The sequence below is a fragment of the Oratosquilla oratoria genome, chromosome 13 (genome assembly GCF_046742065.1).
Source record: "Oratosquilla oratoria isolate Oo_2021 chromosome 13, ASM4674206v1, whole genome shotgun sequence".
NCBI classification, from domain to species: Eukaryota; Metazoa; Arthropoda; class Malacostraca; order Stomatopoda; family Squillidae; genus Oratosquilla; species Oratosquilla oratoria.
The window spans coordinates 36,835,623-36,895,622 of record NC_134789.1 but is presented as its reverse complement, the minus strand read 5'-3'; the positions used below and the strand labels follow the sequence as shown (position 1 = coordinate 36,895,622).

Below are 60,000 nucleotides of genomic sequence, written 5' to 3'. Positions count from 1 at the left end.
ACACACACACACACACACACACACACACACACACACACACACACACACACACACACACACACACACACACACACACACACACACACACATAAGTATAAGGCTTCATAGTACTGATAAATTGTACGAGAAAGGAAGCTATTGTGAATATGTAAACACAAATGAAGCATAAACACTTTATTCAATTTGAATATAAATAAACTAAATTTATTAAGTTCTTTTCACCCAAATGATCTGATGGAATGCCTCTCCCCATTTGGATGTCCGGGGATATCCCCCCCTTTACCATCCCCCTCAGTCTACCCCCTCCCACCTCCCCCTGCACACCACTGTCAGGTCGTCCCTAGCTGAAAAGGGCACTAGAACTACATTGGTATTACACTTCTCAGTGTCCCAGGTAAGGTGTTCAGGTGTCTACTGCTGACACAGATTCCTTACATAAGAACCTAAGAACCTAAGAATGAAGCAGATTGCAAGAGACCATAAGGCCTACACTAGGCAGCTCCGTATCCATCACCACCTGTCATCCCCATCCATAATGTTGTCTAGTCGTTTCTTAAAACAACTGACAGTTTCAGCACTTGCTACATGCTAAAACTTCAAAGGCCTGAGTAGTCCGGATTCACGTCTAGTAAGTCATCAATTGATCGAGTCCTACCGCTTCGTGTAATTGTGAAGCTTCGATGTGAGCTTCAACAGAATTTTTTTTTATCTAAAAAAAAAAAAAAAAAAAAAAAAATCGGATCGGGGCATCACGGGGTGCTTTGGTATTTTCTGCTGATCCGTGGAATTCCTGCGAAGACAATTGACATGACGCCTGGCTTGTACTCGCTGACAGAAATTACTTTAAAATATGGAGAAGGCGTGTCCAGGTTCTTTGATGTTGGTTCACGAGTGTGGCAAGGATGTGTCCTTGCCCAAACACTTTCCAAGACCCGAATGAACTGGGCGTTGGAAAGAGTTGTTGGTCAGTGCCATAGCGGAGCATTCATTGGCAACACTGACCTCCTTATCTTTGCTGATGATTCTTGCAGAGTCGTTGCGAGGTCCTGGTTGGAGCCCTCACGTCACTGCACACACCTCGTGGCTCTGTGATTAGAGTTCTCGCCTGCCACTACGGCGGTCCGGGTTCAACTCCCGCCCGGCTGAAATAATTTCAGTATCGCTGCGCTGCGGGGTGTTACTCCAACTCTCATGGGCGGGGAGTTGTGTGTGTGTGTGTGCGTGTATGGTTAATAACTGTCCAACACGTGATCCAAGACAATGGTGAATCACAGGGAGGCTAGACTGCTTGGACTCGAGGTCTTATAGACCAAGACCAAGGTCCAAGAGTGTAGGGACTTCCTGGATGACACAGTTCAGACGGTCCATGTGTGTGGCGAGGATATTGGGGTCTTGGAAAGCTTCACATACCTTGGTAGTACGGTACACACTAGTGGTGAGTCATGTCAGGAAGTCCTACGAAGGATTTATATTGCCTTTGGTACTATGGACTCGCTCAACCAAAGTATATGGTGCTGTTTGTTTATTTGTTTGTTATTATTTGTCTGTTTATTATATCCTGATTTTCATTTATTATTAGTTATCTGTCAATTTATTATTCTTTGCTATTCACCTGTTTGTTTATTATTCAACTATACTTTTGCATTTATTTATTTTATTTATTATTATCTATACTATATTTTTATTTATTTTATTTATGTGTTTGTTTATTTTTTATCATTATCGTATATATTTCTGTATCCGACCTAGTTATGGACCAAAAGGTCTCCTGTCGGCATGCTCAGCCTTTGTAATCCTTTGTAATGTGGGAGAAATAAGATCCTATTCTTCAAGTCACTTGTGCTCTATATCTTGTTGTACGGCTGTGGGACGTGGACATTGAATACCTACTTGAAGAGACTTCTCGACATCTTAAGAGCTGCCTTGAGAGAACCATAGTATCGTTAGAATGACTTTGTATCAAACCAGAGGCTGTTCTGTAAGACTCAAGTCTAGCCCTGTTACCAAAACAATTCGTGAACGTCAAGTTCTATTATATGTCACGTTACCCCTGTTGTTGATTCCACTCACAGGCTTAACTCCACAGAGACTAACCTCGATGGAGTAGACGAAGAGGTTTCTCATAAGACTTAATGGTTAGGGCAAGTTGGTTGAACCTGTCGCGAGTTGTTTGGAGAGGGAGGGAAGGGTGTCTGCATGGAAGCTCGCTCAGAGAGACCGTAGGAACTGGCGCCGGCGTGTGGAACGATGCGTCCCTCTGTCGTATACTCCTAATGCATCCATCCATCCATCCATACATACATACATGCATGTATAATACATATGAGTACATATATACATACACCCCAATGTATAAGTATATTTGGCAAATGATTAGTATACATGAAGTAATGATAATGACAAGAACATAGTTCAAAATAACAAATACAATTGCTGATAACACAAAAAGCATGTAAGGTTATATATATATATATATATATATATATATATATATATATATATATATATATATATATATATATATATATATATATATATATATATATATATATACATATGCATGCATTAAAATAACCTCACTAACGCTGTCGATTTTAACAATGCATGCATACAAAATCTGCTCCCCAGATATTCATATATACATATATATATATATATATATATATATATATATATATATATATATATATATATATATATATACATATATATATATACTTAAGTTACAACCTTCTAAAAATTGAAAAGCACATGGAAAACAAGTTAGCTAAGTTATTTTGTTTAGCAAAACAACTTGACAGTAGCATTACGCACTGTTCTCTGTTGTGTTGAGCAGAAGGCCAATGTGTGTGTTGTGTGACGTCACGAGGTTCCAATATTTTTTGTTGGGTTGAAGTCCAATTATTGTTCCCAGAGGTAAATAGAGACATTGTTTGGTTACACATATATTTTCGAGTTACCAACGGCTGCAAATGGTTAGATAGGAATAAAAAATAATATTTCTTCAAATCCTTATTGTGATGTATAAACAAAAATAATAATACATAACTGCGTCATTCCCCGTCGTTTTCTAAATGCTCCATATAATCTATCGGATACAGTAAGGTCAGGCTGTGAGCTGTGCAGCTTGAAACACATTCAGACCCTTCTGCTGATTATTGATTAGATGAAGCAGAGTGCAACCGCCAGATAAACAATAAGATGTGGAATAAATAGAGTTAATTAAGCTGTAATGTAGAATATTCACGTTAAGAATTGAACATTGTATTTTTGTATTGCAAGGTTTTAGTCGTTCTGTTATTCAGCCATTCGGGTTCTACTGCTGAACAAAGGACTAATTGCCTATTAATTATAATTTTTCGTGATAATATTAAATTTCTCTTTCTCTTATGTCTCTCCGTTTCCATTATCTCTCTCTATCTCGCTTTCCCTCTCTGTCTCTCTGCCTCTCTCTCTCTTTCCCTTTGTCTCTCTCTTCCCCCTTTTCTCTCTCTTTTGTCTGCGTGCCCCCACTTCCACCATATCTCTCTCTCTCTCTCTCTCTCACCTCTCTCTCTCTCTCTCTCTCTATTTCTCTCTTCCCTCCTCTCTATCTATCTTTTGTGTGCGTGCCTCCTTTCACCATATTTGCCTCTCTCTCTCTCTCTCTCTCTCTCTCTCTCTCTCTCTCTCTCTCTCTCTCTCTCTCTCTCTCTCTCTCTCTCTCTCTCTCTATATATATATTTATCTATCTATCTCTATCTCTCTCATTACGTTATGAACTTTAGGAACGCCCTTACTGGCCAGTCACACCTCATTCTTACATAATTGCAAACAAAATACAAATGTCTACTCAGTGATTTGCTGATCACTATTAATTTGTATTATTACCCCTCGTCTTTTCTTTTTTCCTTTCGTAAGCTTCTGCTTCTTCCATGGCGCTACTTTTTTGGCGCGACATGATCCCCAAAGATAGGCTGCTGGTTAATTGTCGACATGGTAATAAAATCTCTCTCTCTCTCTCTCTCTCTCTCTCTCTCTCTCTCTCTCTCTATATATATATATATATATATATATATATATATATATATATATATATATATATATATATATATGTGTATATGTGTTTGCGTGTGTGAGTGTGTTTGATTGTTAATCTAATTTCATTTAAGTAATTGTAGTATACATGAATGGAACAACATTCGATGTGTCCCGTCTCCTACTCCCAATTTTTTCTTTTTGTAATGCTTAGCCTCATATACATGTACAGTTTCATCTTAATCTATATCCTTGACTTCCAGTTATCATATTTAGATTTAAACTCATGTCTTGTTTGATATTGGACTATATCGTCTTCATAGCTATTCCAAGTATCTATATATCTATACGGAGAACTACATTTCTTCACATCCTTGAGGCATGTGGTAATTCTTAATTTGTTCCCCTGACCATGTGCGTGTGTGCGTGCGTGTAGCTAGTTGTATTTTGAGGGAAGGGGAGCTACGCTCGTGAGGTCCCGCCTTTGTATCTCACAGTGTCTAGTTTGCTCTTAAACTCGTTGTCCAGTTTGTGTGTGCGTGTGCGTGTGTGTCTTTCACTGATATGAAATAATAAATATAGCGTATACCTATAGACGTTATATAAATGACGTAAATATGTTTACTTTAGCCATTATTAATACAATACTAAAGCTTATTGGTGATTTTCTTGTTGTGATATCTATATCCTCCAAGTCTAGCTAATATAAAAGTTAAAATTTCCATTCCATGATATAATAAACCACGTAGAATTCAAATTTCCCGCCATACCTCAACGGCTTTTCACGAGATTTCGCGAGACCGTCTTTCCTTGGGATTTGTTTGGAAGACAACAAGGGAGTGTGAAGACTTTGTGGAGGACCTGAAAATACCGGTAAGTTGTTAAAATTATCACACAGAAATGCCTAGAGTTTGTGACATAATGTGAGTATTTTGCGGATAAAGTTGAGAAGAAAAGAACGAGGTTAGTGAAGTAAATGTCACAGTTATTAGGTGAGGCGGGAATGGTGCAAGTCGAGGGTGGTGTGACGGTAATGGGAACCGTATACTAAATAAAGTGAGCGTCACACGACTAGCGATATCGTCTTTCGTGTTCTATTTGTAAATTTATTAAACAAATATTGATGGCCAAACATACTTCTTAACATTGTAGACAAGCTGTGATTAAGTAAGGCGCAGTTATTGACTACGAGGCTCAGGTACCGGAAGCACCCACGGAATTTGTAATCCATTGTTGTGGTAATATTCTTCAACTTAGAATAGTTATAACTCGTAGAATAAGGGAAGAAATGCAAATGTATGATTTTAGTATTTATCACTGTGGTACTATAATTCATTAGATGGTAGATTTGCAAGTACTGTGGAAATATAATGGTGTAGAAAATAGAAAGTTGTGGTTGAAAGTAAATATTAATACAATGTTCATGCTGTAAACAGATATTAAGGTTAGTATGGTTATATTTGTGGTATGTAAACTTCAGTAGTACACATGACACAAGCAAATGCCTGTGGAAGGTTTTATTTTGTTATTTTTTTAAGATTAGTAATAGGTGTGGAAGGCGGAGGTGGAGGGAGCGAATGAGATGGATGGGGTGAAGGGGGCATTGAGAAAGAAAAGAATGTCTGATAAGCAGTGAAGGGAGAAGACAGGAGGTAGTGATCAATTGAGAGTGGCTGTGTATAGATGATACGGTTTAACAAGGAAGGGAGGGGTGGGAGATTGGGGGTGATTATGGGTGAATATTTTGACACAGCCAGAAGGGATTTCTCCCAGTCTTCTCTTTTTCTGCACGAGGGGACAGAGGAGGGGTTGCTGATTAGGCGAAACTGCCTTGCAGTGAATGTAATTGTTACGTTACTTCTGATCCAGGGTAGTGGGTGGGATACAGGTATGACCCGTCATCCATGAAATGTTAAGATCACGAGGGGATGGTGTGTGGGAGTGGGTACATGCCTTTGACTTGGCTACCTCCTTTATATGGGGAAAAGTTCTAGATATATAAATAGATTTTTTATGAAGATAGGATGTGGTGTAATACTTCTTTAAACCTATATCAATAAAGTACTATGAAAATATTTTCTATGCTTATATTATTATTTGTATACATTTATGTTTGTGTGTGTATATATATATATATATATATATATATATATATATATATATATATATATATATATATGTTGGTATATATATAATTTTTTTTCCATGTCCCAGTAGTTGGACATTTACACAATGGACCTTGCAACACAATACTGTGCAATTTCAGAGAAATATATATTTGAATAATGCATTTGCATAATTATTTGGTAAATGTTCTAGTTAAAATTCCAGAATCATGCAAACAGATAGAAAACACACCATTTTTGTTGTCCAATAGCTCCTAACCAAATGTAACCTTAATTAATCTAACTTGATCATTCCATAGATGAAAATCTTTTAAATGTAAAAAAACAAAGGAGTGAAAAATGTGATTGCATGATAAAGAAATAATGTTCTGAATGACATATTTTACATTAAATGTGATTTCCCAATATGTGAATGAAATGAGGGGAAAATTCCTGAAACACACAACACTGATGTTTAACACGAAACTAGCATTGTCCAATAGCCCATGCTGTTGTCATAGACTGAATGTACATTATACAGGTATTTCTCGAATATTGTAAGGAATACTTTCCTGAAATGATTATGTAAAGATAATTTATCATCAGGTTAAGCATGACCTGCTGGATGCAAAATTTAAAATGTACCCAATCATGCTATTTTAAGTGAAATGTAAAAAAAAAAAAAAATCTTAAGTGTTGTTCAAAAAATGTACAATTCAAATATGTGCAACCCATCCACCAGAGTTGTCTCCCAACAATATTTTATTTGCAGGGTGGCTAGGTTACAAATAAAGTTCTAGAAGAACCCATCTATGACTTTCTTGAATTGTCATGACATCAGTTGTGTGTGGTGGTTATATGTGCCCTATGATTGAATTTCAGCTTCAAACTTGTTTTGAGATCATGACATTGTGTCCAAAAAAAGCAAAACTGTTGACTTAAGTTTAGTGTATCCGTGGGAGCAATATGGTTGTCGGGATTGGATATCCCCTTGAGAGTTGTGTGTGAAAAGCACCAAGCTGGGAATGAAGTAAATTAAAGCATTGGTGTAATTTCTACTGCTTTAAGTGCACCACAAAGAATTTTTAAACAGTGGAGGTTAGGGGTGCAGCATGATTACAATTGAAGTATGTATTATGCACTTCCAAACAGGATACAATGTGTAGCTTAGAATAAAGATGGTGTGGATAAGAACACTGCAGTCAGTAACACTTGTCTACACTGTCAGGCCGTAAATGTAGACCAATGTCCGTAGTGTAGAGTAAGTGGTCAGGTAGTAGCCAACAATGGTGCCTGACAGAGTGACTATCTTCAGAGGCAGATATAACTTTGGCTGACATCTTCATTCTTCCTTGCCGAGTATTGTACCGCAAGGTGATGTTTGAAAATTTCACTCAACCATAGGCATGGGATGTATTTTGGTTTGCCCAACAAGTCATTAGGTGTTCTATAATTGAAGTATCACTTGTGCCCTCGGAGCACATAATAAAGATAAGGCTTAATGTTTATTAATGTTTATATAGGCTTGGGTGCTCACTCCTGCAAGTGGTGCCATGAGGCCTGAAAGCAAACTTGGAAAGAGTATGTGGTCAGGTTTTAATGGAATGAATATATAATTTGAATTTTGAATAATTTAGAAATATGTAGGGCAATGAGATGATTACACTTTAGATTACAAAGATTAAATGATGTTTATGGAAGACAATTGCAAGGATGGTTAGTAACCATACCCAGCTCTACCAAATTTTATACAATTCTGAATTCTTTATTTCAGAAAACAGAACATGTCTGGAATTGCTATTGCACGATTGGCAGAGGAAAGAAAGGCATGGAGAAAAGACCATCCTTTTGTAAGTTTTAGTTTAGATGTGTCTGAATTTGTCTACTGAAATGTTGAAAATATTGTCTTTGGCTGTGGTAGTTTGGATGTATGAATGGTGTTTGTAGTAGATTGTGAATAGTGTTATAGAATGTAGGAAAGAAATTGCTTTTAATGTTGAATGTAATTTCAAGGGATGGCATGTGATGGAGTGGGTTGAAGCCAAGCTGTTGTTGGGTATACAAATGGAATTCTAAGAAATGACAATATCAATGACCTAACCCAATCTGCTCTTGAATTTTCCCATGTAACCTAACCTGCATCATTTTTGCACCCCCTCCATGTATATTTATTTTATTTATTTATTTATTTATTTTATTTATTTATTATTTTTTTGCATTTCCATTTGCATTTCATTGCATTAGTTAAACTTCCTCTTCCCTTTTTTTTGTAATGTTTTTGATTGCATTAGAAAGTACATGTAATAATTATTTACTGTGAAGTGTCTGCCATTCTGTTGCCCTGGTTTTCTTCCATAAGACCTGTGACATCCACCAGTCACTGGGAAGTGATTTTTTTGAATTATGTGGAGTTTGGTATCTTGAGTATGATGTATGTATCTTGAGTTTATCTCGGTTCAATTCATGAACCCAGATGTCTTTAGCAGGAAAATCATTGCTTGTAAGTAATGTTTATTGGCCAACCTCAGTTCAATTCATGGACCCAGATGTCTTTAGCAGGAAAATCATTGCTCGTAAGTAATGTTTATTGGCCAATGGACAGACCTATAGGTCACTTAAGAAGGGGAGGTGTCTGGGAATAATTGTGTGGGGCAACATAGGATGCAATGCTCAATGAGATGGTTGCTTCTAGGGCAATTTTGAATCTGTTGCCTGGCCTATTCTTTGCTGGTATTCTGAGTGCCGGATGGTATCATGAATACAAGCATCGTTCTTGATTCTCATGAGAGGGACTACTGCGGTTGATGCCAGGAAGAGTAGGGGTGGTTGGTGAAGTATTGAGCTTTCATGGAGAGGTAGTATGTGTGAGAAAAATTTGACATGGCCTGAAGGGAAATCTCCCCATCTTCTCATTTTCTGCATGAGTGGACGGATAGGGTGGGAGGGGGGTCACTGATTTAATGAAGCAGCCTTGCTGTGGATATACTGTGTCTTGCGACACTGCTTCTGACCCAGGGCAGTGGACAAGACACAGGGATGACCCATCATCCAGGAGGTGCCAAGATAAGAGGGAAGGTAGAGGGTGGAGGGGAGTGGAGTGTATTAGGGATGGAATGGGTGGGAATGGTTTTTATGCCTTTGTTTTTTGGCTACCTCCCTTGTAAGGGGGGAAAAAGCCTTTGGTATATGTATGTATGTACTCCATAATCTACCTACATAACCACTTAGCTAATTTTCAAGGCTCGTTAATACCCTTGCCTCTACCTGGAGGCACATCCCAAGGCAAACGTCACACTCTCCGAACGAGGTCCAAGGGCTTTATTAGCTTCAGCTGTATTTCCTACACTTTTTCACATTAGGATAGGGTGACATCCAGTGACTGCTTCTGTCCTGTTTTTTCATTGAAATATAAACAATTCCACATAAACACATCGAACAATCAAATTTCTTCACTGAAAGATGTATTGGAGAGCCCAAGGGCTATTGTCATATATAGGTCAGAAGTATTTTCCTGTCAGTGAAACTTAAGTTAATTGTTATATTTATGTACTTGTGTACTCGAGGGAGTATATGTGAAAAAAATAATTTGATGCAGTGTGAAGGGGTTTCTCCACATCTCTTTTTCTGCATGATGGGACACGGGAGGGTTTGCTGATTTAATGAAGCTGCCATGGTGTGGATGTGCTGTATCTTGTGACACTGCTTCTGATCCTGGGCAGTGGGAGAGATGCAGGGATGACCTGTCATGCAAGAGGAGCCAAGATAAGAGCGAGAGAGGGGGGTGAACGGGAGTGGAGTATATGGGGATGGAATGGGTAGATTGGATTTTATGCCTTTGTGTTTTGGCTACCTCCCTTGTAAAGGGGAAAAAGCCTTTGTGTGTGTACCTCCCTTGTAAAGGGGAAAAAGCCTTTGTTATGTGTGTGTACCTCCCTTGTAAAGGGGAAAAAGCCTTTGTTATGTGTATGTATGTATGTACTTGACACAAAAACCTGATGAATTATCTTCTTACAGGGCTTCATTGCACGACCCACTAAAAATGCCGAAGGATCGCTAAACTTAATGAATTGGGAATGTGCCATTCCTGGAAAGAAAGGGGTAAGATGTCATGAAGTTAACAAGTCATCCTTTCCATTAATTTTGATCCCTCAATTACCACTACCATTCGTCCAGAATTCCTCAACCAATCTGTGTACTCTCCAAGCATAACTTCCTTTTAGGTCTCCACAATATATTCAACCGTAACTTGTAACCCAAAAATAACCAGGGTAGCATTCATTAATGTAACTAGCTGTCATTTTTCCTGGAGTACCTTATAACCCCACATTTTGTTCTCCTCCAGGATTAAAAAGAGAAGGCAAAATATATTAAAAGCTATAGGTGTGTATAAAGTTGAATAGATATTTTTTATGGTTTTTAATGTTTAAATACTATTTTGTGGGACAGACACCATGGGAGAGCGGTTTGTACCGCCTCAGAATGATTTTCAAGGATGATTACCCCTCCACTCCACCCAAGTGCAAGTTTGAACCACCACTCTTTCACCCAAATGTTTATCCATCTGGTAAGTTAGTATCGAGAAGTGTGTAGGCTCTTCTGTGTGTTTTTGTTGTTTTGAGAAATGCTTCATTTCACATTTCGGAAGAATATTAGCAATAGGTTTTAAGGAGATTGTCATTCGGTAATTATTTTTTTGTATATAGGTGGTAGTCTTTGACTTAAAATTGGCTGGTCAGAAGATAATCCAGTTTTAAGTTGATGCTCTCATATGTTGGTCTTAGTTATGTAGGGGGACCAAGGACAGGTAACTGTATGTGGTGGTCCTGTAAGAGAGCGCAGTGGCAGAGAGCCAAGAACAGGACTACGATGGGAGAGGAAAATCCACAGGGTTATGGGAAGAGATGAGGTACAAGGAGCATTACAAATGATGAAAGCTGCCAAGGCATCTGGGTTGGATATGTGTTACGAGGGGGGACTGAAGAAAGGTGGTATAGTTATAGTGGATTGGCTAGTGAATTTGTTTAACGTGTCAAAAGAGGGGGTTTATTCTGGATGACTGAAGGAGTTTTGCTTTACAAAGGAAAAGGGGACAGATATGAATATACTGATCTTGGAGGGACAAGTTTGTTGAGCATAGTTGGAGAGGCATATAGGAAGGTGTTAATTGAGATGATTAAGATGGGAACAGAGGGAATAATTGCTGAGGAACAGTGAATTCAAGAAAGGTAGAGAGATGACTTTGAGGTGTCAAGATAAGAGGGAGGTAGGAGGGTGGATGGGAATGGAATATATAGGAAATGGAATGGGTGAGAGTGATTTCTATGCCTTTTTCTTTTTGGCTACCCCCCCATATAAGGGGGGAAAAGCCTTTGGTATATGTATGTTGGCTAGGAGGTACCAGGATAAGGAGGGTGGTAGAGGGGAGTTGAATATATAGGAAATGGAATGGGTGGGAGTGGTTTCTATGCCTTTTTCTTTTTGGCTACCCCCCATGTAAGGGGAAAAAAGCCTTTGGTATATGTATGTATGACTGGCTATCTCCCTTGTAAGGGGGAGAAGGCCCTTGGTATGTATATATAGATAAGTAATATAATGTAAATTCTCTCCGTTGTCAGCAGTATGTATTTATATTAACATTTCAACTCTTTTATATCACAGGCACAGTTTGTCTGTCTTTGTTGGATGAAGAGAAGGACTGGAGGCCAGCCATCACGATCAAGCAGATCCTTTTAGGTATTCAAGATCTTCTAAATGACCCCAACATCAAGGACCCTGCCCAAGCTGAAGCTTACACCATTTATTGGTGAGCTTTGAATTTATTTATTTTATTTATTTTTTTCTGTTACCTTTCCAACCAACACTCTTGCCCCCCCCTTTTTTTTTTCTCTCTTTTGTCCCCCCTATTTTGCTCCTTCCTTTCTCTCTTGGCTCCCTCCCCCCCCCTCGTTAGATGAGTATCATACTTTCTTTTTCTGCTTCCTCCCACTTATCTTGCTCCCCACCCCTTTCTCTCATCTGTTCCCTCCCTGTATCTTTTCTTTTGCTCTAACCCCTTTTGCTTCCTTCCCCCTTTCTTTTGCTCCCTCCTCCACGCTTGTTAGATATCAAACCATTTCTCTTTTGCTTCCACCCCTATCTTGCCCCCTTCCCCCCACCCCTTTCTCTTGTCTGCTCCCTCCACCTCTTTTTCTCGTCTGCTCCAACCCCTCCCTCCACCTCTTTTTCTCGTCTGCTCCCTCCCTCTCCCCGTTCTTTCATCCCATTGTTTTGCTCCCTCTCCCCGTTCTTTCATCCCATTGTTTTGCTCCCTCTCCCCGTTCTTTCATCCCATTGTTTTGCTCCCTCTCCCCACCCCCCTTTTCCCTTGCTTTCTTATATTCCCTCTCCCATTTAAATTACTTTCCTGCCTCACTTTAATTCCACTTTTCTAACCCACTTAGTGTAAGGTTGTAGGCACAATCACCCTTTCATATAATCTACATCCATCTGCAGATGATACTTTTCAATCACTCTTGAGAACCATTTGTTTGTGCATGCAAGTGTTGGTAGATTATAGTCAGATGGTCTGTCATGAGAGATGGTTTAGTGATCCAAGTGGATGGATTGTATGGTACTGATGGTAGATTGGATATGTTATAGTACTGAGCTGCTTTTGTTTGTTGATTTATTTTTTTATTTTTCCAGCTTCTAGTGCTTCTAGCATAGAACTGTGTACCTATCATTGTGTTTGTATGATTATACACACATTAAACTGTCACTAGTCATTCAGCAAATACCTTGACCATGTAAGCTCAGTTTCTTACCTGTTTTTCAGTGCTGTACATGCATGTAGTAATTTATACATATATTCAGACAAACTTCTACATTTCATTGTACCCTGTTGCTATGTAGGGGACTTCCTTTGGATTTTTAGAATTGTCTTTAGTAATTAAGGCTTGCCAACTTTTTGTGCTAAATGTGTTCTTCAGGTGAACAGAATTGCATGGCAGCATCCAGAAAAGACAATTCATTAGCAGTGAAAAAAAGTTGAACATTACAGCCACAACTTTTTGCTATGTCATATTTTAGTTATGCAAACCTTTCTCCCTGCACTCCACACTTGTCGTTAACATTGTCTCCATTGTAAACATATGTCCTGATTGAAGTGCAGTGTTTATTTTCTAATCTTCGATCATTTCCGACTTACAGCCAAAACCGATTGGAGTACGAAAAGAGAGTAAGAGCACAGGCCAAATCCATGTGTGCTCCTTTTGAGTAGAGGCTAAGGACCACTAGAGTTTCCGATTTTGAATTTCCCCATCATCCTTATAAATAGGCTTTCATCCAGGTGAAAGACCCACAAGTGTTGTAACAGAGCTTAAATAGTCCAGTGCTCCATGAAAGGAATAGCCAAGAAGACCCATCTGTTTTTGTGACTGGACCTCCCAACTCTTGAGAGCGAGACAGGACCAACCAGGTCAGGTAACCAGAGTCACACTCATTCCATACCTTGGTGTGCTTGCCTAGATCCAGTAGTATTGGAATTTTTAGCTTTGTTAGGTAATTAAATTATCCTGCATAGGAAAACAGTGATTCAGTGTGTATCTGTCAAGCTCTGTGTTAATTATTTCTTCCAGTTTTAGTTTATTATGTACCTGTCTTTTCTCATAAGGATATTAGTCACTTATCTTTAAAGTGAACGAGATCTATTTTTACTTTATTGGAGTAAACTCCATGTCAATCTTTCATCATCATGTCATTGTAAGAATTTATATTGCTGGTGTTTAAATGATGATAACAGATTAAAGTGGAGAATTACCTGAATTTGTTTCATTTTACCATGCCAGGGGACTGTGAGATAAAGAAAAATAGGAGGTGAGCTAGTTGTTTGCTGACGACACTGCACCTATGGCAGGGTCAGATGTACAAGGAGATATGATGGCAGTGAGTTGGAAACAAGTCTTAACGTCTTCACTCTGGGGCACATCGCATGTCTGGCAGCATTAGCTGCCCTACGTGTGATGTTGCATCATAATAATCGCATTATAAAAATTAAAGTCGGTGCTCAATTGTTCGTTCTCTTTCACCCGTGTATTTTGATAACCATAGAAAATTGATGAAGCCAGTTTAGAGAGAATGGAGATTGCGTAGGTACGACTACAATAAATATAATCAAGATGCCGACATCGGCATCATCGAGTACCCACTTGCTCCTCATGCCGCCTACGTAGGCGTCGCTGTATGGAAGTGGTTAAAGGAGAGGCTGGAGGAAGTGGATAGTATTTGGGGTCACACAAGGCAGGAAAGTGAGGAGTGGCGGTAAATTGTAGATACAAGAACGGGTCCCGTATAATACAACTAGGTAAATACATCCACAGCAAGGTCACTTCAGTTAATTGGCAACACATCCCCTTGTGCAGAAAGAGAAGATAGGGAGAAATACCTTCAGGCTGCATCAAAATATTCACAACCATTCTCCCCTGACCATATTCTGTCTTCTTCTTTCCTCAACAGACCTTCCCCTCTTTCCCAATGCCCCTTTAACCCCATCCATCCATCTCATACTTGGTCACTCCCTCCATTTCTGCCTTCCACATCTTTCACCTGCTTTCCATATGTCCAAACCATCCGTTGTGTAAGCCTCCTAGAGCTATCAATGCCCCTACCAGACCCAATTGAAGTTAAATAACTATCAAGTTCAGACTTGTTTCTAACCACTCCAAAAAATGCTCACTGAAAGGCTTCAGTCTGCAGTGACCAAGAAGTCTCACCAACCCCCAAGGGTGTGTAACATAAACTACCATCATTTCACACCAAATGAAACTAATGCACTCTATCAAGGATTTGCCCCAAACTGAGAAAATGTGTACATCTTCCTCCAGCAATATAAAACTGACTGCATCTGTTTTAGAAGAAACAACTAGGCACATGCACCCATGACACTTTTAGAAGCTATACTGAACATCCAGGAGGTGCCAAGATATGAGGGTGGAGGAGTGGAGTGTGATAGGGATGGAATAGGTGGGAGTGATTTTTATACCTTTGTTTTTTTGGGTGCGAATGTGGTAGGAAAGGGTAGAGTGGAGTGGAGGTGGAAGTAGAATGTAGATTGAGAGAAGTGAGTAAATGCCTTGGTGGATTGAAAAGTGTAATGAGGAATAGACATTTGGGAATGGATGCTAAGAGGAGATTGTATGAAGGAGTGATTGTGCCGACAGCACTGTAGGGGGGAGAAACATGGAACATAAGAGAGGAGTTGGAATGTGTGTGAGATGGTGTCTGAGAAGTATGATAGGGGTTACTAGGTTGGATAGTGTGAGAAATGAGGAGGAGTAACGGGTGGTAAGGCAGTTGGGAGATAGGGTGGATGAAAGAGTATTGGGATGGTTTGGACACATTGAAAAAATGAGTGAAGAAAGACTAGTGAAAGAGGTATGGAAGGCAGATGTGGAGGGAGGGAAGATGAGGGGGCGACCTAGGATGAGATGGATGGATGGGGTGAAAGGGGCTCTGGGGAAGAGGGGAATGTCTGTTGAGGAAGGATGGGAGAGGACAGAAGACAGGGGTGAATGGAGAATGGTTTAATATGGATGATGTGATACATGAGGTGGGATTGGGGGTGAGGTAGTATGTGAGAAAAATTTGATGCAGCCTGAAGGGATTCCTCCTAGTCCTCTTTTCTGCATGAAGGGAAGGAGAGAGGGGGGGGGTTGCCAATTTAATGAAGCAGCCTTGCTGTGGATGTGCTGTGTCTTGCGACACTGCCTCTGACCCTGGGCAGTGGACAAGATGCAGGGATGACCCATCATTCAGGAGGTGCCAAGATAAGAGGGAGGGTGGAGGGGAGTGGAGTGTATTCAGGATGGAATGGTTATGCCTTTTTCTTTTTGGCTACCTCCCTTGTAAGGGGGAAAAAAGCCCATGGTATATATGTTTTTTGGCTACCTCCCTTACAAAGGGGGGGGAAAGCCTTTGGTATATGTATGTATACTGAACACTTATCCCCATCTCTCGCAATACCACACATATTAACAGTGCCTCGATTTACACAACACTGCAACAACCACCCATTCTCTAGTACAATACAACTCCCCCTCCCCCCAAAACAACAGTACATACCTTTCCCACCCTCATGGGGGAGGTAGCCAAAGTCAAAGGCATTAAATCCACTCCTGCCCATTTCATCCCCACATACTCCACTCCCATTCACCCCTCCCTTCCTCTTTTCTTGGCTTGATGGGCCATCCCTGCATCTTGCCACCCACAATCTTGGGTGACATAACACCAATGCTTCCATAATCCCTCCACAATTTCTTACAAAAATACACTACTGGCCAAACTATTAACACAAACTAACTAGACCAACAAAAATTATATTATCTATGCTGGCTGCACAAGATTGTCCACAAGGATATAAGTACTGGTCCCAATAGTCCATAATGAATCAAACATATGTGATACATGGCTCTGGTCTTGGGGTGCCCCCCAAAAAACTGAATATAATTATGCAGCATTACCCCTAGTAACTTTTCATACTAATTTTTGTTTTCCAATAGTCATACACAGATGGGGTGGTGGGTCAGGGATTGGAGGTGGTTGAAGAGAGTGGAGAGGAGTGGGAGATAGGCCAGTTGTTGTTTGCTGATGACACTGCACTTGTGGCAGGATCAGAGGAGGGATTGAGGAAGTTAGGGAAGGTGTGCAAAAGAGGTGGGGGTGGGGTGATGAGAGGTACAAGGGGAGAGAGGGGCAGCAAACTGGAAGTGAGTATTAAGATGATCGTGGCCGAGATATTTTCCTAGTGACGGTGGTATCTTCTCTGAGACAAGACAAAGTTTTCAAGTCATTTATGTTATACTTTTTTGTGATTTTTTTTTTTTTCTTCTCACTTTTGAGGGGTGATTTTTTAAAATTTTGAAATTGATTCAGAGGATAGACCTTTGAATGGATATTGATTATTTTTTGTCTTTATAATGGGCTAAGATAGATGAAGAAACGGAGGCAGAATTATGATGTTCTGATCAGTCTGTTATGAGAAAAAAATCCGAAGTTGATGAAAAAAAAAAGTATATATGAAAAAATCCTACTAGTCCTTGACAGGAGGACATAAATCTGCCTCCAAATGTTCTCCCAATTATGCTGAATCCAAAAAGGATTTGCAGTTGAAAATCATTGAAGGCGTTTTGGATATGAATCAAGTTAAATGTGCAAAAATCAAATTTTTCAGGAATGAGCGTCATAGTATTTTGTTCATGGCTACTGGTCCCCTTTCATTATTTAGGATGTTATGGTGTTGAAAGGCACCACCCTACTCTTTGTTGCCAGCTTTTGATTAATTACAGGTTTATATGATGAATCCAGTTAGTATCCACCAGGGTTATATTGCTCAGGTTCCAAGCGTGCACTTTTCCTTTTCTTGGCGCGATGCATCTTTGGCGACAGACGATCTTTATCTGGCAGCACTGGTTGTTGTCCCTCTTGATGATGGCATATATGCAAGTTCATAACCAAAGATGTGGTTCAGTACTGCAACTTGAGCACAAAATATTGTGCAAAATACGTAGCTTCTTTTGTTAGCAAATATATGTAACAACAAAAAACATGATATGTAGCATGAGGGGTCGACATGGATGGATGGGGTAAAAGGGGCATTGGGAAAGAGGGCAATGTCTGTTGAAGAAGGACGAGAGAGGACAGAAGATGGGGTGAATGGAGAATATTTGTGTATGGATGATGCTATGATGCATGATAGGGAGTGGGCAGGGGATGGGGGTGACGGAGTATGTATGAGAAATAAAATGACGCAGCCCGAAGGGATTTCTCCCCATCTCCTTTTCTGCATGAGAGGATGGAGAGGGGGGGCGATTTAATGAAGTGGCCTTGCTGTGGATGTGCTGTGTCTTGCAACACTGCTCTAACCCAGGGCAGTGGACAAGATGCAGGGATGACCCATCATCCAGGAGGTGGCAAGATAAGAGGGTAGAGGGGGGTGGAGTATGTAGGGGATGGAATGGGAGGGAGTGGTTTCTATGCCTTTGTTTTTTGGCTACCTCACTTGTAAAGGGGAAAAAGCCTTTGGTATATGTAATAGATATACCAAAGGCTTTTTTCCCTTATAAGGGAAGTAGCCAAAATACAAATGCATAAAAACCATTCCCACCCATTCCATTCCTAACATACTCCACTCCCCTCCACCCTCTTATCTTGGCACCTCCTGGATGACGGGTCATCCCTGGATCTTGCCCACTGCCCTGGGTCAGAAGCAGTGTTGCAAGACGCAGCACATCCACAGCAAGGCCGCTTCATTAAATTAGCGACTCCCCCTGTCCATCCCCTCATGCAGAAATGGAGAAGTCCCTTTGGGCTGCGTCAATGCATTTCTTACACATACCCCCCCCACCCCCTACCCACTCCATCTCATGCATCACAATAGTCACACTGTAATAATAATTGTAACAATAATGGTTAACTTGTTTCACTGTTTGGAAACCTGGAGTCCCATAGCAGATGGCAATGGTCCCTTGCTGTGGGGCATCTTTGTGTCACTAGCTTAGAATAGTAGGAGAGTAATGGGCACTTTTCAGCTTTTCAGTGAAAATGTGGAGGAAACAGTTATCCCGGGACCAAGTGTCAACTTCTTGGGGCTGCACCTACAAATGGAAGTGCAGGTTTTAACGAGTTTTGAACACGGGACAATTCTCTCTGATGTCTCTTGCAAGTCTGCCACTCGCCCTGTTGTTGGTCCCTCGTACTGCAATAGTTTCACTGTAATGTCAGTGGGTATTCCTTAGCATATGGAAATTAGTCATTTCTGCAAAATAATATTTCCAGGTACATTACAAATTTTATTTCTCACCAAAATAGCTCCACAAGTTATTTTGTTAGAAAAGCCATCTTGGAATAATGTCAGACAGCATCAACCAAGCTTCAGCTTATGTTGTGAACTAGGTGTTTCCCCACAAGGCAAAATACTCCTGATATTCTTAAAATGACCAACATACAAGGATAAACTTTAATGAGAAAAAGAGGGTGTAGGATGACACCGATGTCACAAGTTTTAGCACCTACTATTCTCAAGTGTTGGATGCATTCACAAATGTTCTTTGAAAATGGATATAATACATGTTCTTTCCTTTTTTTATTTGGGTACAACTGACAATATGTAGATCATGCCATGCTCATACAAATGATACAAACTATGGCATCTTGTCCTTCCTCAGCTTGAATACAAACCATTGAGCTACCCTCTGTACATAATGGTTTAGGTAAGTATTATACAGACCACCTGAATTATAGTTCACGAATCAAACTGAGAAATTAAATGCCATAAAGATGTGACACTCAAAATAAATGATTGTAAAGGCAGTGAAGACTGTACAAGAGAATGAAAAACCTATAAGGTGACTAGTACTAAAAACATAGGCTGATCACTACCAATATGGCGAAGTACCCAATTTCATCCCATCCTTACATCCATGACATTTCATGTTCAACAGCTGGTCAGGACTGGCTGTGAGTTTGTCAGTGCCCTCGGGGAGCTGCACTATCTCTCTGCACGTAGTGTCCGGGCAATTAGGAGAGCAAAGGCAGCCACAGCAGCAACTCCAAGTCCCACTTTAAGCCACAAACTATGGTCGCCCACGACAATACTCAGCTGCTTCAGATGTCTGCCAATAAACCATGCAAAGTGTGTTATTGGGGCAAATATACAGGAATACTGTAGGCTTATGAAAGAGAAATCATGCTGTAAACAACAGGATTAAATTGCTGCATCCTCATGTAATAGCCAATCTTCTTTTTAAGTTATCCATCTATGAATAAATCACCTAATGGCTCAACTAGAGCCATTAAAGAAATAAACAAGTCCACACCAAACCAAACAAATTTTTGACTTGGCTACCTCCCTTATAAGGGGGAAGAATTCCTTGGTATATATATATATATATAGATTGACACTAAAAGTTCTCGTGAAACAGTGGGAAGCATTTCTGCCTTGACCACATGAAGCCTGGGTTCAATTTTGAGGAAATCCTAAGTACATACATATAAAAAGGGCTTCTTCCCCCTAACAAAGGAGGTAGCCAAAGTCAAAAGGCGTAATTTCACTCCCACCCATTCCACCCTCATTCACCCTCCTGGTTCCTCCTGGATGGTGGGTCATTCCTGCATCTTGCCCATTGCCCTGAGTCAGAAGCAGTGCAACAAGACACAGCACATCCACAGCAAGGCTGCTTCATTTAATTGGTGACTTTTTTTTTTTTTTTTTTTTATTCTGATTTCAACTATAAAATTCACGCCCCCCCCAAAAAAAATATCGGCTTTAAAAAAGGTAAAAGAATTTGACTATTACATGAGGATATACAGCATTTGCAATTTTAAATCTGCCTAGAAAATGACAAAATTTTGGAATAATCAAAAAGTTAGGAGCCCGATCTAAGATGCACTTTAATCTCTGTCCTGAAAGAGAAATTTTTATGTGTGCATGCTTGCGTAATTGTAGTATACAGTACAGTATGTGTGTGCGTAAGTGTATGTGTATACTTAATTGTAAATTTAATGCATTAAAGGAGCAATACTTTTGTGGTATCTCTTCATCTCCAATCTGTTATACCTAGCTTCATACTCCTACAGTTCCAACTTGAGCTGTATCCTTATTTTCCAATTATCATACTTAGATTTGAATTCAGGCAGTTCCAGCCTGGGTTACATCACTTAAACTATTCAAAGTATTAACGCATCTTCAAGGAAAATTTAATTTCTTCATATCCTTCAGACACTTCAGTCTCTCAATTTGTTCTAATGACCTCTTAAAACCCACCCATCTCAAAACAAAAGATCTCTTCTATTAATACAGTACAGTAATACCTCATTATACATCAGAGTTGTGTTCCCAGCGGACTGGTCACAATGCGAAAATTCGTATATCGAGGTTAAGGGATTTACATGTAAATAATAGGGGGGTTCTCGGTCATATAGTGAGGCATTCCTGTATAGTCTATCACCTTTAGCAACCTGAGTACTGTTATCAAATCACTTCTTTCTCCTTGACCCTTCATTGTTGGCAAATCAGTGTTTTTAGTGTCTCCTCGTACGTCTTGCTTGCCAGATTGGGTACCAGTTTGGCTGCTGCATTTTGTATTCTCTTAATCTTGCACATATACTTCACTCTGTGTGGGGACCATACCACAGATGCATATTCTAGTCTTGAATGGATTAGGATTTTTAATTTTTTTTTTTTTTTTTTTATCATCTCTCCATCCATATAGCACTTTGATATTCTGCAGTAGTTCAAACGTCTCTTCCAATTTTGCTAATACGTCTATCAAGTGACAGGTCATCTTTTATCAACACTCAAATCGTTCTTCTCCTCTTGCTTTTGTAATGGATTCACTTCCCAATGAACAGTTCAAAAATGTTTTTTTAGATCTGTTGCCCATTTCCAATATTTCACGATTTTTGCATCATCTACAAAAATGTTAGCATAACTTGTGCCTTCCAATGTCATTAGCATAGACATGAAATATTATTATTGTGGAACTCTACTGGTCCCTGTTCTCCATCCTGAACACAAGTACTTTCATTTCAATTTTCTTTTCATCCGTTTGAATACCTCTTAGTCCCCTAATATGCTCTAGTTTCCTCACGTGATGACCGAGACACTTTATCAAATGCCTTCTCTAGACTGGGGTGTTCACAGTCTACCCAACCCTCCCTCTCTTCCAGCGAATCAATCACTCTCAAGTGAAAGCTTTCAAGGTTTGATACACATGACCTTTCAAATCTAATGCCAAAATGATTGGCGGTCAAAATTAATGTAAATATGTGTGTAGGTTGTGTGTGTGTGTGTGTGTGTGTATGAACACTCGTGTAGTGCATATGAACCTGCTACACTATGGTGTTCAGTGATGAATATGTTTTATACTTTGGAATAGATGAGTTAGCAAATCAAAATACAGTGACACAAAGGTTTGAATTAATACTTAGGAGAAATACTTGAACAACTGAGTTGCCTAATATTACAAACAATTACAGCATGCTGTGCTGTAGCACATTCCTATGTCCATGATTATATTTTCAATATATCTAGTTGATGCTTACTTGGAGCTATGACTTCAAAACTTATCACTTAATTGCATTCCTTTAAAAACTAATCTAATATTCACATCAAATACTATTTCCTCTAAGTCTAAATTTCTAACACTAGAATTGCAGACTCAAGGGTGTATTTCCTACATATACTGGTATCTATTAGCCTGTGTTCATATAAAAATATATATACATGTATGTGCAAGTGTATATTTCTAAACTACCTTTTTTATATACATTACAGTAATGATGTTTAAAGCATTCTTTGGGTGAATGTGAAATTGCAGGTTATTGCTTATGTCGTTTAATAGCTAATGAAGACCTTCTGAAATGTAGCTTTTAACTTCACTGGCTCAGTCAGTGGGTAACACTACTTCTCCAAATCTGCATCTCTACTCACAAATTTTACTATACCATGAATAAGCCAATTTAAAAACTACACTCGATGGCCTGAAAAAGCACTGCAGATTTATTATGTAAAACACACACACTGTATTAATGCAAAATCTACCCCAACGTTATGCACAAAATCAACAGTTTATAATTTGGTAAAGCAAAATGATGCTCCGCTGGATTTCACTTTTATGCTCATAGGCATACAGGGTAGGGGGTGCTCTCCCTGATAGACAAGGCAGTTAGTGTTGGTTAAGTTCTTCATATTCCCTTGGATACTCCAATAATCAGATTTGATGTTGTTCAGAAGTAATAATGAACAATTCTATTTAATTTCATCAAATTATGATGCTTTTTATGTGGCATCCTAATACTTTCCAGTCTTAATTTCTTTCATCCCGTACGCCTATGCCTATAATGATGCAAGCAAACTCGAAAACTTCTCTGTTGAGTTAAACACAAAATAGCTCGTTACATCTCAGCTTCCCAGCAAACTTTGGCTATTAGTTCAAAATCAAATTTTGGGTTTACACACAATGTAACGCTGCACAACCCTTCCCCACCTGGCCACCCTGTTTGTTTCGGGCCGAAGCAGCAACAAGTGCACCAGCCGCCTCAGGTTCCTGCAAGCAGTACTAAACATTTGACAAGAATCTCAAGCCCAGCATGTGCAAAGTGACCTGAATGGATGCAAAATTGATAACAAGCTTTTTATCTACTGTACAATGCTGGAAGGAGGAGGAAAAAATAAATACAGTCCTGCAGACAAGCAGGTAAAGTAAAACATGGAGAAAAAAAAAAGATAGAACACGCTAAATTTTAGGTCGTGCAGCAAAGATACACGTCTTCAAATCTTGCATGCATAGAACCTGATACCATAAGAACCATCCATAAGAGCACTGTGCTAAGAAACCATGACCCCTATACATTTTACACACCTGTGGCGGTAAAAGAGCATCCAGGCAGCTTGAAATCGACTAAAAAAGGAAACTTGGTTATTAAATAGTCATGTTGATTATTGTGCTGAACTTGAATAATAAAGAAAGCAAGTTGCCTTAAACATGAAAAGATGTTATACAGAAATATTGCAATGTTATGAGGGCAAGACTTTCAAAATATGAACTAAAAAAGTTTTATTGTATGGACCACCTCAATTTCCTCTTTAAATATACTTACGGGTATGCTGCCATTGTAGCTAACTTGGTGTAAATATCCCTTTTGGGTTGCGAGGCTGATGAGAAAGGATGTGGGGGTGGAAGTTTGTACTTATGGCAAAAGGCAGTTGGTTGTATTATGTAATCTTGACGAACTGTAGCCATGTCATTCTTGTTGTTGACAAATAATATGGGGATGCGAGATTCACTAAAGTATTTCTGAAGCAGAGAAACATAAGTCTTTAGTCTTAATTTTGATACATTGGAACTCTAACTAATGCAGTTTCAATCATGAAAAATATCATCACTTTGCATGATATATACCACTCTCATGGGAGTGGTGGAAAAGTCAAACCAGACACACATCCCAAAACACATATCTGCTTCCCCCCCATCTTGGCTTCTTGTGGATGACGGGTCACCCTCACCTCCTACCACACTGCTCAAGTCAGAGGCAATGCAGCATGGCACAGCATCTCCACAGCAAGGCCCAGGAGCTAAAGCTGGTTTACCCCAACTGCTTTATTACATGGTAACACCCCCACCTTTGAGAAATTGACAGTAGACAAGATGTCCATTTGCAGGGATGACCCATCAACCAGGGGTAGCCAAGATAATAAGGTGGATGGGAGTGGAGTATGTGGGGATGGAATGGGTGAGAGTGGTTTTTATGCCTTTGTTTTATGGCCATCTCCCTTGTAAGGGGGAAAAAGCCTTTGGTATATGTATATGTAACACCCCCACCTTCAAAAAATTTAGAGCAGACAAGAAGAAATCCATTTGGATGTGTTATTTCCACATCCACTTAAAACCACTTTCCATTCACACCTATCTTTTCCACCCACTCTTCCTTGCTCAACAGACATTCCTCTTGCATCCACTCCCCTCTTCATCCCATCTATCCACCTCATTCTTGATCTTCCCCAGAAGTCCCCATCATCCACTTCTGCTTTCCACACTTGCTAGTCTATCTTCAACCATTTTTTCCCACATGTCCAAACTATCTCAGCATTTTTAACCAATCCTATCTGCCAGTTCTCTTTCCACCCTCCAACCAACTACCATTTTCTTCTCTTTCAATTTCTTCTCACAAATTCTGCAACTGTTTCTGTTTATCCTGTCTTTGCTACATGTGCAGTGTCATCTGCACACAAAGACACTCATTTTTTCCTTCCCTCCACTTTCACCAACATCAAATCCTTACCAAGCACACCTCATGTATACGCCCCTCATCACTCCATACATACTGAACAACCATGGCGACATTACAAAACCCTGCCCAGTCTCGCCTTCACTTCAAATCACTCTCTACATTTGACCCTCACACAAACTCTTACTACTCTTGTTAAAACTAATTAAGAAAAAGAAAAGAAATAAAAAAATATATATATATATTTATTGATCTACACACCCTCTTCCTTTCATAAATTTTAGTTCATCCCCCAATTACTCCTGTACTAATACTTTCATATTTATCCCCTTTTTCCTTCTATTGGGGAACAATACATGTGCTCCTCCAGCCTACTGAAATACTTTCCTCCCTTAGACATTAAACAATCTCACCATCCATTCCACTAGATGAATATGGTGAGGGTGGGTGGGTGGGTGTATATTTTGACTCGACCACTCCCCTTATATGGGCAGGAAGGTTTTTTGGCATACATGTATAAATTTTCACATGCATGCACCAAAATATTCCCTTGAAGTATATTCATACTTACCATATATATTCTGGCCACATATTCAAAGGATTTAGGATTGGAAGTATCATAGACAAGGCAAGCAACATCACACTGGACCTCGTTGGGCATGAGGGCATCCGTGATGTTGTGGACGTCAATATCATGAAGTACAAGGTATTTTTCCTGGCCATAAACTTGCAATGTTGAAATGGTGTGGCGAGAGAGAGCATCACTTGGAATTGATTGCGCCTCCTAGACAAATGAAAAATGAACCATATTTAACATATGCCTGTCATCACTTACATTAAGTCTATATGGTACATTAGTAGCATTCCTTATTCCATCCTTTAGTCACATAATAAATTGCAGCAGTCAGATAATGTTGGGGAAGGAAGAGGACGGCACCAGAGCCAAAGGCTCCTCCTCTAGATATCACTAAATTTTATATTACAATAATAATGATAATTGCCTCAGGTTTCAGTGAATGAAAACCTTCAGCTCCACTGTGGCCAGAGATAGTCTTTGGGCACACATTTACATCTCTCTGGGTAGAAACATTGGACTGTCATCACTGACATGTGGGACTGTTTCTATGTCATTGGGTTATACTAGTAAGAGACCAGTTATCAACTGTTGGTTCTCTTAGTGTGAAAATATGGAGGAAATACGAAGTTGGGACAGAAATCTTGGGTCAGGTTCTGAGACTGAGTGTTAGCTACTTCCAACTGCACCTTCAGAAAGATGTGAGGGGGTTGATGTATTTTGAAGATGGTTAGATATGGTTTAACATCACAAACTCCCCCCTATTGGGAGGCTAGGATGGTGCCCCTTACAGAGGACTTTGTAGCATGGAATTGAATGAACCATGCCCTTGGTTCAACTTCACCAGTGGCAGGGTTCAAACCGCCATCCCTTTTGACCCACACCGCAAGTTATGACACCCTAACCCGCTCGGCCAGCGAGCTTCCTTGAAGATGGGCAGCACTTAAATTATTTTCTCTGATGTTTACCTTCTAGGGCCACCACACACTGCCTGTCACTGGTCCCAATTTTACTGTATATAACTAATACCTCGAGTTTTCCTGACTGGGTAACTAAAGCCTCAGTGGTGTCAGCGATAGTCCTTGGGCCCTCCCGTGGGTCTCTTTAGTAAGAAATATTGGACTATTGTCTCTTGTAGTAATGCAAATATACTTCTAAATCACTGGATTGTAGAAAGTGACAAGAGGCTGAAATATGATTTTCTCCAATGTCTGTCTCAGGATACAAGGAAGCTCCTATTACTTGTTCCACCATCACACATTACATAATTAAGCCATGCAGTTCACCAGTGATGACAACTTTAACATATTCACTATCAGAACATGAGACATTCTAATAAAGTGTTAACCAATAAATATAAAATAATAATAATAATCATACTTCTAGAGATTTGCCTAGAAGACCTTGACAAAACGTTGTTTTGCCGGCATCCCGTGGACCAATCACATGACACTGGTATACATTCCTCATTGTCTGTTTCTTCTGTAAGTCAATTCTCTTCTCTCTCGTCACTGCAAAGGTAGGAAAAAAAGGTCTTAGAAGTCACATGAGTACACATTCACTGCTTCATCATTCACCATGTTCAGTATGTGTAGTGGAACTATGGTCTTCTCCCACTTGCAAGGAGGAAGGTGGCCTAGTCAAAATTCGTCCCTACGCCGCAAGACCCAAAGGAGGAGATTACTCTTCTCACCTTTTATTATCTCTCCCTTCACTCCTTCCCTTCTTTCTGTCTTTTCTCTCAGTCTTGTCTTCTCATTCCCTTCTCTTTTTCCTCAAAAAAATTGACTTTAGGCCCATTGAATATATACATATATATATACACACACATATATATACCAAAGGCTTTTTTCCCCTAACAAGGGAGGTAGCCAAAAAACAAAGGCATAAAAACCATTCCCACCCATTCCATCCCTAATACACTCCACTCCCCTCCACCTTCCCTCTTATCTTGGCACCTCCTGGATGACGGGTCATCCCTGTATCTTGTCCACTGCACCTCAGCTGCTCTCCTCTTTTCTCACTCTATCCAAGCTTGTAACCCCTACCATACTTCTGACATTTCATCTCACATTCAAACTGTTCCTCTCTGCCTCTCTTAAATTCTATGGCTCTGCCCCATGCAGTGCCATTGGCACAATATCCCTCTTTGAATCAATTTCCAAATGCCTATTTCTTATTACACTTTTTAACCTCCCAAGGCATTTATTTGCTTCTCTCAATCTATAATTTATCTCCAATTCCACTCTTCCCTTTCCTGCCTCTATCCTTTAAGAATTCCTTCCAAATTCCTGACATTCTCTTCCCTTGTACATCTCATCACCTTACTTTTCCCCACATTTACCTTCAAGTTTCTCCTATTGCATAATTTCCCAAACTCCATAATTAATTTCTTCAATCCCCCTCTGACCATACTACAAGCACAGTGTCATCAGCAAGTACAAGAATCTAAGAGCAAATTAGATATGGTGAGATACAGAGAGGGGACACCATGAGCATAGCTTCCTTGCCCCGTAAAACACAACTAGGTAGGTAAACAACAACTGGCGTAGCTCCTCGCCAGTTGTTGTTTACCTACCTAGTTGTGTTTTACGGGGAAAGGAAGCTGTGCTCGTGGTGTCCCCTCTCTGTATCTCACCATATCTAATGCAAACAACACAACATACACTCTATAAAGGATTTGTGGGAAAACCCAGTTTCGGCTGTGGCCTTCCTTGGGGAGACGGGACTGCTCGGACAGACAGTCTAGGGAACGACAACAACAACAACAACAACAACAACAACAGCTGGCTCACCTCCCAATTTTCTCCATTTTCTTTAACCATCTCCAATCCTAACCAACACCATTACCCTCACATTTACCTCCTACACCACCCCATCCATGTGCATGCTGAACAGCCATGGCAACATGACATCACATGTGTAAATACAGTAAAGACATAATAGTTCTAATTGAGAATACGAAGACTGACCGAAGGCATTGAATTTAGCTTAATTTCAAAACCAAATTGACTCCAAACTTGATTGTAACTGGTCATAATCCCGATAGACAAATCGAGGGCTGACTCTCAGCATAACATGGACCAGTTTTGATATAATCTATTCCATTTGAGAACACTACAACATGGTTTACTAGTACAACATTAAAGGCTCAAGTCCGTAAAACATGTCTAGTTCAACAAAATGTCAACTATTAAATCTTAAATTCTGTTAATGGGTCAAATTCTAGACATTCAATATTATTCTGCTTCCTTTGTATGAAGAGTAACGGAACCCACCTGTGATAGCCGATAACTGTGATTCATCTGCGGTACCGCAGAACCCAAGGTACGCTAAATATTCCAGTGTCCTGTGCACATCTAATGAAGTCCACAGAGTCCACTGTGCAAGAAATCCTTGCAAGGTTATCCAACCCTGGAGAGAGTATATACAAGGTACTTAATAAAATTCCTTTCAAAAAGCTTCTCAAGGGTATTTGTGTCTTTTCCACTAAAAAGATACCCAATTACTGACTATGACTGGGAAGAGGAATATATCTGATACATTTTTTTTTCATGTCCACGTCCAACACAACAAAGGAACATAATAAAACAAACCACACCTTTTCATTAACATGCACTGAGTGGGACACATCTGGTCCCCAAGGCATAACTGGACAGGTGGAGAACAAGTCTACCAGTTCCTGAGGGCTAAGTGCTCCATCCTGGTCTTTGTCATATTTTTCGAAGAGGGAGGTGAGAAAGGAATACCCAGAGTGGTTTAGTTCTGTACTGCAGCCAGGCGGGACACGAATACTGCAAGGAACCAAACGGTCAAACATGGTGGAGAAAACTCCATGCAAATTTAGATGCAAACTTAAAACATTGTGAATGTGCAATTTGATAGTATAGGAAAACTCCCTAAATCCAAACTAAAGAAAGGTACTTTCGTGTAAAACTAACCATCCCCATTTCAAATAGATGCAATTTCAAGTTAGCAAAACCACAAACCAAGATACATATGAGTTAGTAACAAAAACCTTCTTTTCTAATATATTCACTTGTACATATAATGTTAAAAACATGTCAGCCCCCTGATAGGCCTACCATTAGTCCAGTCAAATTGCCTCTTTCCTGTATACCATAATTCGGTGAATACTATTTGCTTTTGCCAATACTGTATATATATAAATTGAGAATACGAGGAAAAAACTGAATAACTACAACAATGCTGTCATTTTTAACTCCACGTGTATTACTGAAAACCTGCTCCCCTCTTTTACATATATATATATACATATGTGTGTGTGTATTTACCTAATTGTAGCATACAGGAAAGGTGCAATGCTTGTTGGGTCCCATCTCTTATTTTTTCTATCATACATACATATACCAGAGGCTTTTTCCCCCTTACAAGGGAGGTAGCTAAGAAACAAAAGGCATAATATCCACTACCACCAATTCCACTCCCATCCATCCCCTCCCTCCCTCTTATCTTGGCTCCTCCTGGATGACGGATCATCCCTGCTTTTCGTCCACTTCCCTGGGTCAAAAGCAGTGTCATAAGACAACACATCCACAGCAAGGCCACTTCGTTAAATCAGTGGCTCCCCCCTCTCTGTCTCCTCATACACAAATGGGGAAGATGGGGTGAATTCACTTCAGGCTGGGCCAATTTATTTTTCACACATACTCCCTCCCCCCTCACCCCCTAACCACTCCCTTTCATGCATCACAGCATCATCCATACACAACCATTCTCCATTCATCCTTGTCTTCTGTCTTCTCCCATCCCTCCTCAACTGACATTCTCCTCTTTCCCAATGCCCCTTTTACCCCATCCATTTCATCCTTGGTCGCCCCCTCATGTTCACGCCTTCTACTTCTGCCTTCCACACCTCTTTTACTAATCTTTCTTCACTCATCCTTTCCATGTGTCCAAACCATCTCAATACTCATTCATCAACACTATCTCCCAACTCCCTTTCCACTCCCATTCTCCTCCTCACCTCCTCATTTCTCACTCTATCCAGCCTAAGTAACCTCTATCATACTTCTCAGGCACCTCATCTCAACCACATTTAAACTCCTCCTCCCTAAAGTTCCATGTTTCTGCCCCATACAGTGGCGTCAGCACAATCACTCCTTCATACAATCTCCTCTTAGCATCCATTCTCAATGTCTATTTCTCATTACACTTTTTAATCCCCCAAGGCATAAATAGCCTTAAATTCATGTACAGTTCCAACTTAATCTACATCCTTGATTTCCAATTCTCATATCTAGATCTGAACTCATGTCTTTCTTGAGCTTGGGTTATACCACCTTAGCTATTTCAAGTATTCATTCATCTATACTGAAAACTGTATTTCATCACATCCTTCAGACATGTGGTCTTCTTATTCTGCTCCCATGACCTCTTAAAGCCCTTCCCATCTTTAATCTGGAGATCTCTTCTGTCAATGCAATCTATCCTCTTTATTGACCTGAATACTGTAATCGTACCACCTCGTGTTTTTTTGTGTTAGTGTGTGTACCCACATAATAGAATCATAAGGGAAATGGTAAACTATAATTCATCATTTCCTTTGTGATTTTCAGCACTGCATCATGCATATGAATTGAAGTCCCTGTCTCGTTTCACATTGAATTAGGTGAAAGACGTGTTGCAAGGCCTCCTCTACATTAGAGCTCAAGATCTGAAACTGGCTCACAATCAACATTTCACCATGTGGGGACTCTTCTTATTCACTCGTCATGAAATTTATGAGCAGAGAAGACCATTCCTTCAGGCTGTCATCTCTTCATTCATTAACAATCTGTCTCTACTCATTACTATCTTTTGCAATTACTCTTCCCTGCTCAAATGACATACTACTTGCATCCAAAGTTCCCTTCAATCCCTCTCATTCTCAGTCTTCCTCATCAGCTCATTTCACCCACTGTTTTTGACATTGGTAGTCTTCCCTCACTCTTTATCAGAACAAAAACAACATTTCAATTAAATAAACCTTTCTAATCTGTTGCTTTCAGCAGAGAAAATTTTTCACACAAGTTATTCATTTACCTGCAATAGATTCCCAAACATGATTAAGACAAAATGTACCTTGTAAAAAGGAATCAGATCATTTGACTAACCCTAATATTTTTTTTTTTTTTTTTAAGTAAAATAAGTGTGGAAGGCAGAGGGGATAACCAAGGATGAGAAGGATGAGATGGATGGATGGGATGAAAGGGGCACTGAGAAAGAGGGGATGTTTACTGAGGAAGAGAGAAGACAGAAGATAGGGGTGAATGGAGAATGGTTGTGTATGGATGATGTCTGTGATGCACTGATGGGAGTGGGTGGGGGTCAGGGAGTACATGTGAATGATATTCTGATGTAGCCCAAAGGGATTTCTCCCCATTTTCTTCTTCTGGATGAGGGGATGGAGAGGGGGGGTTTGCCAATTAAATGAAGCAGCCTCGCTATGGATGTGCTGTGTCTTGCCTGTCTGGGGGTATTGGCTGCGTGCTATTGTGGGTTTAAAAGCTGCTCAGTAGCATGCAGCTGATACTTCAGGGTCTACATGGGGTGTCCCTATGGACCAGAGCCACACATCATTTTGTCTGTGGTAGAGGAAATCTCTATTCATAGAGAAATAATGATACTTTATTATACTGCGACTGTCCCTCCATTATGCTGTCCCCCCACTCTTGTTACTGTCCTGTACCACTTCTCTGAATATTCATTTTCTTATTTTGCTGAACCCTGTGGTGGGGGAAAAGAATACTGCCACCAAGTGTTCCCACTTGAGTTGTAAAAGGCAACAAAAACAGGATGGGGATAGGACTAGGCATCCTTCTCCCTGTAGCCCCAAAGGGGACATTCCTAAATAAAAAAGCACAGCAAAGGCTATCAGCATAATCACCCCTTTATATACTCTACTCTTAGCATCCATTCTCAAATGCCTATTTCTAATTATGATTTTAATCCTCCAAGAGTGGCTAGAAAGCAAAAAATATGTACATATATCAAATGGGCTGTACTGGAAACGAGTGAAGAAACTATACAAAAAAAAAAAGAGAGAGAGAGAGAGAGACAGTAGGGAAAGTGTCCTGATACTTTCCTTCTGGATGTCCAAATTGTAGGTCAGAGGGAAGATGTCACAAGGAAGAGAGGTCTACAGCCTCCTACTGGAAGGAAAAAAGGAGTGAGCACATCGGCTGACTCCTGCAGAAAGTCTCTGTGCAGAAAAGGTCTACCTGTATACCGAGAGCTTTTCCCCCTTAAAAGGGAGGGAGCAGAACCAGAGGCACATACCTCTCCCCACCCAGGGATGAAATAATTTCAGTATCTCCGCCCTGTGGGTTGTTACTCCAACTCCTGTGGGTGGGGAGTTAGGGGTGCGTGTGCATGTAAGATCACAGCATTACCCATAGATCAATCTGAACTCTCTTCTGGGAGGGAAATAGCTATCGATCATGAGTCCAACACATGATCCAAAGACCATGGTGAAAACCCATTTCACTCCCCTCCACCCCTCCCCATCTCAGCTCCTCATGGATGACGGGTCATCCCTCCATCTACCAATTGCATGGTCTCCGGGTAAAGGGCATACAACTACCTACCAAGTTTTGTACAACAGTGAATCATATAAAAGAGTAGCAAATGAGAGGCAACCTTACGGCAAAAAGATGCGACTGAATATGTATGAGGAGACTTGATCAGGCAGGTGGATTTTGATTCCACGTTACTTTGAATCACTAAACGAGGCAAATCACTCCAAAATACATCTCTCATACAAGAACAGATATGACTAATGTAAGGTCAGCAGCCAAGAACACGTCAAGAAATTTTGAAGGTTATTTTGACCAATAAATTCCAGTGATAGGGTTGTTCAACAAATACTGGGACGATCTAGGCATATGGAAAGAATGAGTGAAGAAAGGGTAGCAAAAAGAGTGTGGAGGGCAGAGGTTGATAGAGTGAACTTCAGGAATGATTGAGATTAAGATGGATGCATAGGATAAATGGGTATAAGAGGAATGTCTATTGAGCAGGGAAGGGAGAGGGCAAGAGACAGGTTCGAGTGGAGAATAGTTGTGAATGGTTGATAAATTGATGAGGCTTGAAAGGATTTCTCCTTGTCTTCTCTAATTACTTAGAGAGAGAGAGAGAGAGAGAGAGAGAGAGAGAGAGAGAGAGAGAGAGAGAGAGAGAGAGAGAGAGAGAGAGAGAGAGAGAGAGAGACAGAGAGAGAGAGACAGAGAGAGAGAGGAGAGAGACAGACAGAAGGAGAGAGAGAGAGAGAGAGAGAGAGAGAGAGAGAGAGAGAGAGAGAGAGAGAGAGAGAGAGAGAGAGAGAGAGAGAGAGAGAGAGAGAGAGAGAGAGAGAGAGAGAGAGAAATAAGCCAGCTTCAGATGTCAGACCCTGCTGTGGAGGTGCTGTGTCTTGCTGCATTGCTTCTGACCTGGGCAGTGGGCAGGAGACCAGGATGACCCTTCATACATGAGGAGCTAAACTGAGAGGAGAACGAGGGTGGTGGATGGGAGTGGAATGGGTGGGAGTGGAATGTGCCTTGAGTGGCTACCTCCTTTATAATGGAGAAGAGGTCCTAAATATATAGATAGTGTCATAAACAATACAGCTTTTTGCTTTTACATTGTCTAGGCATACACCATGACATGCTGTTCTATGCACCATCACTACCCACACTCAGCTATTGCACTTTGGAACCATTTGTGAAAATTCACGAACATTCACGAACTTAAGGTTACCATGAGGATGGCCGTGCTGTATGTACGGAAATTCTACTCATACTAGAGGTCACTCTGGATACTACTCAAGATATGAGAGAGATCCCTGTATATACATTAACACTGCACTTAAGCAATTTCACTATTCCAGGGGACATGATCAAGACAGATTATCAAACCCAATCGTAAAAAAACAGGATGAACTTCCAAAGTAAAAGATAAATGACACAAAAACAAGGATAAAAATTGACAGCTGGGATTTCTGAATTGAAATAATAAGAGGTATTTCTGAAACCTGTAAAAATTCCTCAGCAACAGAAGCACATACAAGGAACACGTGATGGAAGTATAAAAGACCACCAAAACTTATAATTTAGTCATTAGACATAAACAATACAGCAAGAAGTTTGGGGATATGAAAGTATAACTTCTGGTAGAACATTTATGTTAAAAAAAACTAAGAAAGTGTTTTGAAAGAGAAAAAGTTATAAACAAGAAGCAACTCACTGTGGGAAGAGGTAGTCCTTTCTTAACTGCAAGTTGTCATTATACCCAAAACGCCGTACAACCGTCCATGTCGTCTCATGCCGCCCCCTCTGGATAAATAGGCGGTGCAAAAACAAGAACCCTCGCAAAGTTAAGGAATCTGAATGGACTCCGTCTGAGATATTTCTTCGTACAACCGTCTTCAATTCCTCCAGGGCCTGCAGAAACCAGAAAGTTTGAGGTTAAGTATGATACCACCATGGTAACATACATATACCAAAGGCCCCTTACACGGGGGGTAGCTAAAAAGAAAAAGGCAAGGTAACAATGTAATAAAATCTATCTATACACCAGTGGTTTTTTCCCCCTTATAAGGGAGGTAGCCAAGTCAAAAGGCAAGCACCCACTCCCATCCCACACCCTTTCCCCTTTCTCATCTTAGCTCCTCATGGATGACAGGTCATCCTTGTATCCCACCCACTGCCCTGGGTCAGAAGCAATGCAGTAAGATACAGCACATCCACAGCAAGGCCACTTCACTTAATTAGTGACTCCCCTTCTCCATCCCCTTATGAAAAAACATACATACATATACCAAGGCTTTTTCCCCCTTACAAGGGAGGTAGCCAAAAAGAAAAAGGCATAAAATCATTCCCACCCATTCCATCCCCTCCACCCTCTCTCCTATCATAGCACCTCCTGGATGACGGGTCATCCCTGCACCTTGTCCACTGCCCTGGGTCAGAGGCAGTGTCGCTGGGGCTGCATTAATATATCATTCGTACATTACCACTCTCTATCCCCTCATTCCCTTCCCTGCATCACAGTATCACCTATACAGCCATTCTCCACTCACCACTGAAATCACCCTTAGTATAATCAGACATGAGTAAAAGCAGCAACAACTGCAACAGCACTGTAGGAGAGAGGTCAAACGCAGAGCATGGGATCCAATATATTTGATGTTTAGCCCAACATGGCTTCTTCAGAAGAAGCCTTGCTGGGTGAAACGTTAATATACTGGATCCCGTACTCTGCGTTTGGCCTCTCTCATAATCAGACACACCTTAAACACCTAGTAAAGCTGAAAAGAAGAACTGTGTGGATTATGAGTCATAATTCAAATCCCAATTTCTTTTTAAAACATCATATCCTTTGTTTTGGGTACCCTACTTTTAAGGGATAAAAGGCTTTTCATCATGAATGTATGCATCACACACTCATTAAGACTACCCTATATGTAAGTTTTCTCTACCTGTAAACATGATATAACTCGGTTCCCATCCATAGATAAAGCCACAGAAAGGATCATAAACACCACAATAAAAACAAGTAAGAAACATATCACCAGAAGTTGCAGGGAAAGGTTCCAAAAGGCTCTCCCTTTTATAAAAGGGGTGGCAGCAGAAAAGGATACAATCCCAATTCCACATAAAAGACTACCTCAAGAATAACAACAATACATACACACATATACCAAGGGCTTTTTCTCCCTTACAAGAGAGGTAGCCAAAGTCATGGGCATAAATCCACTCCCACCCATTTCATCCCCACATACTCCACTCCCATTCACCACCTCTCCCTCCTTCATTCCTTGGCTCCTCCTGGATGACGGGTCATCCCTGTATCTCGCCCATTGCCCTGCATGAAAAAGTTACTCTACTGAGAGAACTGTAAAGCTGAAAGAGGTTCTTTTGATCCTTACTTGTGGGTTGAGGGGAGCATTGAAACATCGCCTCTGGAATGCATTTAATTCCTGATCATTTAGAAGTCCATCATTGTCTGTGTCGCAAATCTGTAAATTGTACCAATGTTCTCATTAGTGCACCTCACAAAATTCTTTTGCACCTGCTTTTTATTAGATATGATATCTTCAATTCTAAAACAGTTACATCAATTTAAGAATTATAGATTTCAGTTTCATTGTACACATTTAGAAACAATCTTACCTTGAATATTCTTATTAGAGCCTTCTTACATTTTTCAGTGAGCTGAAAAAAAAGATAAAAGAATCAAATATCCTTATTATATTATCTTTCATTCTGGCTACTCTTTCTTCCAAGGAAAACTCTGAATATAACATACACTAGAGTAAAACATTTTGTCATAATTAGTTTAGTTGGAGTTTTGGACTAGCAAATATTCAAACAAAAATAATTTAAAATTATAAAATAACAAAGAAACGGTCCAAATTTTTTGGATTAGTTATAATTGTAACAACACACACCACTAAAGATTTTGAGTTGTAACATTCTGACTTGTGATGGTTAAACGTAAAGCTGCCTCCCTTGCTAACAGCCACAGTCAATCTTTCACAAGTCACCATGCTGTTCACACCAAGACTATGCCCGCTCTTGCTCTTTTGACTTTCATGTGCTCTTTTTCAGTGTTTAACCACTTCACTCCGGGCCAAAATCTCGCGGGCAGCATTAGCTGCCAGACGTACGATGTTGCGTCATAATACTCGCATTACAAAAATTAAGTCACCGCTGTATCGATCGCTCTCTCTTTCACCTGTGAATTTTGATAACCATAGAAAATATGATGAGGCCAGTTTACAGAGTATGGGGGTCACGCAGGTACAACTACAATAAATATAATCAAGACGCCGATATGGCAGCCTCTCGTACCCACTTGCTCCTCATGACGCCTACGTAGGCATCACCGTATGGAAGGGGTTAAAACGTGTTTATCAACTTCTCAATGTCTGTTCCCGCACTCAAGGCTTTGAAGATTAGGAAGGGAATGAAGGTGAAGACCGAGTGATCAAGATAAGATACAAATCCTAGCCAGGGTGGATGATGGAGCCTCTATGCAGGTAGTATGTACAGTTTGACATCAAACCTCACAAGAGGAACAAAACCTCCACATTGAGCAATGCCTGAAACAAAGTTGTTCCAGGGTCCAGAGGTGGAGGTAGACTTTGAAAGGTTTGGCCCTGACGACTTGTGTCAATTGCTCAAAAAACTGTGAAATTGATGTTACTGTATCCCGCCCACTGCCCTGGGTCATGGAGCAAGACACAGTACATCCAAAGCAAGGCTTGTAGAAATACACATCCATAGCAAATACATGGCTTATATAAACACTGCAAGAGACTTTCTCCATTTATAAAAGTAAAATATACTTGAGAGGGACAAAGAAATTGTGTAACTCACATCTCGCTGTTCCAGGATATATAAAGGTGCAGTTGGATGAAGGACGGCTTTCTGTGCATAGTAGAACATCTCAGATATATTCTTAAGTGTCCTTGCTGAGCACTAGAAAGGTAATAAAAGAAAAATAAATAAATAAATAAATATATATATATGAAATAAAGATATAATAAATAAATATATATATAAAATAAAAACATAATGAATAAATAAATAGATAAATAGATAAAAAAAAAAATTGAACTGTTAATCCACCTCTTCTACATGTCGCACAACTGCAACACAGTTAAGGTACTGCATTTAAAGACATTTTTATAAAAATATACCAAAGGCCCCTTCTCCCTTATGAAATAGGTGTCCAAGTCAAAATAACAAATAAAATTAAATATCCAATAAATCATGGCACAGGGAAATTGTTCTCGTTCCTACAACATACCTACTGAGAACTACCAAGATTTACTTCTTACAATAAAATTCCTTTCTACATTAACCCCTTCCATACGGTGCCGCACACATAGGCGTCATGGACTTAGATCTCGGTAGCAGCAGCCAATGCCAGCCGTACGACGTGTCGTAATAATACTCGCATCATAAAATATAGTCACCGCTTATATCGATCGTTCTCTCTTCACCCGTGAATTTTGATAACCATAGAAAATGCGATTACAAAAGAATTAGAAAGAATGTCATTATGGAGGGGCGACTGCAATAAATATAATCAAGACGCCGATATGGCAGCCTCGCAAATACACTCGCTCCCCATGACGCCTACGTGTGCGGCACCGTATGGAAGGGGTTAATCTCTTTGTATATTTTCAAAGTAAATAGTACACTACACCTACAATTGTTCCTTTGGAAAAAGTGTCAGGGATAATTACCTCAACACACGTTTCCACCTCTGGATACTCCATCATAGTTTGAAGCACAATCTATGTGAAAAAGAAACAAAATGAGAATAAAAATTATGACCATTCTCTGTTATTTCATACATACATACACCAGATTCATAATATATATATTATATTTATATACATACACCAAAAGTCCCCCCCCCCTTACACGGGGGGTAGCCAAAAAGAAAAAGTCATAAAAACCATTCCCACCCATTCCATCCCTAATACACTCCACTCCCCTCCACCCTCCCTTTTATTTTGGCACCTCCTGGATGATGGGTCATCCCTGCATCTTGTCCACTGCCCTGGGTCAGAGGCAGTGTCGCAAGACACAGCACATCCACAGCAAGGCCGCTTCATTAACTCGGCGACCCCCCCTCTCTGTCCCCCCATGCATAAAAGGAGAAGACAGGGAGAAATTCTTTCGGACTGCATCAAATTTTGCTCACACATACTACCCCTCACCCCCCATCCCCCCGCCCACTCCACCTCATGCATCACAACATCATCCATATACAACCATTCTCCATTCACCCCTGTCTTCTGTCCTCTCCCGTCCTTCCTCAACTGACATTCCCCTCTTCCCCAAAGCCACCTTCACCCCATCCATCCACCTCATCCTAGGTCGTCCCCTCATGTTCACTCCCTCCACATCTGCCTTCCATACCTCTTTTACTAGTCTTTCTTCACTCATTCTTTCCATGTGTCCAAACCATCCTAATACTCTTTCATCAACCCTATCTCCCATGTACTCTGGTAAAAAGATTATTAACCTTTTCTAGTACCCTGTGCTCACTGGCCTAGCAGGTTGGAGGTTGGAACGTCGTTACTTGTGGCGAAGGTCGAGATGATGACAATTCGAACCCTACTTGGGATGAGTTGAACCAAGGGGAGGGTTCATTATATTCCATGCTACAAAGTCCACTGTAAGGGGCACTATCCTAGCCTCACGATAAGGGGGGGTTGTGACATTAAACCAAATCAGTACCCGACTGCAAAGTAAATATGGTCAATACTTTGGGAACTGTTCTAGGGGAACCTTGGGGACAAGAGCCACATACATGTTAAGTAAAATCTACTCCTAAAGGAATGCGAGAACATTCTTTTCAATTGCTGTTCCTCCTTTCTACTGCTCTACTGAAAACCTATTCTTTACCAATTCTAAGGTTCCACGTCTTCATTTTCCAATTCCCCTGAGGTGGGGAGGGGAGACAAGAATGCCACCACTATTTACTCCTGATGGGGGAGTTTGTGAGGTCAAATTAAATCAAATCATACATGTATATATATATATATATATATATATATATATATATATATATGTATGTATGTATGTATGTATGTATGTATGTATGTATGTATGTATGTATGTATGTATGTATGTATGTATGTATATATATATATATATATATATATACATATATATATATATATATATATATATATATATATATATATATATATATATATATGTTGATTCAGTTTAATGTTGCAAACTCCCCCTATCAGGAAGCTAGAGTGGTGTCCCTTACAGAGGACTTTGTAGCATAGAATCTAACAAATCATGCCTTTCGTCCAACTTGTTCGTGGCAGGGTTTGAACTGATGTTACCTCCATTGCAAATAGCAATGCTCTAAACTGCTCAGCCAGCAAGTATAAAAAACTAATTTTGACAAAATACTGTTGCACATACCTCCATTGTCGAATAATCAACCAGGTCTACTTTGTTGCCTACAAGGATAATGGGTGTCTGATGTTGCTGCCCAAGAGTGGACCGAACAAGTGGAAGCCAGTGTCCCGTAACAGTATCAAGTGTATCTTCATCTTCAACATTGTAAACGATACAGACCACATCTGCTCGGTTTATTTCCATCCGTAATTGATCCACAGTCTGTTCTCTTTCTGTATATTAAAAGGAAGTGGTATCTTAAAAAGTTATGTGAATGCAAATACAACATTTGCAAAGTACAGTGGCTGCAAAAGAAATGATGAAGATAAAATGTATCCTGAACATGTCATATGACTATTATATAAATATCAAATTTTAATTTTCATAGAACAAGCATACATGAGAATAACAAGGCTTGAGCATACTGATCATGCCCATCTGAAATGAAAGTCCAGGAGTCAATATCTAATTACACGTTTTGTAGTCTTTCATATTAAAAAAAAAAATCAATCCATGGCCCCTTTTCATAAAACATTAAATACACAAGACTTTTTCTCTTAATTCACCATAGCACAAGAAATGAAGGTTCAAAAAGTAAAGTCGAAGTTCAATTCTGTTTTAGCTGAAAGCCTTCATAATGTGTCATTCTTGCATTGAAATTTCATGGTCAATTATTTAATCACATCAATGCACATTACAAACCTGAATAGTCAACAATGTGTGTAGGAACCTTCTCTGGTGTAACATCAGGTGGGATTGTAATTTCTTCAGCTCTTGGGGGTACATCTTCGGGAAACTCTTCACTGACCAGAGAAAGAATGAGGGATGTCTTGCCCACACCTGAGTCACCCACCAGCAGGATGCGCACGGCCTTCCTGTTGCTGCACATTGTCTGGAAATAGCGATAAGGTGTTAGGCATTTGTGATATATCAATGCGAGTTTGTTTCTCTAAATGACTAGCATGTGGAGGAGGAGGAGAAGGAAGAGGAGGAGGATGAGGAAGAGGAGGAGGAGAAGGAAGAGGAGGAGGAGGAGGAGAAGGATGAGGAAGAGAAGGAAGAGGATAAGGATAAGGCAGCAGAGGAAGAGGAGGCAGAACAACTCCCGATTGTCAGTTCTTGTGTCATAATATGAGAAAAATAGTTAAAATTAACAGAATATTTTCTTGGGCCTAGTCCATGACAGTGGCTATTTGAGGTTTCATCTCCAAATGGAGGTGAGGGTTTTGGTGGGTTTAGAAGATAGCAGGGCCACCCATTACTGGTCCCTCTCAAAGTGAATAAAAAAAAAAGGCCCAATACATCATAAAACTATGTACTGCACAGTGAGACCATTGTTCTTCTACTGACACCATGTAACCCTGTAGTATTTGACAATGGTTGGGTTGTCAACAGCTAAATCAGCTTTCCCACTGGTACTCTGCCAGTAAGGAGGGTGTGTTGGATACCCAAAAAACATGAAAAACAAGAGAATCCAGAGTGCAGATGAATTCCCTAACAATCAATGGCTATCCAACCGCATAGTGGATAACTAATCCACATTTTCTGTGTATACATCCCAGTTTAAGTAATTCTCCAGTATTAAGGTCGTACTGGAGTATACCCCTGGGGCTAGCAATATCTCTTCAGTCTCTGATTCATCCAATTCATTTAAGTGACCTGACGACTCATTACAGATACATTGAAATCAACAATATTACCTACCCTATACCATTTGGCAACCACTGCCCTGCCTACCTACAATCAGGAGGAATACTGCTGCTAAAAGAAGAGAAAACGACAAACAAACCCATGACATCCCCTCCATAACCATCAGGTCATAAGGTAAGGTGCTTGAAATCTAGTAACTGCTTTGTCACAATTGAATAACTTGAGAACAACAACACCTCAAAGGAATGCCTCCAATTCTAAAACGTCAACATCAGTCCAGTACCTAGAAGTACCAGCAGCAAGGGAATCCAAAATGGCACATCACTGAATATAAGGCAATGGTGTTCACTAAATAGAAAATAATGCAAGGTCGGGCATATTCGCGCTAATGTGACGAGATGGGGATATAACAAACTCCCAACCATTTTCATTGCATGACTTAACCAGTTTAGATTGGCCTGTTTTATTTCTCTCCTAATGCCACTTATACCTCAGTCCATCCATAATTCCTACATTTCCTTGCTTTGTTATAGGTTGTAGCTGTATAAACTTTCCTCAAGTACCTCATTTTCAGTACCTCCACAATCTTATCTCTTACATTTATCACCCAGACCTCACTACCGTATGAAACAATTAATACAATCATTGCTTCATACATCCCTTTCATTACTACATTCTTTTATCTCTCCATAACATTCCCTGGTCACTTCCAGCCTTCTTCTCATCCTTCACTATTTGCCCAATCTCTTCCACTTTTTATAATATGTTCCCAAATATTTGCAACTTTCTACTTACTGCATTTTCTTCTCGTACAATTGTCTGTCAAGCTTGTGCCCTCCACTCTTGGATGTCATTATCAATTTAACTCTCCAATATATTAACTTTGTTTTCTTCTTTAGTGAATCTCATCAAATTCATTCACTAATTTCTTCGTCTCAGGTGGCAGGTGTATAATAATAATTTGTATATACTAGGCTATCATTCATTCTAGCCCATCATATTCTAGCTTCGGTTTCTCATTTATTTTTCTCATCCCACCGCTGCCTCAAAACATTCAGTTAACATCTCACTTTCCTTATTATAACATTCAGTAAAAAATAAATTAATTACATCACTATGCTGTGGAGCATAAAAAAAAAAAAAACATTTACTCTAAATATTAAGCACATTTCTTGTTGTCTACTACTACACTACATTAACATTATAATGATTATTCAATCTACTTCCACTGATAATTGAACTCCTGATCTCTGAAGGAATATAAACTTTTCTCAAGTCAAATATTAATTGTTGACGATAACCATGATACCATCAATCGAAATCGCTTAAAAAAAATGACAGGTGAGATACAATAATATCCCCAAAAGTGCGAATCATAACCAATGAAATATCACTTACCTTCTTTGAATATATGTATTTTCTTAACTTTTTTTTAAAATGTAAGTTTGAATTAGATTACAAATTCACAAACTCTACATCGTCGTAATGTCATCTTTAATGAACGCATATGACATTCTGTAAACTTACACTTGCAAAACTAGTTACATGGTAATCACAACTCCAATGATATTTTCTGTTATGACAAGTAAACATATACAAGCTTCTCATACAAGCTGGGAGAAGCCGCTGTCGTTCCGTGCCCGTCGGCCACTACTACAACACTTATTTCAACAATTTTGCACAACACGACACACTCTACTTCATAGAATACCCAACACTAATATCCGTTTTAATATACGTACCAATGCCTTATTCTTATTTCATGATCTGTAGGTATTATTTGTGTTGCCGAATTGTATAAACTTGCATCAGCTGATAGCAGAAAGTCGATATACCCACAAGCCAGTGAAATGTTTAAAATGAAAGACGACTTGCGTAAAAATGAGAACTTTGGACGCTGTAAAGTAAATATATATAAATAGTTACTGGATAATAAGTAAAAGTCATAACATAAAAATATGATAGCAATTGTAAATTATATTATATACTGCTAACAAGTATCGTCTTCCTTCCAGGTGTTTCTTCCCAATGATCTCTTATCAATGACCTCTTCTTCCTATAGTACTAGAGGTAGATAAAAGATAAAAACAAAAACAAATAAAAGTAAAGCCACTTCTAAATAGTAATTCTAGGACAGATTTAAATTAGATTCTAATTTAGTGAAAAGGAAAGAGAAATATTGACGATTTTTATATTTTGCACGTTTTAAATGGGCGTGGGGTGGTAGAAGTGGGTGGGTGATGGCTTGGCAAGCCACCTCCTAATTAAGGAGGAATGGGAATTTTGTATGACGTAAACGTTGGTAATCTAATATTCTACGAAAAATGCACATTGCTAAACAGGCACTTGCTTGCTACACTGTAATCGATGGTTACACGTGTTATTAGTGGAAGCGCTTAGTGAGTTAGTTATTTTTTGTGACACTCATCTCGTGTGTCGTACTGACATCACACACATTTTTATCACCACAAGGGCTAAAAATGCAAAAGTACGATGACGATTGGCGTCGTTCGGCGTCGAGCCGACGCAAATATTAGTAAAGTTTCATTTCCCTATCTTCATGATGTAAATCTGTTTCAAATAGACATGTATTATTATCATTATTAACGAAACACTACCAGCCACTCAGTTATTTCTCTTTGTTTTCTATACTCTGCAATAGTCTGCACCCACTTTAAGTTTACCGTGAAGCCATGATGAGGTGGCAAAGGAACTCCATTTCATCTGGGCGACATCCTCACCTTATATTTCAAGTTCCAAGATCATCACAAAACCACCAGAGATCAAATACTGCAGGCATGCCATTTAACTGATATATATATATATATATATATATATATATATATATATATATATATATATATATATTTATATATATATATATATATATATATATATATATATATATATATATATATATATGCAAAGTAGACTACTTTGCATAAGTGAACACACGTACCCGTGTTCTTATTAGCATATATATATCTCTATATATATATATTTATATATATATATATATATATATATATATATATATGTGTGTGTGTGTATATATATATATATGTATCAATTGGACAAAATGTAGTTGCACGTTTGTAAATTATAATCACGAAGAACCCACAGTCGAAATGAAAGGAAACTTAGAAGAAATTCTAACTTCTATATTTCGGCTAATAGCTATAGCCCTCGTCAGGAAAGTTATGTTTTTTTCTAAGTTTCCTTTTATCCCGACTGTGGGTTCTTTGTGATTATAATATATATATATATATATATATATATATATATATATATATATGTATATATATATATATATATATATATATATATATATATATATATATATATAAGAGGTTGTAACTTATATTTGAGCCCTTAATAAATTTAGATAATGTCAAATCTGTGTGTACAAGAACCTAGTCGAATTCATAGAGAAGTGTGCCTGTACTTATATAGGCCTATATTTTTTTCAGTCTGGATTTAGATATGCATTTTTTTTATTCAGAAAGAGACCCAACTGGTGACATAGTGTTGACTGAAAAATCGCTATTTGCCCTCAGATATACTTACCTATTTGGTGAACTTTAGCAGTTCTGTCTTTATTCTACAAAGCACGTTATGCCCGCTTCTGTGCCTTCACTGCGTTCACAAGCCTGCCAACAAGGCCTGGTCTCTCTATCTTGGTTAGAAATTTGTCTAACACACATTTGAAACTAGTAGCTGATCATTCTGATGTATTTCCAACTTCTATTGGTAAACAACTGAAAAAGTCAAACAGCTTTAAGTCTGAAACTACAGGAGACTCCCTAATTTTCGTTTTGGCAGTTGTGTCTTGAATAATTTGCGTGAATGTTACCTACTTCTGACTATAATCCTGTTACTGAAAAAGATGAGCTGATTGATGAATTTCCATGAAAATAATCTTCCAATATTTGATCAAATCTGTTTTAACAAAATTATTATTAACAGCGAATAAATCCTGCTTTGTCAATCCTGACGAGTATCCTAAACCCGGGTCCACACTTGTTGCATTTCCACGTATCGTATCATCTTTGCGTACCACCTCGTGATACGATACGGTGCAACAGGGTACTGTACCCACTTGTTGCGTATCCGTATACAGCAGGCGGATACGCAACAAGTGGGTACAATGCCCTGTTGCACCGTATCGTATCACTAGGTCTTACGCAAAGATGATACGATACGTGGAAATGCAACAAGTGTGGATCCGTCTTTAGGATACTCGTCAGGATTGACAAAGCAGGATTTATTCGCTGTTAATAATAATTTTGTTAAAACAGATTTGATCAAATATTGGAAGATTATTTTCATGGAAATTCATCAATCAGCTCATCTTTTTCAGTAACAGGATTATAGTCAGAAGTAGGTAACATTGTTTTTAATCCGTTTTCTTTGCACTGACTCCGCTAGAAGAGTAGCATGATGCATCCGATAAACCACACAGTTGAGGCACGTTCGATAACTGGCATGATGTGTGTATTGTATATTCTCAGTATATATTTAGGTGACCTGTTGACTGTATATTTGAGAAAGCTGCAGCATAGATCTCCAGCTTTGCAAGTTATGTCTGCAATGTGCTTATGAAATTTCAACGAAGATTCTTCAAAGTAGTTCCCCAAATACTGATATGCAAATCTTCAACGGTACTTCTTCTAAGCAGTATAAACCTTTGGCCAGAGTCTAATTTCATTATTTGGTCCTCCACTGGAAACGCATCACAGCACATTTGTTGACATTTACTTGTAATCACCATGATTCTGCAGTATCGTAATTCGTGAGGTCTGCTTAGGTTTGCATGTAAGCAATGCTTGCCTTTATCAAGTACAACAAGTTATGATGGTGTCCAGTGTAGTTTCTAAAATCACTAGGAAGAAAATATGTAATTACAGGTATGATGGGAAGGAGTTTACGTCAGAGATACCTTGTCTAGGAGGATAAACGGTCGTCGTATAGGTCTGGTTTGTTCTAGTCTCTGACAGTTCTGGTGCAGAAAAAGTTCTTCGGATTTACACTGACTTGACGAATACCTTGGCTGATGTTAGATGTACAGGTATACTGTTTCAAGGATCTTATCCTATTATCATATTTTGTCTAATGTGTTGTGCATTTTTAAACGGTTGTGTTGACTGTGTATAGTTGCTCTATATCAGTCCCTTCGCAATCAAAGAGATGCCTCAGAAACTAATAGAATAAACTGACAACAGTCAGAATAAGTGGAAAAGTGTCACCCACTACAGAAAAGGTGAATCGTAATGAATGAAATAGTTTGGCGGAGCTCCTGCGGCATCCTGTAGAAAAGTAAAAGTAATGCTTGGTGCAGAAAATATTAAACTAATTTGAGAAAATAATTCTTGGTCATAACTACTTAGAGTACAGCTCCTTGGAACTATTGAGAGTGGAAGGCAAAGGGACGAGTCAGTTGTTGTTTGCGGATGATGCTGTGCTTGCAGTGAGTCGAAGGAGTGACTGGAACAGTTGATGGAGAAGTTTGGGAAGGTATGTGAGAGAAAAAAACTGAAAGTGAATGTGGGCAGAAGTAAGACAATAAGACGTACAAGAGTGTGGGGGTGGGTGACAGTGAGTTGGAGGTGAGTTTAAAGGGGAAGAGACTGGAGAAAGTTAAAAATGTTAAATATCGAGGGTCACATGTAGCAGGGAATGGAGATGGATTATGGACTAGGGAAAACAAGCAAATGTGTGGAGAATGACAACTGTTATGAGAAACTGGTACCTGGAAATGAACGCAAAGAAAAGACTCCACGAGGGAGTGGTTTTACCCACGACACTGTGCAGAACAGAGACTTAGATTTTGAAAAAGGCAGAATTGCAGAGCCTAAACGTGTTTGAGATGAAGTATTTAAGAAGTATCGTGGGGTCAAGAGATAAATAGCATGAAAACTGTAGAAGTGAGGCAGAGAGCTGGCAGATAGGATTGGTTGGATAATGACGGGATGGTTTGGGCATATGGAAAGAGCGAGTGAAGAAACATTGACAAAAAGAATATGGAAGGTGGAGGTGGATGGAATGAATATGAGGTGAAGACCGAAAATGAAGTGAATGGATAGGGTGAAAGGGGCACTAGATGCAATAGAATATCTGTCGACTAGGGCAGGGAGAGGGCATGAGATAGATGTGAGTGGAGAGTGGTTGTGATTGGTTAAGGAAATGACACCATGTGATGAGGCTGTGGTGGTAACCCAGCTTCAGGTGCCTGGCCCTGCTATGATGCTGTCTTGCTTCGTATGCCTCTGACCCGAACGGGAGAAAAGGATGACCCTTCATCCACAAGGAACCAAAAGGGAAGGGGCAACGAACGGGATTTAGATGGGTGTAGGTTAGATGTATGCTTTGACTCGCTCCCCCCAATACATAGAAAAGAGCCTATTGGTATATGTACAACTTCTTATGACAAAATCGCAGTGTTCCGTATTTAAAATCGATGTTGAAATATTGCCTGTAACACAACACTCAGTGACTGTAAGGAGAGAGAGGAGAGAGTAGGTGCGTCAAAGGGCGGCGACCGTCACCTGTTGCGGGCGTGGGAGGTGTGTGTGTGTGTCTGTGATTTCGGGCCAAGTTCGCATGGGTGCGTCGAGGCTCAGATAATGCAGTTCCTGTGATGTTGAGGAGGAGCATACGGGCTCAGAGGTTTCACACGGTTCGAGGTGTAGACGATAAGGGTTGAGTTGTTGGCAACGGCAATGGTAAAGATAACCTTTATTGCCACAGTGATGACGACATCGATGGTAATTGCTGCAATGGCGGTTTTGTTGATAAGGAAACGAGTACAGTGATGTACAGTCGGCTTTCAAAGTTGGCCAACAGCTCTGTCGTGCTTAAAGAGATTTGTTTACTTTTGTATCATTTCAATTCTATACTAAGAGTCAGACATACTGCATTGGTTATATAGAAAATGCAATGAATAAGGTTCCTCATATCAACACAAGACTAATCAAGCTTTGGAATCCGACTGTACACAAAGTTCCGCAGAACAGCTTTTCCATTGTCAGCGACATGAATAGTAAGACAAATTGTATGAACATTATCTGATGTCAGTCAATAATGTTGGGATGATAATCAATCTGATTATAGTCATTAATCTCTTGGTGTCTGTAATGGACTCCAAATGTTAGTTTTTGGTTATCGCTTGGCAATTTTTCATTAAGCTGAAGGAAACCTATGAGGCTCTCAAATTAGGCCTATTGCTCAAGAACCTTTAGAACTTTGAGTGACTTACTCGACTCGCATGCTCATTCTGTTTACTGCCAGTCATTCAGGCGAAGTAAATCCGGGAAACTATAAAGGGTAGAAAACAGTATTCGATTCGTCATTATGACTGGCGGTCTTTCCTCCTAATAAGCGGAGGTGGGCGAGTTAAAACCTATACCCATCTAAAACTCGTTCGTTGTCCCTTCCATCTTGTCTGCTTGTGGATGAAGGGTCATCCTTTTCTCCCGTCCACTTCTCGGGCCTGACAGCTGAAGTTGGTTTACCCCCACTGCTTCATTACACGGTGTCATTTCTTCGTCCATTCACTACCACTCTCCATCCACATCTATCTCATGCCCGCTCCCTCCCCTGCTTGACAGGCATTTCTCCTGCATCCAGTTCCCCTTTCAATTCACCTATTCACCTCATTCTCGGTCTTTCCCTCAAGTTCACTCCATCCACCGTCCACGTTCTTTTTGTCATTCTTTCTTCACTTATTCTTTCCATAATGCCCAAACCATCCGAGTATTCTTTAAATCAACCCTGTCTCCTGGCTCTCCACATCCTTTTTTTGCCTTCCATACTTCTAATGCTATCCATCTTCATAACCTCCACGATACTTCTTAAACACTTCACCTCAGAGAGGTTTAGGCTCTTTCTCTCTGCCTCCTTCATATTCTAAGTATCGTTGAGCCATGAACGATCATCGTTGAGCCATGAATGATCATCATTGAGCCATGGACGATTATCGTTGAGCCATGAACGATCATCGTTGAGCCATGAATGATCATCATTGAACCATGAACGATCATCGTTGAGCCATGAACGATCATCGTCGAGCCATCAACGATCATTATTGAACTACGAACGATCATCGTTGAGCCATGAACGATCATCGTTGCGCCATGATCTATCATCGTTGAGCCATGAACGACCGTCGTTGAGCCATGAACGACCGTCGTTGAGCCATGAACGATCATCGTTGAGCCATGAACGATCATCGTTGAGCCATGAACGATAATCGTAACGAGCTAAACGCACCTCTAACAAATTCCTCAAAGTGGGTAAGATGCTTTGAAGGGGAAGCCTTACGTGTGTAATCCTCTGCCGAGATCAATAGGTGTCGTCCCTCAAGAACGTGAGAGGGAGTGAGGTCGCCTCTTGGTGTGACGTCACGAGGGTGACTAGGTTGTCCGGAACACGCCGTTCGCAATACGTAACGTGTAACGCGTGACATTCTTCCGCATGTTTTTTGGATCCAATGAAATGTTAGTAAATAATGTGATAATACGTTAGAGTCAAGTTGTATAGTGTGTGACTGCTGCAGTGATTTAGTGGTATTTCACCGTTTTACGAGAACTCTTAAGGCGTTGGGATTAAATTTGTTCGAATTTCTTTTCAGTCAACTGCTGTATCAGTCTTACTAAGGTTATTAAGCTTGGCTCCATGAAATAAGGAATATTCATACAGTAAATTACGAAGTGTTAGCATGAATGATGCAGTGATTCGCTGAGAAGGAACCCGAAAAGTAGTGATTCGACGACATGGCGAATCTCAGGATTGTCAAAGAATCGTGTGTTTGGGATCTGGTTCTCTGCATTTTAGGAATCTGGGGAACTTCTTGGGTCAAACACTTGGCGCATTGCATTTTGCCAAATTGTATTTCACCAAATTCCCAAAGGTTAAGTATTTTGCCAAATTTAGTTTGGCTAGCTTATGTTAGATGTGTTTAGGTCAAGTTGCTTTAAATTAGTCTACGTTAGAATAGGTCAGATAAGATTGATTAGGATGAATTATGACATGTTATATTAGATTTATTAAGATAAGGATATACGCTGGCCGACCAGATTAAGGCGTTGCCACATACGACGGAGATTGAGGTGATGGTGGTTCGAACCCTGCCTCCGACGAGTTGGACCAAGGGTCTGGTTGATTATATTCCACGCTACAAAGTCCTCTGTAAGGCGCATCGTCGCAGCCTCTTGGTAGAGGGATTTCGTGACATTAAACCAAAGCATCGGGTTAGATTGATTTATGTTAAATCAGATAAAATTGGATAAAAGTATGTTGCATCAGGTTAGATTGATTTATGTTACATCAGATCAAATTGGGTAAAATTAGGCTGCATCAGGTGTTCAGAGCAATTACAGGAATTGCTGAGCTGCATAAGTTGAGAAATGAAAACGTAATTGAAAGTCTGGTCGTAAGGTCACGAATTGATCATGCAGATGAGTCACAACTATGGCGGTATGGAAATGGGAAGAGAATGGAGGAATATTAGCTCTCAGATGTATAGATAGAATAACAAACAGCAAGAGATAGGCCACCAGGATGACCGGGGAAGAGATAGAAGGGCAAGATTAGAGAGGAAGTGGATAGATTGTGTGGGATTTTAGAGATGATGGATTCAGAGCTGTGGTGGCTGGGTAGCAACGTTCCTTCTAAGCTAAGGTTTTATATCAAAATCCATTCAATAAAGAAGTTCCACCCAATTATCAACGTATAAATTCTTTAAAAATATGGAAAATTGCCAACCGTCAAACCAATAATTGTTTGGTGGAGGTAATATGTGATACAAACTTACAAATTGTGCGTATATGCTTAAATGATCAGATGGTGGCTCGCATGGATGCGCATGCGCAGAGTTGGTAAAGTTTGCACACAAACAAATTTCTGGGCACACTCACAGCATAATAAAAGGGGGAACATTGTTCTGGAGACGATTCTGGAGAAACGACAAATGGTAGACAGTCCCTGTATTTGTGTCGAGTACATTAGGTTAGATAAGGTTAAGGCAGTGGTTCTTAACCTTTTTTGGTAGCGGCCCAAAATTTTGCACAAATCAAGCATCGCGACCCAAAATTTTGCACGAATCAAGCATCGCGACCCAAGCCTACAAATAAATTTTCTGCTTTGGAGTTTTTATTTAATCATGGTCTGCCTAAAACTAGGCATCATGTATTTTAATTATTACAGTATATAATTATAATATATTTGTAGTGAGAAAATAATTATTTTCTGCAAACCCTTAGCGAAATGGGAGTTTGACCCACCTATTTTCACCTCGAAGGAAGTGTCGGAACATATAACGCACTTTGATAGTTTTCAAGTCAAGCCTTCTTTCCAGGGGAAAAGAGAGAGAGAGAGAGAGAGAGAGAGAGAGAGAGAGAGAGAGAGAGAGAGAGAGAGAGATAAAAATCATTTGTCTGTCTGATTTTCATTTATTATTAGTTATATGTCAATTTATTATGATCTAATATCTACCTGTTTGTTTATTATTTAACTATACCTATGCGTTTATTTATGTATTTTATTTGTTATTTACATTATCATAGTTTTTATTTATTATTTTATTATTAATATGATTTTTTTTTCGCATCCGACCTAGATATGGATCAAAAGGTCTCCTGTCGGCATGCTCCGCCTTTGTAATCCTTTGAGAGAGAGCATGTAGGGTAGCGTTTCCTAATCTTGCTAGCAACCCTTGTAGTCAGCCCAACACCCCTTATTAACTAGCATCGTATTACTAGAAGGATAAAGGGGAGTGTATGAATGGATCGCTTCCCAGCAGAACTTCCTAGTATTGATGACAACACCCCAGGTTATGAAACGCTGTTCTAAGAGATGGAGCCCTCACTCCCCGGACGCAATGAACTCACATTTTGTGGACTTCTTTCCACACTTGTGGATTCGCAGCGGTTACCAGGTGTGGCTTCATGATCCTTTCAAACTCTGTATCTGTTTTTTTTTTTTTTTTTATCAAACCCTGTGAGGGATTACTAGCCACTTTCATGGCTATCTATGGCTTGTATGGCTAATTATGGCTATCGCCAGGCGATTTCATTCGACTCCGAGAAACCTCTGGAGCTCAAAGGACGCGTAAACGAAGCAATTTGTCCAACGTGATGGCCTGTTAAGTGAGTTTCGTGGATGCGGAACATGGCGAGTTGGTGAAGGGAGGTGGGGGGAGGGGGAGGAGGCTGAACTTCCCACCCAGAAGTTTAATCACGTAAACATAATGATACACACACGTACTGTATACACGGGCCCTGTTCTCATGTAGTAAAGGCCTGATTTCTGAGATTTATTGTATACTGTACTGGAACGTAATCGAAATCCTGTTCGAATCCTGCGCTTATCTCCGAATGACAACAGTGTTACTTGGCCAAATAGTCCAAGCACATAAGGCAAAGGTGACGGTTTCGGCCGCAGCAACGCGCCACCTATCAATGGCGATGCTGACTCAGCCAGTTAGAGTCACAACATAATACTAATCCATTTCGATCTGGTCAAAGTAAAACGATTTGATGAATGGCTTTAGTGAATTTTTGCATATCTATATAATTATATCGTGGTGGTGTCTAATGTAAAGTTTACATAATTCAAACAAACAAAACTAAAACCTCTATACTAGAGCATGATAACATTCATGTTACTGTTTCGTTATTATAACTAATATTTTTGTATACTCGTATACATTTCTTTTCTTTTTCATTTATTGTCGGGCTCCATTCTGTGGGCCTTAATTCATCTGCAATATTTGCATGTATTATGTTTGATTGTAAATCCGTTACAGGACAAGCCTCTTTGGGTTTCTTCGGGCCATGAGCACGTACTTGGTTAATCTGATCCTGGTTGAGAGAGTCACGTACATACACACACACACACACTACTCAAAGGGCCTGAATTCAAATAACTATGCTAGATAAGTGAAAACAATGGAGTGAATGTAAGATATATTACTATAATGTAAATCTTACGCTTTTTTAAATGTGAAAGTTGACGTCACACGTTGATGAAAGCAAGATGCAAAGTATGGGTCTTGGATGAAATTTTATTTTTTGTTTGTTTGTTGCCTCATTCGTATTCGCAGGAAAGAAATATCATAAACTTATTCTTGAGAAAAATTAACACTTGGCATATGTCATTCCCTATCTTAAATTGAATACATTGATAACATATTTTTCGAACATGTAGTAAATATCAAAACTGATCAAGAATATTTGAAGTGACAGTATTTTCTGTTTGTCTCATTTGTATTCGCAGGAAAGAAATATAAATTAATTTCAAAGAAAATAAAACGTAGAATATATTTAATTTTCTGTTTTATATTTAATGCATTAATAATATGTGTTCTGAACATCTAATGAATAAATAAAAAAAAGTTCGAGAAATTTTGAAGTCGACTTAACAATTTGTCGTCCGTAATATTCTCAACATTCGCTTTGTGTTGATTTACCTGGAGTGTTTGGCGTTGTGAATTCCGTGAAAGTTTTAGTGAGATTATATATGTATTCAGTGTATATGAATGGACTATGATTTTTGAAATATTAGTGGCAAATACTATTTCAAGTGTTAATATTATTTCAAGAAGATTGGCTTGTGGTAAGTACGGCTGCAATCAAATTTGACATTCTTATAACGGATATATCCGTGTGAATAAAATATATTATCTCTACCATACTGGTTTGACTAAATAATCATAATAATTATGATTATTTAGTCAAACCAGTATGGTAGTGAACAGGAACTTAGGGTATCTGATATTATACATTGACCACAGTAAATGCAGCTCCGACGACCGTTGAGAGTTCGTTTGAGTAAAAACGACTTCGGTTGCAATATTTTATTTTTAAAATCTCCAAATATGAAATTCTATCTTTCTCTCATATATATAAAAGCTGAATGATGAACTAATAGATTGTAAATCTGTATGAAATGTTCTTAGAGAAGTCTAGATTCTAGATTTCTTTAAGCGAAGTCATATTCTAGTTATTGAAATGGAGGTGGGAGGTAGAATGTCGGAGGAAAAATAGCCCAGTGTGATAACCTGTTGTCTTATCAACAATTATAATGTACTGTTTTCGAGAACCTTTATCATATTAAAACAACAGGGTAGGATTCGCAGTAATGGATTTAAATTTGACAAATTTAGATTATTAGGCAAGAATTTGTTTACCAATGGAGGACAAATGGAATAAGAAAAGGTTGGATAACTTTCTGGATGGGAGTGATAGATGGTAATGGGCATGGCACTACCTAGTGTAGGCCTTATGGTCTCTTGCAATCTTCTTCATTCTTATGCTCTTATGAATTCTGACCATAGCTGTGGCCTTCCACTGGACCGTTGATTAGACAACTGTTTTTATTAATATTATTATTATTTATCAATTTATCTATTCATTTTATCTATTATGCATTTTATTTTTTCATATTCGACATAATTACGGACCAAAATGTCTCCTGTTGGCATGCTTTGTAATCCTTTGTTTGAATTTTAAAGAGGCTTTGAGTTGGTTTGACCTTGTTGCATTTCATGATTTATGTCTTTGTTTTGGCTGCCGCCAGGCGTTATTGTAACGCTTTTAGCAACTTTTTTGTTATTGATTTCCGCAAAGAAAAACATATATTACGTTCATGTATTATAATTTACACAATATTTATTTTTCTATTGCTATATCGCGTAGGTGTGCAGTTCTAAAAATTGACTAGTTTTTCTGTTGTTTTTTTCGCCAAGAAAAACGTATATTACGCTGATGTATTTCAATTTACAAAATTAATATTTAATTTTCTGTTGCTATGTCGTGTAGGTGTGCACTTCTAAAAATTAACGGCAAAATTGTTATTTCTGTACCCAAGGCGTCAGATAAAAAACTTAAGAATGAAGGAGACTGCAAGAGACCATAAGGCCTACACTGTGCAGTTCCATTCATAGGCAAGGGCTTACAACCTCCCTCTCCTCAATCCTTATCCCAATCCTGACCCTAATCCTACTGATCCCAATCTTAACCTTTATCCTGATGCTATTCTTGGTCCAGATCCGGTCTTTAAGAACCTTAAAGGTCAACTGAGAAGGTTTTGGGTGTCTTTATTTTTTAATTTTATGTATGAAAATATAACTTAGAAGAAGCTAGGACACTAAAATGCACGTTAGTTTTTATCGCACGTAATATTATTATTATTATTATTATTGTTGTTGTTTTAGTTTTAGTTTTAGTTTTTAGTTTTCATGGGTCTTAATGAGACTCTCCTAATCTTCCTAAAACCCCGGTCACGCTATCACGATTCTCGTCAAATGTTGTGATTTTGAAAAGCTGTAGGACGACTTCGCCTACAGTATTCTAGACTTCCCTAAGTCTACAATTCAACAATATGTCTAATATTCGTATTCTAGGTTTAACTTCTCTTAGTTCGTCATTCAGCTTCTCAATATACGACGCAAAGGTAATATGACATTTGGAGATTCGAAAAATAAAATATTGTAAACGAAGTCGTTCCTACTCAAACGAACTCTTTTGAGTCGTGATGGTGTGACCGGGGCTTTACAGTAACTTCCTTGTGCGAAATGAGTATAGGGTATTTTGTACTGAAAGCTTTGTGATCAACGTCTGAGCAAAATGATGTGATGCAGTTGCAGTAGCCAGCAGCTGTGATATTTGGGCGTGTTGATGACGGAGTACAGTGTCCACACCTCGGAAACAATGGTCTCAAACTGTCCGGAAATAGATTTAATTTGGAAGTGGGTAGAAACAACTTCGCCAACCGTGTAGTTAATGAATGGAATAAACTTCCTGTAGAGGCAGTGCAATGTAGTTCAGTTCGAAGCTTTAAGAATCATTTAGATAAACACCTAAGCAAGATACTGTAATGATTATTATTTACTTTATATTATATTTTTTATCTGTTTTGTTATCATTTGTCTGTTTATCATTATTTGCTTGATTCTCATTTATTATTAGTTATATGTCAATTTGTTATTGTTTACTATATCGTTTGTTTATTATCTAACTATACCTATGCATTTATTTACGTATTTTATTTATTATTTTCATTGTTATAGTTTTTATTTATTCATTTCTTTATTATTATTATGATTTTTTCGCATTCGACCTAGATATGGACCAAAAGGTCTCTTGTATGCATGCTCCGCCTTTGTACATACATATACCAAAGGCTTTTCCACCTTACATGGGGGTAGCCAAAAAGAAAAAGGCATAGAAACCACTCCCACCCATTCCATTTCCTATACATTCCACTCCCCTCCACCCTCCTCCCTCCCTCTTATCTTGGCACCTTTGTAATCCTTTGTATGCAACATATCTGAAGCGCTGGCAGTGGTTACATCATATCCAGTCACTCACACTCTCTTACAAAGGGCCGTAGCCAGGAATTACATTTTGGGGGGGAGCTAATCATGCTTTGGGGGGGGCTGCCTTTGTACTGTGCCCCCCCCCCCCCACACACGTATATGTATATAATCATTTATAATATTTGATATGCCTGTAATGATAGCTACAATTTTATAGTTTATGTAAATGTACACCACGTATCACAAATTCACCATAAACTTAGATTATTTTTTGTAAGTTTTCCAGTGTAGTGTATTTATAATACTTTTGAGTAAAAATAAATTTTGGGAGGCCAATTGGAATCTTTTTGGGGGCTAACCTTTATTCATTTATTTATTTACTTATTTTGTATTAATGCCAACTCGTTAACAAGGGTTCAATTCCTTCCTTCGACACCGATTGGCACTCGTTTTATGCTGGCTAGCGCCCAAGTGATTCTATTCAGGCATATGTGTATCTCCTTCGGCAGAGGAGTTAAAGGAGAAAGCCTCCGTCAGGGGGATGCTCCCTTTAACGCGTCAGTCTCACGGTGATGAACTTTATATATTTTTTTAGCTTGTGCCAAATGATTTCATCTATAGAGGACAGGGCTGGGTCGACAGGCAACAACAAAACGGGGGCTCTGTTGCTAAAAAATCCATTCTCATCATGAGTCCATCTCTCAGCTGATTAAAATCCTTTGGCCCAAGCCGCGTGTCACTTTCTCCTTTGTCTTAGCTATCGCCAGGCTATTGTAATAGTTTCTGTGGCCAGTAGCGTGCAGAGGAGGGGGTCGGGGCCGAAGGGGTGGTGTCCCGGGGCATCCAAATGGGGTGGGTCATCCAATAAGATTATTTGGGTGGGAAAACCTTGGTCAATTCGGTTGATTTTGATCTAAGTCGAATAAAGTCTTTATTTCATGTTTGATCTCTGTGTACACTTTCAAAATGTCTTCCTTTCTGGTAATGTTTCTGAGTACTGTGAGGCCTTATACTTGAATCTTTGGGGCATACAATCAAGGAGTTAACCCCGGGGATCATCAGATCTTTGGACGCCATTGTCCGCGTCATCCCCTTGGCAACGAAGCGTTTCGAATAAGCTGTTTTACAAAGCGACTATTCGGGTCTTTAAACGCGTTCAGCCATGTAGTGGGGGAGCCCTATTTAACACAGTAAGGATACAAGGTACTTTTTTTGATTTGCATAAGCTTGCTCATGGTGACTGCGCTAAAGAGTGGCCACGGCATGGCAAGAATTAAACCTCACGTTACGGCAATAGTCCTGGACGATGGGTGTGCCCAGGCCTTTATGTACAGCGGTAAGGAATATATTGAAAAACGTGCAACTTGATATAAACTTGATTTATTCATTCACTGGAAAAAATATGGAGGAACACAGTTGTTTGTCACTTATACTTAGGAATTGAGGAATAAGAATTATCAGTAGTTACTATCAGTAGCATTAAATGTATATATATACAAAAAATAATTGTGCATTTGTGTCATGACCTTTCTCCTTCACTTGTGATGCTGCAGGAGGCGGCAGAGAATAGTGAGGATAGTAAGAGTGTGGTGGTGGGGGAGGGGAAGGGTTGAGGGATAGTACAGGGAAGGGGAATGGATGGTGAACTGTAGGAATGGATGGTGGTGGTGGGGTCAGACATCTTCTGGTGTGGAGTGTAGATTGCTTCGGGTTTTTTGGAGATCGCTCGTGATCTGCAACTGGATGAATGATGGGTGGCTGGGGCGAGTGGGTTTGTCGAGATGGGCTGAGGCTTGGGCCAGGGGAGAGTTTGGATTATTACGATGATACTAGATACATCTTTTCTCGTTATCGTGGCAGTCAGGTACCGGTTAGGGTTTGGGGTAGTGGATCTTTGGGATTTTGGATCATCGGGGGTTGAAAATGAGACGAAGAAATGGAATTAGAAAATGGGAAGGAGGTAGGCAAAGGTGCAAGGGAGGGTGGTCGTGAGTGAGGATGGGAAGAGTGTAGACAAAAGTTGATAACAAGAAGAGAAAATGGACGTGGACATGCACAAGCGAGGGAGGGAACTGTTGTGGGTAAGAACATGAACATGCAGAATGAAAGGATGGACATCCTTGTGGGGGCAAGTAAACAACAAACTCTGTTTCTGTCGCCAATTCGTTTCTGGCGCCAAAGGTCGAGGGTATGATAACCTTGTGCTTGTTTCTGTCGCCAATTCGTTTCTGGCGCCAAAGGTCGAGGGCATGATAACCTTGTGCTACCCAAGGTCTTGACGACTTTTCGGGGTAGCTTTACGGTAATGCAAAGGTCCAAGGGTTTATTTTGTGTCCACATATAGGGGCATTCGCGGAGCCAAGGTACGCACATAATTTGGCTGTTCCGCTGCGCCTTCCAGGGAAGGGTCGCGTGAGTAACCTGGCGCTTCTTTGGAGGCGTCGCACCGGTGGCCCGTGGTAGCTTCGCTTGAGTCACGGATGAGAGGTATTGCAGTCTCAGGTTCGATTTCCTCAATAGATTATTCTTTCATACATGCATGCATACATACATATATGTGTATATCTATATGTATGTATATATATATATATGTATATATGTATATATATATATGTATATGTGCACATCTATGTATTCGCATATGTATATGTATGT

At 39.6% G+C, this 60,000-nt stretch overlaps 2 protein-coding genes across 7 annotated transcripts; one reads left to right on the top strand and one right to left on the bottom strand.

The window, feature by feature from the left end:
* Positions 1-4,608: 4,608 nt before the first annotated feature.
* Positions 4,609-13,921, top strand: lwr (ubiquitin conjugating enzyme lesswright). Of its 3 annotated transcripts, XM_076197051.1 has the most exons (7): positions 4,817-4,890; positions 7,646-7,703; positions 7,897-7,972; positions 10,137-10,220; positions 10,569-10,686; positions 11,781-11,925; positions 13,311-13,921. In XM_076197051.1, exons 3-7 carry the CDS (start codon positions 7,907-7,909, stop codon positions 13,378-13,380), a joined length of 483 nt encoding a protein of 160 aa, XP_076053166.1. In that variant the 5' UTR covers positions 4,817-4,890; positions 7,646-7,703; positions 7,897-7,906; the 3' UTR covers positions 13,381-13,921. The 3 variants fall into 3 exon arrangements, with proteins under 3 accessions (XP_076053163.1, XP_076053164.1, XP_076053166.1); XM_076197048.1 differs by lacking the exons at positions 7,646-7,703; positions 7,897-7,972 and adding an exon at positions 4,609-4,628 and having other exon boundaries at positions 4,767-4,890; XM_076197049.1 differs by lacking the exon at positions 7,646-7,703 and having other exon boundaries at positions 4,809-4,890.
* Positions 13,922-18,933: 5,012 nt separating this feature from the next.
* Positions 18,934-44,140, bottom strand: Miro (mitochondrial Rho GTPase). 4 transcript variants are annotated; one of them, XM_076197043.1, is made up of 16 exons: positions 44,025-44,140; positions 43,772-43,926; positions 41,082-41,271; positions 40,404-40,612; positions 38,696-38,746; positions 37,821-37,922; positions 36,612-36,653; positions 36,368-36,457; positions 34,684-34,880; positions 29,060-29,252; positions 28,737-28,872; positions 26,839-26,969; positions 25,456-25,668; positions 23,757-23,953; positions 23,144-23,203; positions 18,934-19,768 (listed from the first exon to the last, which is right to left on the bottom strand). In XM_076197043.1, exons 3-16 carry the CDS (start codon positions 41,266-41,268, stop codon positions 19,645-19,647), a joined length of 1,932 nt encoding a protein of 643 aa, XP_076053158.1. In that variant the 5' UTR covers positions 41,269-41,271; positions 43,772-43,926; positions 44,025-44,140; the 3' UTR covers positions 18,934-19,644. The 4 variants fall into 4 exon arrangements, with proteins under 4 accessions (XP_076053158.1, XP_076053161.1, XP_076053162.1 ...); XM_076197046.1 differs by lacking the exon at positions 23,144-23,203 and adding an exon at positions 23,519-23,557 and having other exon boundaries at positions 44,025-44,139; XM_076197047.1 differs by lacking the exon at positions 23,144-23,203 and having other exon boundaries at positions 44,025-44,138.
* Between the last annotated feature and the right edge of the window lie 15,860 nt (positions 44,141-60,000).

Excerpts from the sequence above, each read along its gene's own strand:
- Miro (XM_076197043.1), bottom strand. The coding sequence starts at position 41,268 with ATGTGCAGCAACAGGAAGGCCGTGCGCATCCTGCTGGTGGGTGACTCA. Across the intron at positions 34,881-36,367 it reads ATGCTCCCCTCAACCCACAA|GCCCTGGAGGAATTGAAGAC; the intron begins GTAAGGATCAAA and ends TGGTTTCTGCAG. Across the intron at positions 23,954-25,455 it reads ATGTGGCCAGAATATATATG|AAATACTTTAGTGAATCTCG; the intron begins GTAAGTATGAAT and ends TCTCTGCTTCAG.
- lwr (XM_076197048.1), top strand. Across the intron at positions 4,891-10,136 it reads TGGAGGACCTGAAAATACCG|GGCTTCATTGCACGACCCAC; the intron begins GTAAGTTGTTAA and ends ATCTTCTTACAG. Across the intron at positions 11,926-13,310 it reads GAAGCTTACACCATTTATTG|CCAAAACCGATTGGAGTACG; the intron begins GTGAGCTTTGAA and ends TCCGACTTACAG.